Below are 72089 nucleotides of genomic sequence, written 5' to 3'. Positions count from 1 at the left end.
AGAAGAGATGCTCCTCTTAGCCTGTGAAAACGATCCCAGGTTATTCTAGGCGTGTTGATGCAACGACCTCAGAGTGTAATTCCATCTGCAGATGCCTTGATCTTTCAACACCTCCACAGCTGCAATGCTTGCAGCAGCAACCCAAGCCCTGCTTGAGGAACTCATCTTTCTTTTCTATTTGTTGATTGTTTCTGAATTTTGGTTTAGAAGTATTGCTTGTGAGTCTGTGCTCTGGTGAAGCAGATTGGAGCTGGGGTTGTTATATATAGAGAGAGGGGTGAGGGAGATTGATCAAACTCATAAAATTCAGTACAACAAAACCAGTAGCGGTTTCAGACATACATGGTTCTGCAACGCCAATGGTTTGAGTTTTTGGGCGTCCAATAAGAAGAAAGAAGCAGACAAACAAACAAACAAAGGCATAAAGAAAGGATGGATAAATAAGAAAGGAATCCACCATCTCTTCCTACAACTAGCTAGACGAGTTCTACTAGCTTGCCCTTTACTGTATGCTCCATGAATGGCTACAAGAGCCCGTGTGGATAGCCATCTGAGGAGTATAATCAGGAACTCCAGTCTCAAATGAATCAAAAACTTGTGCCCACTGGTTGACTGATGAGCGCGTGGTTTCCATTAATCCGCTTTTGCCAGAATTATTGGAGTGATTCAATTGGGTTGTTTTCTTTTCCTTTGGCAATTCTGATATATATTGTTGTCTTGTCTTTCATTGGTCTTTTCTCACTCTTTCATGTCAGTTGCTAGTTGGAGGTTCTGTATTGGATCTTGAGCTGATGGGCTCGTGGGTGTGTGGCCTGGGAAACTTGCCACCTGTTAAATATACAGATGAGTCTTCAACCGATAGGGGATTGAGCCTTTGCCATGCAAATAAGGCAACTTTTTTAACTTAATTAAACCATAACTAACATAGCTACATCATCCAATAAAAAGAAAGAAATTAACTATAATCCGTGGTACATGCATGCCCTAAAGACAATTTTTTAGTTGATTAACAAAGCAGGCAATTTTTTGCTAAAATCAGCTTATAACCTAATCATGGCCTGGGTAGGCAACCAAGTTGGCATATGAGAGAAACTGTTTAGAAATTTAATTGAGTTTAACAAAAAAAAAAAAAACTTTCTTTGGTTCCTCGTCTGGTGAATTGCCAACTAAAAAGAAATTAAGGCCTAGTGTGAAAAGAGTATAAAATATAAATACAAATATGTACTGTACAAGTATATGGTTTAAAATATCATATATAAGGTTTTGCACTGTATTTCCCAACCAAATGGATCTTCCTTAAATATCAATTTGGACTATTGAAAAATAAATAAATAAAATAGATGAATTCATATATCAGCAAAAAATTAAAAGCTGCATCAACAGATCCCACTAAATAGATAATTAACAGATCCAAACAAGCTCTTTTTTCCAAAACCCACAAAAAGTAAAATGACAACGGATTGTGGATGGTGGGAAAGATCATATAACAAGGTAAGTATTAGTAGTTATCTAGGGATGCAAACGGATTGGATTCGATTCGATTCAGGATATATTGGTATCCAATCTGATACTGTTTATGACAGATTTGGTCGGATCTGATAGGCCTCTATCTGAATCCGAATCCTATTGATAAGTCAGATCTTTGAATTTGATCTGATCCGACTTGTTTTCATTAAAAATTAATAAATTATTTAAAGAAAAATATATACCAATTTAAATAAAAATAAAAAATAAAAATATAAGTATTTTTTAAATTATTTTCATCATATATATGCATGTTTTTTCTAAAAAATGAATAATATAACAAATTTATAAAATGCAATATAAATAATAATGAGGATGAACCTCAAAAAATACATCTTTGTTCATAGAAAATTAAATCAATGATAGGAATGTTTTTGTAATCTCTAAAACATTCAACACATTTTTAAGAAAAAGAGTATGGAAAGGAGATTATATATGAGAAACCAATGTTTTGAATCTTCAAACCTGCTCCATTTGTTATTCTAATTTGATCTATCCCAATGTAGGATGAATGGAGTTTCAAGTTGCCAAGATCAATAATAAGATGGTTAATAGCTTCAAAGTCCATGACTAATTTCCATCATTATCTATTCATGCTCCATTTGTTATTCTAATTTGATCTATCCCAATGTAGGATGAATGGAGTTTCAAGTTGCCAAGATCAATAATAAGATGGTTAATAGCTTCAAAGTCCAGGACTAATTTCCACCATTATCTATTGAAGCAATATTTGTAGAGCATGTTTTGATCGACTTGTGTCATTATCCTTATAGTATACCTAAAATGGTAGTTTCTAGAAATATGATTCTTTTTTCTACAAATCTAGCATGGTTCAATGCTTGTAATATCTTAGGATGGAGTCTATTATGCATCTACTTAGTTACCCACATCAACATCTTATCTCTCTATCTTCTCAAGTTGTTCGTAGCCTAGTTAAAGTATCTATTTTCCTCAGGTTAATCAATTTAGACTGAAGTTGCATATTTAGGACCCTAAACAGGGACACATACAAGTTTCCTAAGGTGCACCATACAGCTCTTATCATGGTGCAACTGGTGACTTTTCCAAGAACACTTTCGATAAATGTGAACAGCATCCTTTTCATTAATAGCAACCGGCCTTGCTTCCTCCATTGTGTATATTCAAGATCTAATGTGTTGTCTTGTTCAATGCTTTTGGTTGGGCATGAAAGAGATCCATCAGCATGGATAATGAGATCTGATCCCTTAAGTGTTGGTAGAACCTCTCCAAGGTAAGTAATTACATCAACCTAGCTTAACTATGACAAGCTAAACGAGGTTTGTTGTAAAGATGTTGCCGATTTGAAGTTCATGAGATTGGGTTTGCAGAAGTCGAGATTGGAGAAGGTTGAAGAAGAGCATGTGTTGGTAATCATTATCTCCTACTCAAATAACATATGGTGAAGTGAGTTGATGATTTGATTGATATGTTCAAAACATAATTTTATAGATAGAAGAGATTAAAATCAACTATAACTCTTCAAAGGGAAATAGAGACTCTAACTAGGCTACAACAAATAAAGAAATAGAGAGATAAGATGTTGTTGTGGTACTAACAAACAAAAGAATGATAAAAATGATTGGAAAGTAGTGAAAATAGAAAGAAATACATAGAACAAAGCACACAAAATACAAAGAGATTTAAGTGATTTGACTTATAGTCTACGTCCACAAATGTTAAGGGAGAATAAATCCACTACCATCAATGGAAATTTACAATTACAATGTTTACAACCCATAACCAAAGCATTAATTCTTATATTTTCTTTCTTGGACCCCAAGATACAAGATAAATTTCTATGTAAGATACAAGGTGATTTATATTAGAAAACCCCTATTCTAAATGGTCCCCAAAAGTTGTTAACTAACTAATCTTGATGTTCCCTCTCCTCCTCCTCCTCCGTGTGGCACTCAGCTTATACAAGAGTTTCTTGACGCTACTCAACCAGTCCTAGAACCCTCCATTCGGACTCATTCTATGCTCACTCGTTCCCTAACAAGCTCTCTACACACTCAATCTCATATTTTTGTCTACTACGTACCCTATTCCGAAGACTCTTCTTGTTGCTCTTCATGAGCCTAGTTGCTTTTCTAAAGCCATTAAAGAACCATGTTGACATAAGGCAATGTCTCCAAAGTTCCATGCTCTTGTTGCTAACAGCACATGGACCTTAGTACCCTATCAACCTCATATGCATGTCGTTGGCACAAAATGGGTATACAAACTCAAATGGCGGGCTGACGTGTTTGTTGAATGATGTAAAGAACGACTGGTCACTTAGGGTTCCAATCAGACTCTAAGAGTTGATTTCATGGGTACTTTTAGTCTGGTAGTGAAGCTGGTCACCATCCATACTATTCTTGCTCTCTCCACTGCTCTTAGTTGGCCCCTTTGGCAGTTGAATTTGACAATGATTTTCTCAATTGTTATGTCTCTGAGGACATTTATGTTCATCAACCGAAAGGTTTTGAGGACTTCACTGACCCTCACCATGTTTGTAAACTCAATAAAGCACTCTACAACCTGCATCAGGCACCTCGAGCATGGTATTCTCGTCTCAGCTCTCATCTCCTCCTAGTGGGTTTTGCATGTCAGCCGCCTATGTTCTTGGCATACTCCTTACTGGCTCCTCACTGTTTGCACTTGATGCCTTTGTTTCTTCTTTGGGTCGGACCTTTTCCTTGAAAGATCTTGATCCAGCACACTATTTCCTTGTCATGGAGATTACAGCTCAACCTCATGGCATTATTCTCACTCAATGGTAGTACATCTTGGATCTCCTGAAGCGTGCTAACATGGCTAAGGCCAAACCTCTCACTTCCCCTATGGCTATGAACTCTAAGCTTTCTATGGTCGGTGGTGACTCTCTCTCAGATCCCTCAGAGTATTGGAATATTGTTGTATTAGAGTATCTTTGGTGCACTCCGATATCTTATTATTACACTGTCGGATATCTTGTTCTCCATCAACAAAGTTTGTCAGTTTCTTCACTCTCCAACAACGGAACACTAGGCCACTATGAAATGGATCTTACGGTACCTCAAGAACACAATCGATCATGGACTTCATTTCTACTCCACTTCAGCTCTGCTCACTCTTCAGGCTTTCTCTGATGCTGATTAGGCCAGTTGCCCCGACAACCAGTGTTTTACTGGTGGTTATCTCATTTATTTAGGATGAAACTTGGTTGCCTGGAACTCTAAGAAGAAACCCGCCATTGCTCAATATAATATTGAGTCTGAATTCCAAGCTTGCACTAATGCTTCAACGAAGATGTTTTGGGTTCGTTCCTTGCTACAAGATTTGGGCGTCACTCACTGACTCAGACGTCAGTTATTTGGTGTTGCAATATTGGCGCCATGTATCTTGCATCCAACCCTGCCTTCTATGCTCGTACGAGTCACATTCCGTTTCTTGAGGGATCTTGTACTCAAACATTCTCTCTCGGTTCAATTCATATCCTCTGGTGATCAGGTCACGGATCTTCTCACCAAACTAGTATAGCAGTACTTGCTTCGTTTCTCTCCGGTCCAAGCTCCATGTCCTTCCTAGACATTTCACTTGAGGGGGCGTATTAGAACATGTTTCATATAGACTCCTTAACAGATCTGGATTTCATGTCACTATAAATACATAAGGGTTAGATCACCTAACTTATTACCTCTGCTTCCACCACAAAGTACAAGGAAAATTTTCCTTTGGACTTTTCCCCAACTTTGTTCAGGTTAAGGCATTGAGTGAGATCGCAACAGGAATTCAAGGTACCAACACAACAGATATTGGTGTGGGTAACTAAGTAGATGTGTAACAGACTCCATCATAAGCTATTATGTGTATTGCTTAAACCAAATTTGGCTTGAAAGAAGGTCTAACCTATTAAAGAAGAACAGCCTTAATTTGAAGGAAGTGCCTCAAGAGAGAAGGTCATTCATTCTCCTCGGATGGATAACTTGGATGATCCTTACCTATTGAAGAACGGATGATCGATTCATAAATAGCCAAACCTCTGCATTGTCCACATATCCAGGAAATAATCAATCGTGTTTCAACCCATCCATGAAACATCTGTATATTCACCGTTGGATAATGAAGGCCAATAGAAAAGAAAATGAAGACTTTGAGATAATAAGGAAGTATATATTTGTGTAAGAAAACAATTTAATGGTGTTTACATGCAGTAATTACAAAATTCTTGGTATATTTCATTCTCAGGACCCCATCGATGAGCAGCGTTTGCGTTAGTTGGGGATGCAGCTATCTCAGCTTCTTTGTCCAACCAATTTAATTTTCCATTCTTCGTTTGCTAGGCCAAAACCTGTAACACTGGTAGTGTTAAAGGAGGTGTGGGGATGGATCAATTGGGACCCCAACAGCTCAAATACATAACTTTTCTGAGAGATTCTTCAGATTGCTTCATCTGCTGCTCATCTCTCAATGTCTTGTTATAGGCCATCACTAAGGAAGAAGAGATGCTCCTCTTAGCCTGAGAAAACAATCCCAGGTTGTTCTTGGCGTGTTGATACAACGACCTCAGAGTGTAATTCCATCTGCAGATGCCTTGATCTTTCAATGCCTCCACAGCTGCAATGCTTGCAGCAGCAACCCAAGCTCGGCTTGTGGAACTCATCTTTCTTTTCTGTTTGTTGATTGTTTCTGATAATTTCGGTTTAGATGTATTTCTTGTTTGTCTGTGCTCTGGTGAAGCAGATTGGATCTGGGGTTGTTATATATAGAGACAAGGGGTGAGGGAGATTGATCAAACTCATCAAATTCAGTACAACAAAACCAGTGGCGGTTCCAGACTTGGTTCTGCAACGCCAATGGTTTGGGCTTTTGGGCGTCCAATAAGAAGAAAGAAGCAGACAAACAGACAAACAAAAGCAGAAAGAAAGGATGGATAAATAAGACAGGAATCCACCATCTCTTCCTAGTACTAGAGCTAGACGAGTTTTACTAGCTTGCCCTTTACTGTATGCTCCATGGATGGCTACAAGAGCCCGTGGTGGATAGCCAGAGGGGTACAATCAGGAACTCCGGTCTCAAGTGAATCAAAAATTGGTGCCCACTGGTTGACTGATGAGCGCGTGGTTTCCATTAATCCGCTTTTGCCAGAATTATTGGAGTGATTCCTTTGGGTTGTTTTCTCTTTAGGCAATTCTGATATATATTGTTGTCTTGTCTATCATTGATCTTTCTCACTCTTTCATGTCAGTTGCCAGTTGGAGGTTCTGTATTGGATCTTGAGCTCACGGGCTCGTGGGTGTGTGGCCTGGGAAACTTGCCATCTGTTAAATATACAGATGATCATCTGAGTCTTCAATCAATGGGTGGGTCCCACGTAGGGGACCTGAGCTTTTGCCATTTGCAAATAAGGCAACTTTTATCATAAGCTCTGTATTTAACTTGATTAAACCATAACTAATATAGTTACATTCATGAAAAAGAAAATTAACTACAATCAGTGATCCATGCCCTAAAGACAATTTTTTAGTTGATGAAACAGACATTTTTTAGTAAAATCAGCTTATAACCTAATCATGGTCAGGCTAGGTAATCCAGTTGGCATATGAGAGAAACTGTATAGAAATTTAATTGATTTAACTTAAAAAAAAAAAAAGAAAAATCTTTCTTTGGGTCCTCATTAGGTGAAATGCCAACTAAAAAGAAATTAAAGGCTAATTTGAAAATAATATAAATACAAATATGTATAATACAAGTATAAAGATTAAAAATATCATATATAAGGTTCTGCATTGTATTTTGCAAACAAATGGATTTACCTTGAGGCTGCATTTGGTTGCAGTGCAATTTTATTTGCACTAGTACAAATTCATGAGAGTGCAATGAAAAAAAAAATGCAAATCCTCATTTAACTTTTTTAGATTTTACCTTATTTTACTTCATGTCTTAATTTAATTCATTTATACTACAATCAAACAAGATAAATAGGTCAAATTTTACACTCAAATCATTTATACTGTCATAATTTTGCATCAATGCAAATTTATTTATATTGCAATCAAACACAGCCTGAATATCATTTGGACTATTAACAAATAAATAAACAAAATAGATGCATTCTTATTTTCTACCAGCAAAAAATAAAAGTTGCATCAACAGACCCCACTAAAAAGATATATAATTAGCAGATCCAAACACGCTCTTTTTTCTTAGCCTGCAAAATAATGACAAGGATTGTATGGATGGTGGGAAAGATATAAAACAAGGTAAGTATTAGGAGTGATCATTTTCAACCAGGCTTCAGCCCGGTTTTTGGGCCAGGGCCAGGCCCAAGTTATAGCCCTTACCATAGGTGCTCAGCCCAGCCCAGCAAGAGCTTAGAATTTGATGATTGAATATTAAAATAGAGAAAAATACCCTAGTATCTATCATGCTATCAAAAATCAACTGTGGAGGCTGAGGCTTTGCGGCATTGGCCTTTGTTATATTACCTTGTGTTTAGGGGTGCAAATAGGATTGGCCCGAGTTAATATTTTACATTGTTTTAGGCTTGAGACTTTGAGCCAGGTCCATTCAAATTCTAATTCTGATCGAAAATTTTCAGCGTCTAAAAGAAAAAAAAAAAAAAAACGATTAGTCAAGTTATAGTGATTTTATTTCTTTTATAATCAGGACCAAGGCAATGGGTTTTATCAAGCGAAGTTGAGTAAAAAGAACTATGACGTGTCTAATTGGGTGAGTCGGTCAGAGTCCAATCCGACCATTATTTATTATTTTATATTAATTATTTTTAAAATAGAATTTGCATTGAAATGGGAAAAAAATGACCCCAAATAAGGATGCAAACGGCCAAATTCAAATTGGAATATATCTAAATCTCCAATAGTTAAAATCCGGTCTGATGATTTAACAGATCTTACAAAGATTAATCCAAATTCAATTTCAATTAGATTAAGGATGTTTGATATCCAAATCTGATCAATCAGATTTAATTACCAATTAGTCGGGACCCATGTGATGCATGGGTGTTATTAAGAGAAGTTGAGGAAAGAGATTTAATATATTTCCTGTTAAACGGTGCTCATCTAACTCCAATTCAAGCATTTTTTGGGTTACATATGGTTTATCCCATCACAAATCAAGTTGCACTTAATGAGAGTGGCTAATTCCCTATTCTCAAGATAAATCTGTATTATTTTTCGTATCTTAATGATAAATTTTTTTATTAATTTTTATAATTATTTTTGGTGTCTTAATGCTAAAGTTTTTTATTAATTTTTAAAATTTTATGGTTTGTAACTATTTTTGTATTATTTTTAGGTAAAAATATATTTTATCAAAATATTTTTTCTGTTTGTAATTATTTCTGAATAAAGTTGGTTAAGGATAAATTTGGTATTTAAAGAAAATTAATGCATTACATTAACATCTTCTATTTCGAATGCTAACTAAAGGAAAGTATTTGCACCTTTTTTCAAAACAATATAAGAGATCTTTGTTAAGGACAAAACATATATAGGGAAGGTTCATAGGATTGTTAGAAACCCCAAGGAGGTTTTTATAATTTTCTCTTTTTTTTAAATAGAATCTAAGTTTAGTTTATGTTAATTAAACTATATATAAGGCTTTTATTTATTTTTCTTTTTATTAATCCTTATTAAATTTAGTTAATTATATTAAATTTTTATTTTAAATGGAATTTAAGTTCATTAGCAAAAATTAATTATAAAACTAATAAATGTTATACTATTTTGTATTAATTTTAAATGGATATTAGTTTTTAATTTATCTTATTACTTTTTATTAATTTATTTGCTCTTATTAATAATTATTTGTGTTTTATTTAAGTAATTTAATAAATTATTTTTACTATGGTTCTTTAATTTTTATTATTTCAAATAGAATATAAAAGGATTAAACCATGCGAACCATGGTTAATTAATAAATTGTAATTTTTATTATGGTTAATTAATAAATTATAATTTTTATGATGTTTTATTCAATATTTTTAACTCGTCATTGGCTAAGATGGTTAAACCATGTGAACCATCTCCTGGCCCTATTTCTAATTCAAGGTTTCTTAAGACCTACTATTTTGTCAAAACCTATTCAACCTAGGTAGTTGAACCATTAACCTTTTTTTATCTACTCATTGGATCAAGGGTTACAAATACAATGTATTGAAAACTTCTAAATGACTTAACTTTTTGTTCAGTTGTCTGATTAGGGTGATTTTTTTTTTATTATGGGTAACTTTACATGATCTTTGCAACCTCGCAATACAAAAAAAAAAAAAAAAAAAAACATATTTTGATGTCTCAAATCTCAATTTCCGACTCTTTTATTTAAAAAATTAAAAGCTAAAATAAAAAGTACTAAAGCTAAATAATATATACTGACACAAAATGTAATCTTATTATACATATACAGATGGGGTGATGCGTCACGGTTTGATTTGTCTAATTTGGACAGTTAAACCACTGACACATAGGACCGATCTAGTAGGCACAACATAAGTAAACACGTTAAATGAGCACTTGACAAGTATTTTGACAACTATCAAAAGTGGGTTTTAATCTTTTTCAATGGTGGGCTAAGGGTATTTTAAGGGACAGGTGCCAAAAAAATTTTCAAGTGCTCATTAAAAGTGCTTACAATGTTCTGCTTACCTGATCCGAAATGTATAAATTGACTTGGACAATTAACAAATCAAGGGAGGACATATTCATCCTTCCTTGAATGAGCCAAGAAAAAAAATCCCAATTTGTCCTCTCAGTAATTTGATTTTTATATTATTTATGTTTTGTAAAAAGACATGTATAACCTCATTTTGTTTAAAATATACATGACAAAAATCGTTAAAAAATGTCTGTTTTTTTAAAGACTATTTTGTTTTTCTTCAATTAATACCTTGTTAAATTTACATACCTATCTATATCTATGTATTAAAATGGAATGTGCCAAGGTGGCACTTTCTTGATTTTTGGTTATTTTTGAGAAGCAAGCATTTATTTTTTTCTGGTGGTTTTTGAGAAGTATTTATCTTTTTTTTGTATTTTTTTTGAATTTTCTCATTTTAAAATTGGACAAAATAACACAAGTGGCCAATAAGATTTAAAACTTTTATATCCTCTCATTAACTAACCATTGACTCCCTCTTCTCTTTCTAGTTAACTCCTTTAATTATCATATTTCATTAATTATGCCATTAATTCACTCTTTCAATAACTCTTGCTATTAATTCTCTCTGCTCTTCATTAATCCATTAAATTTCCTAAAAGTCTTTAACTTTATATATATATATATATATACGTTTTAGTTTAAATATAATTTTATATACATTATATATATATATATATTAAATTATAATTATCAATAAAAATAATTATATTAAAGTGGATATATTCAATGATATAATATTAGGCTAAATAATCTACTTTGATTTACAAGATAATTAATTTTAAATTGAATTAATTAAGTAATTTGTATTTCAAAATAAATATTATTTTATTCACTGAACAAATAAAACCCGTGTTTTTAAAATTGACTTTGAGGCTAAATAGATTTTGCCTTTAGGTTAATGACCACTTGAAATTTTTTTTGAAACCTAGCCCTTAAAATACCCTTAGCCCACCATTGAAAGGGTTAACTTTGGCTGTTGGGGCCAACAACATAGGCTGTTGAGACAATTTCTGGGCTGGGCACGTTCTGGGCAGTTCGCCTATTTATGCCCATGCTTTGGTTTTTAGTAAAAATAAATTAAGATGTAATTACTAATTTACCCATTCTCATGGTAACGTGGCATTAATAGAAATTCTCTCAACAGCATAGGCTGTTGGCCCCTAACAGCTAAAGTTTTTCCCCATTGAAAAAGATTAAAACCCACTTTTGACAGTTGTCAAAATACTTATCAAGTGCTTATTCAACGTACTTACTTATGTTGTGCCTACTAGATCCGATCCCTAATTAATATGCCAATTAGAATTAAGAGGGAAGGGCCACTCAAACCTAATGGTGGCCTCACCCATATTAGTTTTGCCCACCGTTGTCTCAAAGCGTTTTTCTTTTACAGAGTTCAAATCAAAACAAAACTTCACTTCATGATTTCCATCACCAAACAATACCATATGGCAGATGCCAACTCTTTTAATTTGGTGATTTTCCAGCCCTCAAAAGTTCAAACAGAACTTTTCCCACTGATTATTTATCTACTCTAAGAACGTCCATTGGTTCTTAATCTACTTTAATAGTAATGCCAGGTTTAAATTTTTTTTTCTCTTGGTTTATTTATTTTCTTGTTTATATAAAACCAAACGCTTATATGCAAATCCTTCAACCAGGAACAATAATCATTGAAACATTATTGTAATTAAAAATAATACAACGTTTGGAAGGGAAAGAAACATGCAAGGACCAAAAAGAAACAAAAATCTGCAAATATCTGGTTTTGCAATTAACATTTATGATTATAATTCTATTAATTAGTTTAGTTAGTCAATTAATTTAATTTATTAATTAATTAACAAAAATAAATTTCCAAAGGAAAGACCACACAACCAAATGCAGGTTCCACTTTTTCTGTTGTTTACTTTTGTCTAGTATGTAGGTTTTATTTTTTTGTCTTATTTATTTTGTCTTGTATTTGTGTAGTTATCTTATCCATTTTTGTTAGATTTTCTTTTTCCTTTTGATTGATAAGATTTCATTACAACTAAGACCTACTTGAGGTGTAAATCAGCCTGTGCTGCCCGTGGCCCGACACGATTGTATGGGCCGATGAGCAGTGCCGGGCTTGGGGTTTCAAGTCGACAGGCCAGGGCGGCATGGCTTGCATTGTTGTGCCATGCCGCCCGTGGCCGGTGGGCTAGCACAGCCCGGCATGGCCCAGCCCGCAATGGGCTCCACTCGGCCTGTCCAAAGAACTAGTCGTTGGAGATCCCCACCCCCCCACAATAGCTAGTTACAACTTTTTTTTTTATTTTTTTGGGGGGGGTGTTATAGAAATACCCCCTAATAGTTATAAAATGCTACATAGGGGGTATGTATGTATTTTCGCTTTGGGGGAGATAAAATGACAATAATGCCCGCCCAACAACTATATAACTAGTTTAGGGGTATTTAGGTAAAGTGATAAATGACTTTATAATGACCAAAATACCCCTCCCAATAACTAAAAAATAGCTAATTTTTAGGGTATTTTGGAGAATCAAATTATTTTCAATTCCTATAAATAGCTTTATCCTCCACCATTATCATCACACCAATTCTCATACTCTCTTAGTCTCTTATATTCTCTCAAATCTCAATCTCTTCTTATACATCATAATACTCCCATACTCTCTCTACTCTCCAATTCTCAACTTGATTCAAGTTTCAATAAGAAGAAGGCTTGCACGGGTATCTCAAGTTAGCAATTTGGGAAACTTAGAGACTTCAACCGTTGAAATCAAGTTGAAATTCTGAGCTGGCAATCTAAGTAAGTGCAGTTAAATTAATTTTTATCTTCTTCTAATTAAAAAAAATGGTCGGCTCCTTTCACTCTCAACACCAATTCCCCAACATAATCAATGTCAATAATGTCGATGTTCATTTGCACTGATATGGATGCTACTAATATTGTTGACGTTCCCACCCCTAGTACTGCTAATAGATGTAAGGGAAAGAAAAAGGAGAACACTATGTTGATTAGCCCGGTTTGGACAATATTTAAAATAGAGGAGGTTGAGGGGAAGGGAAAGAAAGTCATTTGTCAAAAATGTAGGAATGAATTTAGGTATAGTAGTACTGTAGTAGTGGTGGTACTAGTCACTTGGACAGACATTTGAAACGCCATTTAATGAAAGAAAAAGGGAAAGAAACATCACAAGCACAAATAGGAAGTGAGATTTTTGTTATTTTTAAATATTCCCAAGAAAAAATGAGGCAAGAATTAGCAAAATATATTATGCATTCTGAACATCCATTTTTATTAGTTGAAGATACTAAACTTGAAAAAATTTTACTTAGATCTGTAAATCCACAATGTAAAAAAGTTTGTAGAAATACTATTAGAATAGACGCTTTAAAAATTTTTTATTTATATAAACAAAATTTAATTTCTATGCTATCAAATCTTAATTCAAAAATTGCAATTACTTTTGATATTTGGACATCTAGATTTAACATAAGTTGTATTTGTGTTACTGATCAGTTTATTGATGAAAAATAGCCTTTATATAAAAGAATTTTAAGTTTTACTAGGGTTGAATGGCCACATACTGGCCCAATTATTGCTACAAGTAGTTTAAATACTTTACATATTTATGGAATTGAAAATAAACTTTTTTCTATTAGTTTTGATAATGCTACTAATAATGATTCAACAATAAATATTTTAAAATCTCAATTAAAACCATTTTTAGATGGTAAATTATTTCATATTAGATGTGCATGTCACATTTTAAATTTATGTATTCAAGATGCTTTAAATATTATTTCTTATCATATTTCTAAAATTAGAAATTGTATAATATATATTAAAAGTTTTAAAGCAAGAAAACAAAAATTTAAATATTTATGTCAAAATTATGGTTTAAAATATAAACATTTTGTATTAGATGTTCAACATAGATGGAATTCTACCTATTCTATGTTAGAAAGTTGTATTGCTTACAAACAAATTCTTAATGATTTTTATAATGCAAAAATGCTACATGATCCTATACATGAGGAAGATTGGGAAATGGCAATTTGTATAAAAGATATTTTACAAACTTTTTATGATGCAACTAATGAAATTTTAGGTGTTTATTACTCAACTAGTTGTCTTTTAGTTAATAAATTATTTATATTTAGTGAATGTTTTACAAAATATAGGAAAAATCCACAATTTCAAAGTATTACTAAAATAATAGAAAATAAATTTAAAAACTATTGGGTGAAAATTTCACTCCTTTTTTGCTTAGCTATAATATTAGATCCTAGGATTAGGAAAGATGGTTTAGAAATTTTACTTGAATCATATTGTGAAAATATGAATATTGAAGTTGGAAATAAAATAGAATAAATTAATAATTTATTATTTAAAATGTGTAATTTAAATGAATCTCAAGTTGGTGGATACAATAAATCTTGTACAGGTGAAAGTTCCACTTCTAAAACAACTAAATCTATTTCCAGTACTGGAGACAAAATTCGACCTCTACTACATAAGAGACAGAAATCTACTACCAATTAATCAACAAATTCATTGACTGAACTTAATTTTTATTTACAAACAAGTGTTTATACTTTAATTGATTCCTACGACAATGAGGGATGGGATAATTTTGATATTTTAGCCTGATGGAAAGTACATGAAAAAAAAACTATCCAGTCCTTGCCACCATGACACATGATATACTAACCCCTCTAGTGTCTACAGTTCCATCAGAGTCTTGTTTTAGTGTAGGTACTAAGGTGCTAGACGACAAGAGAAGTTGTAAGAATGATGAAAGTCTGGAGATGTGCATCTACCTTAAAGAATGATTGGATGATAAAGCTAGATTACAAGACAAATGAGGGCATGACATTACACTTGATGTTTCACTTGAAGCATATGATGACAATTAAGGAGATTATTAAATGAAGATGCAGGTAGAGGTGGAACCTGAAGAAAAATGATGAAGTCAATATTTTTTATTCTTTTGTATACTCAATATTTCCTAATTTCAATTATTGTAAATTTTTTTTCAATTTTTAAAGTTATTGTAATTTTTCTCAATTTTATTTATATTAGTTTTTATTTTTTTTCAACAATGTAATTTTTTATTTTCAATTTATAATTGTATTATATTTTTTTATATTTTATTCCATTTTCTATATTTCATTCATCCATTGTCCATTGACCATTGTATTATTCAAATTCAAGAAATAAAATTCCTATTTTTTCAATTTTGTGTCCATTTTGTATTTTGTTAAGTACTTAAGTATTTTTTTTAATTTCTTTGTTAGATTTTTTATTTTTCTAATTTGTTCCCAAAGCTCAAGGGAATTATTGAATTCAAGAAAGTGAAGTATTTTAGCAAAAAAAATCAAAATTTCAAAAAAACAAAAAAAATAGTTTGGCCCGGTTTAGCTTAGACCCAAGCCCGGCCTGACCCGGCCCACCCTGCCCAGGCCCATGGCACGACCTGAACCAGAGTGCATATATGCAATGAACCAGCTGTTGCACTCTTTCCAAATGAATCCTTAATAGTATTTCTGTTGGACAGTTTTTGTATGCCCTTAGCTCCAATCAATCTTGATGTACTTTCGATATTTAATGTAAATAAATAAAGTACATGTTTGATCATGTTGTGTGGTATGCTTTTGTGTAAGACCCTAAAACTAGACACTTAATGAGACTTGTGTTAGTTTTAAATGTTCATAGCCGTTGGATAAGTCTGGGGAGATTTATCCTGCTAAGGCTGACATTGGTGTGCTGCCAACTGTTGAGGTGGCTTGTCTTAGCCGCCAGGGTGAGACCCAAGGCACACGCAGTGTAGGATTACTTGAATCCATGAACCAAACCAAATTTCCAATATTTCCCTAGATCTTGGAGATTGATGGGCAAAACTAGAAAGTTACACCTGACCCCTAGACCCGATTATGGTACTGCACTAGGTGCCGGATCGGGCTGCCTTTGATTTGCCAATCAGTGAGATCCTTAGCGGGGGTCAAAACCTGGGTATGTTGGGACAGTCTGAGAATTCATCTAAGTGGGTGATCATAGTGACGGGATTAGCCCCTTTGTCGGACAAAGGTAATGATCAGGGATGCACTCTCTCTGATGAAAACCAAACTGCCGGCAGTTGATTTCAATCATTGGAATTTTGTTTTGCAAAACTTATATATATATATGATATATATTTATTTATGGTTTCAAAATGTTGCAAATGGTTTTAATTCCCGGGATCCAAGTGAGTGGAGAGTGCAGCACTATTCTTTGCAGCCGAGGGAGTGCTTGATCATTATAGGCTGAGAGGTTAAGTGTAAGGCCATTTAGGATAATACCTGATGGGCTAATCTTGCATCTGCCCACAGTCCCTAGGTTTTTATAAGATGGCTTGGCCTAGGGAGCACTTAGTGTAAGTGTTGGGCCCATAGGGTCCATGTGATGGGCTCAAGGGGTTCACTAGGCATTCTAGTGAATTCGGCTAGGCCTTGTAACAGAGGCTGGGCCGAACCCATGTGGCTGGTGTGTAGATCAATGCTTACGTCCCACGCCATACAAAGAAATCCAACTGGGCAGCAATTTGGAAGACTATTGAGCACTTATTACTTAATGGGCCTAAAGCCCATTTCGATCTGGGCTGATTTGATCAGTCAATTAAGGGGGCGGATCTGAGATTAGGATGAGCCCTAAAGCTAACCTAATCTGCAGATAAGATTAAGAAGAGTCTTAATCCAAATACAGATTTGGATAAGGGCAACTACTGATATGATCAGGAGGTTTTCTTAATCATTAAGAAAGAGGAGAAAGACCCTAATTCGAACCCTAGGGGCTTTTCAAGAGAGCACACCTGCATTCTGGAGATAAGATCTTAGAAACCCTAGAGAAGAAAATAGCAGTTCACCACCTTCTTCTCTAGCATTCTCCTCCAACAGCAGCCGCCACCCCTTTTCTGCCAATTCGAGAGGATCAAGAAACGTTCTTGGTTGTTCGTGTGGTGCTCATTGTTTCCAAAAGAAGGCCACCAAATCTAAGAAACAAAAGAAAGACAAGGCATCCGATGCTTGTCACTTCTGTAAGCAAGCCGACCACTGGAAGAAGAATTGTCCTACCTACCTGGAGTCTAAGAAAGGTACTTTCGAAACTTGTGTCATGGAAACTAATTTATTAGTGACTTCTGTGTCCTGGTGTGTTGATTCCGGGGCTTCAACTCATGCGTGTAACTCACTGCAGGGGTTCAAAGTAAGTAGAAGGCTGAGTGAAGGAGAGGTGACACTTTACTTGGGGACTTCTGCAAGTGTTGCAACTACGGCAATGGGAACCGTAGAATTATGTTTTAGAGAAGGGATTCTTGTACTGAAAGACTGTCTTTATGTACAAAATCTAAGAAGAAATTTGATTTCTGTTTCTAAACTGTGTGTGGATGGATATGTTTTCTCTTTTAGTAATGTGATTACTATCAAAAGGTACAACAAATTCATCGCATGCGGGGAACTAGAGAACGGTCTCTATGTTCTACATCCTTCTCTAGAAACTAATTTAACTGAAACTATGTCGGTCGAAATCCCCAAGAAAATGACTCGTGACATAGTCAATCCCACGTGCCTGTGGCATTACCGACTTGGCCATATCGGTATTGACTGAATCACAAGATTGGTAAAGGATGGTCCTTTGGGTTTTCTAACCGTAGAATATCTTCCCACTTGTGAGCATTGCCTTAGAGGCGAGATGACAAAGCGGCCATTTAATGGTAAACCTAAAAGATGTATAGGCACACTTGACCTTATACATAGTGATGTATGTGGTCCCCTAAGTGTTAGGACCCACAACCAACACGTGTATTTCATCACCTTTACTGATTATTTCTCATGATATGGTTACGTGTAATGAGACATAAGTCTGAATCTTTTGAAAAGTTCAAAGAGTTCAGACAAGAGGTCGAGAAACAGTTAGGGAGAGAAATTAAGGCCCTCCGATCAGATCGAGGTGGCAAGTATCTCTCTGACGAATTCAGGGACTACTTGAAGGCCAATGGGATTATCTCACAGTTAGCTCCTCCTGCAACACCCCAGCTTAACGGTGTTTCAGAGAGGAGGAATAAGACATTGTTAGACATGGTCCGGTCACTTCTCACACGCTCGAATTGCCCACATCCTTTTGGGGATATGCGTTAGAGACCGCAGTTTACGTGCTGAATCGGGTTCCAACCAAATCGGTTTCGAAAACTCCATACGAACTATGGACCGGAAATAAACCAAGTGTCAGACACTTGAAGATTTGGCTGCAATTGATACCTAGGAAAGATTTATCAGATTAAGTGCATTTACGTGTGTTCTTTTATTTCTCATATAAATAAGGTAATGACCATTTTAACCGTAAAAATCCATTATTAAAAGGGTATTTTTGTCTCATTCAAGTGTTGGCAATTTCTCCCTATGTGATGACATCTTGATTTACAGCAAATCTATCACTGAGCACCTAGGACATATCAGGGAGGTATTGAATGCATTGAGGGAAAACAAATTATATGCTAATTTAAAGAAGTGCACCTTCATGAGCGATAATTTGCTATTCCTAGGGTTCATTATAAGTAAGGATGGGATTAAGGTGGATGAGGAAAAGGTGAAAGCCATTAGGGAGTGGCCATCCCCAACAAACGTCACGGACATAAGACGTTTCCATGGGTTAGCAACTTTCTATAGGCGATTTATCAAACAGTTTAGTAGTATTGTATCTCCCATCACTGAGTGTTTGAAAAAGGGAAAGTTCTAGTGGGGAGAAGAACAGTAGCAAAGTTTTGCTCTCATAAAAGAAAAGTTATGCACTGCTCTTGTCCTTGCATTATCAAGTTTGGACAAACTATTTGAGGTTGAATGTGATGCCAGTGGAGTTGGAATCGGGGCTGTATTGTCACAAGAAAAGAGACCAATTGCTTTCTTTAGTGAAAAGTTATGCGAAGCCAGGAAGAAGTGGTCCACTTATGATAAAGAATTCTATGCTGTTGTTAGAGCACTGAAAACCTGGGAACATTACTTAATTGCTAAAGAATTTGTTCTCCCCACCGATCACCAAGCTCTTAAGTATCTCAGTAAGAAAAAGCAATTGAGGAGTGACCTGCATACAAGATGGTCTGCTTTCATTGATAAATTCCCATGCAAGATTGTGTATAAGGCTGAACAGCAAAACACAGTGGCCGATGCTCTAAGTAGGCGTGTAGCCCTCATCAAAACTCTCAACATTGAAATTGTGGGCTTTGAATGCTTGAAAGATCTGTACGCCTAGGATGAGGACTTCAAATAGGTGTGGAAAAAATGCACAAATCGACAGCCAACTGGAGATTTCTACATTCATGATGGGTTCCTTATGAAGGGGGAACAATTGTGCATCCCTTGCACCTCCCTTCTCGAGAAAATCATTAGGGATCTGCATGGGGGTGGATTAGCAAGACACCTCAGGAGAGACAAAACGATCGAAGCAGTCAAGGGGCATTACTACTGGCCTAAATTAAGGAGGGATGTGACCTCTATTGTGAGTAGATGCTTTATCTGTCAGATAGCTAAGGGACAGACCCAGAATATCGGCCTCTACATGCCCCTACCTGTTCCTATTGCGATTTGGGAAGACCTGTCCATGGATTTTGTGCTAGGCTTGCCAAAGACTCCAAGAAATATGGACTCCGTCTTCGTAGTGGTTGACCGGTTCTCCAAGATGGCTTACTTCCTCCCATGCAAGAAGACTGTAGATGCAATAGTGACAGCTAAGCTATTTTTTAGGGAGGTTGTCCGTTTACATGGGGTACCTAAAACCATCACATCGGACCGAGATACGAGGTTCTTAAGTCACTTCTAGATGACCCTATGGAGACTATTTGACTCATCATTCAATTTCAGCAGTATAGCCCATCCACAGACAGATGGATAGACAGAGGTGGTAAATTGGACCTTAGGTAACTTGATCCGCAGTATCTGCAGGGAGAGACCGGAGTAGTGGGATTTTGCCATAGCACAAGCAGAGTTCACTTACAACAATGCAGTTCATAACTCTACAAGTAGATCTCCATTTTCCATTGTTTATATGAAGGTACCTAACCATGCGTTGGATTTAGTGAAGCTACCAGGGTACCCGGCCTCGGCACTTCTACTGAGCAGTTGGCAGAACAGATCCAGTCAGTACAGGAAGAAGTCCAGCAGAAACTAGAGCGAGCCAGTGCAAAGTACAAGGTTGCAGTTGATAAGCATCGTCGGCATCAAGTGTTTGACGTCAGTGATGAAGTCATGGTATTCTTAAGGAAAGAACGCATACTCGTGGGGAAGTATAACAAGCTACATCCTCGTAAGTACGGTCCATACAAGATCATTAAGAAAATCAACGACAATGCTTATGTCGTGGACTTGCCAGATCACATGGGTATCTCCAAAACTTTTAATGTTGCTGATCTTCATCATTACTTACCAGAGGCAACACTTGCATACCCCAGTCATGACTCGAGGTTGAATTCTTTCCAAGTGGGGGAGAATGATGGAGGGCCAGCTCACCCACCAAACGACAGCTCACGATTAGAGAGGATCATGCATCGGACGGTACCCTCTAGCGAAAATCATGCAAGGGATAATAGTGACAACCCATACGTTGGATAAGCATTGGAGGGCGGTGGCTATCGGACGGGGGATATCAAGGCATCATTGGAGGGCGGTGGCTAGGTGGCTATCGGACAAAGGATATCAAGGCAGCCTGAGGAAGACTTCAAAGATGTCTAGAAGTCCAGATGTTTTAATTGTTTTAGACTTTTACAACTTCTCTTTCCTATTTACTCTCTGAGTCCCAAGATGTATTATAAATATCAGTAATTCCAAGCGAATAGACACACAAGAATTTTCGCCAACTTTTCTCTCTCTTCCAAGGCATACGCCTAGTTACAACAGGCTTCATGAACGAAGCCTCATGTTCGTCCGGTGCTTGCGTAGTCAGCCCAGTTTACTACTTCCACGCTGAGTCAAATCCGATCCAAAATATTTATTAGATTGGATTGGACCTGGTCCGTTCATAATAAATTTATATTGAATTTAGTTGGATTAAGCCAATATACAGTCCATTGATATAAGAAAAGAATATAAGTGTCAAGGAACTGGATTTGGGTTGAAACCAATCTAAATTAAAATGAATTTAAACAAATTGGATGGTCTAAACATTAAATTGGATTGATCCAAAATAATCCACATTATTCTCGTTAGATTGAATTGAACCTATTCCATTTGTAGTGGACTCACATTGGACTGGATCAGATTGGACCAAATCCGGTCCAACCGACACCCCTAGCTACAATCCATGCTCTGCTTGTCGAACTCTCTTAATTTCCTTCTTTCAAAACTCTTCTATGGGAGCTGTCTTTCAGTTGTGAAGAAGGAAAAACTTGTTTATCCAAGTATATATGCTTAAAATTTATATTCTATCTATTAGTAAAGCTGGTTTGAATGTAGTATTTTACAAGGAGTCATTGGCTCAAGTTTTATACAACTTGTTTTTAATATATTGTGTCATGATATTAATGTAGTTGCCATTTTTAGTTAGTTATATTAATAATTTATTATAATATTTTTATTATTTTTATTATTAATGCATTGAATATCCCGCTAGCTATTAGTCCAATATAAATCCGATGAATAAAATTAAATTTGAATTCGATTATAAATGAACCAAACCCATTTGATTCGATTCATTAGGAAGCTAAATGGGGACTTATAATAAGCATGAAAAGAAAATAGAAAGAAGAAAAAAAGGCTCCGCAGATTTGCAGATGCCAAGTATGTATTTATAGCGAATAATGGTATATATCTACAGCCTATAAAGTATTAACTGGTTTTGATCGTCTTCAATCTGGGGATGAATCAATCAATTGGGACCCCAACAACTCAAGTACATAACTTTTCTTAGCGATTCTTCTGATTGCTTCATGTGCTGCTGTTGGTCTGTCAAGGCCTTCTTACCCATCATTGCCATGGCTGAGGAGGAGGAAGAGATGTTCCTGCCGGCCTGAGAGAACGATGGGAGGAGGACACCATTGTTCTTGGCGTGCTGGTGGAGACATCTGAGAGTGTAATTCCATCTACAGATGCCCTGATCTTTCAATGCCTCAACTGCTCCAACGCTGGCTGCCACAATCCATGCTCTGCTCGTTGAACTCATCTTCCTTTTAATTAATCTCTTCTCTTGAGTCTGCTGTTTTCTTGGTAGCTAGTGATTAATAATGAAGAAGGAAAAGCTTGTTGATATGAATTCTTAGCCCAGGATATATAGCTTTTATATACAGATATGTATGAGATCGACAATTCTGGGAGTTGGGAAAAAAACCAGAGGCGATGAGGTGGTTTTGCTGGTGGTTTGGGAAAGAGTCCAAAAGTGGCTACTTGTTTTAGAGAAGCCCCACAAAGAGTCGAAAAGAGAATAAGGGCCAAGGGGGAAGAACCTGTACTTGAGCTTCAGGAGTGATTACAGCTCACGAGCAGGCAGAGATGGGTGGACCCTGGTACAGTGCTGGTGTCGACCAGCGCCCAGTTTCCATGAAAATCTGCTTGTGACCAATAATGTTGGAGATGGAGCCAGACACGTACATCCATCAAAACCAAATTTATCTTCCAGATGAATAGTAGGGACAGCGTCCTTTGTCTAAGTAGCAGTAACCTGTAACATCGTACATACAGTACAGCAGAATGAGAGAACATGGACCCAGCCATGTTTATCTGTAAGTCTTGTCTTACTGTATTCTTTTAATTTTTTCCTTTAAAAAATTTCATGCTAATCCATGAGCATGGCCCTCCCCAATTTATCATCTTAAGCCTAGGCACGGCCTACATTAAACATAGTTTTAATGTCTGAACCAAAATTTACAAAATTTCACTAATATCAATAGCTCCTTCTCAAAATCTATATCCAGAAATATAGTGGAAAGAGAAGTGTGTAGAGGCCTAGGGTCTCGAACCAAAGGCCTCCCTCTTCTCTCTTTCTTCACACATGTTGAAACTCTTCTTATATCTTAATTTTCTCCATTAAAATCTATCATTAGTAGTTTTATGTAATAAAATCATTCTTAATTCTCTCCAATCCCCCTTATTTTCATATTCAATGTTTGTAACATTTCCTCCCCCTTTCCCATTAAATCTCTTATTTCTCATTAAAGCTCCGTTCGCTTTTCGGTAAGTTATTTATCCAGGTAAATGCAGTTAATTATCTAGATAAGTTTTTTTCTTGGAAAACACTTACCCGGGTAAGTACATTTACCCATGTTTTTTTTATTTCTCATGTAAATAAGGAATGACCATTTTAATCGTAAAAATCCATTATTAAAAGGGACATTTTTGTCCCATTCAAGTATTGGCAACTTTCACCCTAGGTAGGAAAGTTATTTACACACCTAATATGGGTATCACTTACCCGGGAAAATAAACTTTCCTTGATCCCCACATAAATCTGAAAAAAGAACATGGGATTCTTGGTCAATGGGAACTAAAATCCCATTAACCAACTTTCCCCCATCTCAAAATCCAAAAAAAGAACGCTCCCTAAATATCTTTTAAACTCTTTTGACACTTTCTAATAAAACATTGTTACAAATTACAAGGGTTGGGTGGGGTTAAGGGTAAGGTTCAAAATTTCGATATGATATGCCCCATATCGGGTGCTTCACGATACGCCTATTTATCGAGGTTTCAGGAACCACAATCTTTTTAATAAAAAATATAGTTAAAAATATGTCTAAAAACCAAATTTTGAAAAAAAAATAAAAAAACATATAAACATGTATTATTTTAAGTACCGATACATCCCTACCAATACACAGGAGTGTATCAATATTTTGAACTATGATTAAATGCCAAACCTAAACCAACCTTAAACAAGAACCTTGGCCTGGAACCAAATTGATCTCAAAACCTAAATTTTCCAATCTAAACATACCCAAATTTCTATTCAACCCCATACAGTTCTACCCGTTGGTGGCCTTCTCCTTTCACTAAGGAGGCAAAGCGACCACAAGAGTTGCAACATCCAATGAAATCTGAGTTCACATCTGAAAAATTGTAGTCTTTAGGCCTAACTAATATGGACTACATCAATAGTTTATACATTTCTAGACACATATCCATGAATCCATTTTTCTTTATTTTTGTATTTAGCTTTTATCTTAAATAAACTTTCTAATTTAATAAATAGAGTATTGAGTCAATACTAAAATAAATAATAGATAATTAATGTACATTTCAATTAATGACAATGGGTTCTTAACGTCTTTTGTTACTTCAATTTTTTCTAAATAAAGTAAAAAAAGGAAAAAATAGAGTATCCTAAAGAACAAAGATAGAGTTCAACACCCAATTCTCTTCTATATTTTGCATAGATTAATTCTACCTACACTTGTAATGCATAAAGGTCCACATAAATACATTAAACTACCTTGCAATAACCCTCAAGCTTAATCTTCCCATAAATACTCTTCTAGATAGATAGGAATAGTAGCCTTGATCCTCTCTTGTATATTTGTATATAAAGTTTTGAGTCTGAGCTAAGGGTTCCTTTGGTTTGTAATTAGAATCGGAATCAAAATAATTTATTCCCATAGTCTGTTTGGTTAGGACAGGATAAAAAATGAAATTGAAATCAACAGAATGAAATTTCATTCCCAAGGGAGAGGGGAGGGAATGCCCATTCCCTCAAATGGGAGAATGCCATTCCATTAGGAATGGGAATGAAATTCCAATTCTGTCCAACCAAACAGTTAGAATCAAAATAGCCCATTCCGATTCTGATTCCAGACCCCTATTTCCACGAACCAAATAGGGCCTAAATGTCTTATATTTCAGCTGAGGTTCACATCAGCTCTTATTTCAGATCTCTCAACCATATTTAGGGTATATGTTTGGTAAGAGGAAGCCTCTCTAATTCCTTTTTTTATTTCAATCCTTGACTTAATGATAAAAGTATCCTTCAAAAACACCCCCGTGGATGGACATGTATTAACCACATTTATTATGGCTTGATAGATAGTTTTTTTTTTTTTTTTTTATCCAATGAGTGGCTTAAACTTAATGTTATGTTTGGTTTGAAGGAAAAGGTAGGGAAAGGAAAGGAAAGTTAGGGAAACTTCCACAAATCTTGTATAGGTTTTCCTAACTTTTCTTCTTTTCCCTATCTTTTCATTTAAACCAAACATAGCCTAAAAAATGCTTCTAGAGATATTTACGGGTTGGTTCAGTTCGGCTGTAGGCTATTTGATCAACCAAATCAACTTGATAAGTTGTGGAATTGGCCACTCAAAACTTATTGATCATTAGTGAAAACTGACCAACTTGGATCGTATCGGTTTTGGTCAACTTATCAGTTTAGTCGATTGGTTCAAAAGACAATCTAGGAGTAATTTGTTAAACTAGAAAAAACATGGCTTGATTGGATAAATTTAAAACAAGAAAATTAATAATTGCAGCACTATTATTAAAAATTGATTTTAACAAAAATGAATTTAAAATATAAAATATTTTAAACTAGAAAAAAAATATGAAAAATTTCCTACTTTTCCATATTAAAAATTTTAAATTTAAAATATAAAATATTAATATATATCTATAATCAGGTAAGATAGTTTTTGTCGTTTTACATACATTCAAACTAAAACCAACCTGACCTCTTAGGTTAGCATAATTCATGAACAGAGCTTACCGAAAATAGTTAAAAACTGACCACCTCGGGTCAAGTCGGGTCAGGTTGGTCCGTTTGATCGATCTTATGAATCCTTAAATTAAGGAGCATAAATAAACTCTCTCCAAACATATTTCCCCGGGAATTACCATCTTTTTCAAGTGTTCCTAAAATCACCCAAGGATTTTGATGTTTTTCCTTAGAAAACAGGTTTGATTTGAATATTTTCACTTCTAAACTTCAGAGAAAACACTCTTTGGTTTGGTGTTTATACATCATTGGTACATGCTACATCTGTGATCTGTAAGACTTGTCAAGAAACTCTTTCCAATTCTAGGAAACTATCTTCTGGTGCTTTCAGAAACACCCAGAACATGGAATTTAGGAGAAAAAGAGATCACCAAATGCGTTACCAGAAATCAGCAATATTTCCTCCAGCCAAACTCTACTTCTATGTACAGACTTTCTTCCAGACCATTTCAGTCTGTCCCTCTCCGATCAAATTGCAACAGAATGACACACGCCTCCATGATCATCAAGACTAATCAGTAATTTAGAAAATTTTGAAGTTGAGCTAGGCATCCTCATGATTTTTCTAATGAAATAAATAGAAGGCAATTCAGAAAACCTTTGAAGATACTGAGATTAGGATCCTGTGCTTGTATTGATGTAAGAGAATTATCATATATACATTTTCTACATTGCTTTGAGTAAATTAAACGACTTCATCAATTGGGACCCCAGCAACTCAAGTACATAACTTTTCTCAGCGACTCTTCAGATTGCTTCATCTGCTGCTGCTGGTCTCTCATGGCCTTCCTACTCGCCATTGCCATGGCTGAAGAAGAGGAAGAGATGTTCCTGGCAGCTTGAGAGAACGATGGGATATTGTTCTTGGCGTGCTGGTGGAGACACCTGAGAGTGTAATTCCATCTACAGATGCCTTGGTCTTTCAGTGCCTCAACTGCTCCAACGCTGGCCGCCACAATCCATGCTCTGCTCGTAGAACTCATCTGTAATTCTTTCAAATTGTTCGTTTGGGTCTACTCTCTTGGCATTGAAGAAGGAAAACCTTGTTGATATGAGTTTCGATCTCAATTCTACTTGATATATAAATACAAAAAAGTGAAGTATGTGAGTTCAACAACCACGACAATTATTAAGAAAACCAGAGGCGATTTTGCTGGTGGTTTGGGAAAGACGCTACTTGTTTCTGAAGAAGGCCCACCACGAAACCAGACAACCCAGAATAAAGAAAGAGATATGGGCTCCAGCTTTAGATCCTTGAGCCAGAGGGGAAGAACCTGAACAGGAGCTTCAAGAGTGATGATTACTACTCACGAGCAGGTAGATGGTGGTGGACCCTGGTTTTGTACTGGTATATATCGTCCTGCAGCGCCTGGTTTCCATGAAATTCTGTTTGTGTCCAATATAATTGGAGCCACTCACGTCCATGAAAACCGAATTTATCTTCCAAAAGAATAGTACAGAGTAAAGACAGCGCTCTTTGCATTGAAAAGTAGTAGGGTGTAATCGGGCTATACTTGGTTCGACAAAAATACTACTGCGTTCAAATTTGACAAACATAACAGAGCTCAGAAGGAAATGGAAGAAAAATGTAATTATTCTCATGTGAACTGATACGTATATACAAATTTAGGTTAAACCACTTGCCAACTTGTATTGGCACGTCAATTTAGGGGTATTCTGTAGTGTGGATGAAAAATTGGTGGGTGTGGATTGATCAACACCACACCCTATGGCAGGAATCAATCCACACCACACCATATTCCACAACTGTTTTAAAATGTGGATAGATTGTGTAGATCGGACCAATTCACACCCACGGTGGCATTCTATAGGTGTGTACTACACTTTTTAATTCCATGTATCTCATATACATTTTATGGGAGATCTATATAGTCGATCATAAATGTCTAATTTTTACATTTTATATAGTAAATAAATTGAAAAGAAAGGCATCAATATGTAGACAACAAATGCATTTTTTTAAATAATTAAAAATTATTATTTTAAATATTAAAAAAAATATTTTATTGATAAAATATTAAAAAAATAATATTTAAATAATGAAAAAAGAGTTGAGAAGGAAAACTGTTAGACTTGTGTTAGAATTAACATTAAAAACTATTATTTTATTGAGAAAATATTAAAAATTAAAAATTTAAAAATTATTAAAAGATTAAATAAAATGAGAGTAATTGGACTAATGTAACATAAATGCGTTACACTGAAACCTTTCCACAAACTATCGACACCATACTGTAGTCCATCTATGAGAAAATACTATAAACGATAAATTGGGATGTGACCCGTCCCTGTCCACACTATTTTGTGGATGGGGATCGTCCACACATAACAGAATGTCATATGTTATCGTGGATGGGACCGTACCACGATACATACACGCTACCGAATGCCACCTTAGTTATAACCGAACAGTTCGGTTGTTCTAGAATAAAATTGGATTAGAATTCTATGTTCTACCTCAAGTTCGATTTGATTAAATATTCAATAACTTAGAGTTCAAAAAATAATTAATTAATTAATTAATTTATTTATTAATCAAATGTTCGAACCATGGTTTCAAGCTTTCGAACCGAAGTTGTTATCAATCGAACTCAAATCAAGCCTACTCAATTTGGAGACTCGGCAGTTTGGACTAAAGCTAAATTCAATTGCACCCCTATGTATGGATAACATGCCATCATACTTGTATGTTGATCTACTCAAAACTACATTTTTGAATTTTGGAATGGAATCTTGGACTCTGTTAGTAAGGAGATTCTTTAAAAATTTTAAATTGAATTAAAACAACGTAGATCGATCGTATATGTCCTTAGCAAATTTTCTATTCGATGTAACATTTTATTCAACATGGATTTCTATTTATTCCAATAATATTTCTTCAGTCCCACTTGGAAGCAGACCCACCTGAAGGAATCGAAAATGAAGAAAAAAGGAATCAGAATAGAAAAAGCCCTGAAACCTTGAAGAAACCATCATTTAATGGGTCTCAGGCTCTAAAACGAGAGGTTAGTTTGACCACCACTACATTAAACAACTACTCTAATAAATACCCAACTGCAATAATTCTGTCAGGTTTAATCTTGGGTGGAAAGTTTCTTAGATGGGATTAAATGGTGGTCGTAATCCTCGATCTCTGATATATCCAAATTGCAACACAGAGGAACAATGTCTCCATGATTGTAGAGATTGATTTCAAGAATTAATCTCATGAAAGTATATACAGCTGAGACAAGCGTACAATTGATGATCATCTGATATACAGTTTGATTTTCACAAAGGTCTTCAGATATTTCGTTCTCAGTCTCGATCGAGGGGGAGGGAACAGATTATATCACTTCATGGTGATATCTCTTTTCTTCCAGCTAATGGATTCTTCTCAATCTTCACTCCCAATTTTCTGTCTTCATTTTTAGCCCAAAATTGTACAAAACTTTCCTCTCATCAGTTGGGACCCCAGCAGCTTAGGTACATAACTTTTCTGAGAGACTCTTCAGATTGCTTCTTCTGCTGCTCGTTTTGCATCGCCTTGTTAGTGGCCATTGACGAGGAAGAAGAAGAAGAGAGGACCCCCTTGGACTGAGAGAACAACCCCAGATTGTTCTTGGCTTGCTGGTGTAACGATCTCAGAGCATAATTCCATCTACAGATTCCCTGATCTTTCATTGCCTCGACAACTCCAACGCTTGCTGCAGAAATCCATGCCCTACTTGTTGAACTCATCTTTGGTTTTCTCTTTATCTTGGATTTGAACAAGAATAAGATTATAAGAAAGCTCGTTGATCGATCTGGGTTTGGATTAATTCCGGCAAAAGATGTTGTATATATAAGCATCAAAGGTGAAGGACATGGGCTCACAAAGTCTTGGAGTTGTTAATATAAACCAGAGGCGGTTCTACCAGTGGTTTGAGAAAGACGCCACTGGTTTGGATGAGAACGTCTACTTTTGAACATGAAAAGAATTAACCAACTGGCAGTAGTGGGTCTTTGAATCGGGACTCAAGGCATAGACAGTGAGAATGAAGGATCAGGTGGGCTCCATACAGAGACAGAGGGAGAAAGAGTGTGTGTTGGTTGAAGAGTAAAGCTCAATTTGTAGATAAGCCCTGATTGGTAATGGTAGGGGAGTCTGGATCTCCTGCCCACGAGAACCCTGCCCACATCTATTTCAGTCATACATGGAGAACATTTTATAATATTATACAGGGGAGATGTTCCCAATTGTGGGCAGACGTGGGCAGGGTTCTTATGGGCAGAAGATCCAGACTCATGGTAGGGACAAATTAATGGCTTGTTCTGTAATCCGCTTTTGTTCACTAGGATGGAAGCCACTCATTACTCAACCTCCATGAAAACCCAAAACGAAAGCTGAAATATCAAGTATGGGATTTAATTTCTGATTTAGGCCCATACTCTTTTGGTCTGGTATCAATAATGCTGGTTGTAATCAAATACTCAACCTCCATGAAAGGAACATCAATATGAAAATTACTAATTAAGCCCCCAACTCTTTGAGAGAGAACAGAATCCAATGGGAATCCAAACTAGGAAAAGAATATTGAAACAACCTTTCTCTATCAATAAGGCCCTATTTGTTTTTTGGTAAGTTAGTTATGTACCTTGGCAAATGCATTTATCCTCTTAAGTTATTCATAGGAAAGATTTATCAGATTAAGTGCATTTACGTGTGTTCTTTTATTTCTCATATAAATAAGGTAATGACCATTTTAACCATAAAAATCCATTATTAAAAGGGTATTTTTGTCTCATTCAAGTGTTGGCAATTTCTCCCTATGTGAGAGTTATTTACCCACCTAGTAGATGGATATCACTTACCCGGATAAATGATACCTAGGAAAATAAAATTTCCCCGGTCCCCACATAAATCTAAATTAAAAAAGAACATGGGATTCTTGGTCAATAAAAATCAAAATCCCATTAACCAATTTTCCACCTCTCAAAATCCAGAAAAAAAAAATACTCCCCAAGAATCATATCCCTACCTTTCTATGGAAAATTGCCAAATTCTCTCTCTCTCTCTAATGGTGATCTATCATCAATAGGCACTACAATGGTTAGACGCAGTTGTAACTGGCCCAATATGTCTGATTTGCAAAAGAATTGAATATTAAATCAGTGAATGGTTAGAACTAGACCATTACTATAGGGTGTCCTGGTGACTCAAATTATATCTGTCCAAGGGTCCAATTATCCTTTTTGCAGTAACATTTAAGCATCAAAACTACATGATTTTCGAGAAACCATTTTATTTCCAAATGCACACAGTTCGTTGAAATTAGTGGAATATGCTGGAGGGTACTTTCATACCACCGGAACGAACGGATTGAATTCATCGAATGACACTTGGAGCAAACCTCAGCTTCCATTTTTCAAAATTAACGTGCTGGTATTGTTTCTCGAAAAACTACTGATCACTGATCAGGCTGAGTTTTTGGTGGTCGACCAAAACCCTATTCAAGTTGAGCTGTGTTCCAGCTAGAAATGGAGGCTCTTGTGTTCAAGAGGAAGGCCTCCATTTTACTTGAACATGGGTTGATCACATATTCTTCTCAAAGGGGAGTCTCTGCGTGTATTATTCTATTATTCAAATCCACCATGGCAAATTCAGAGGATAATTGCCCATTGCAAAAGTCTAGGCCATGTTTTGAGTCAACTCTAAATACCAAAAAAAGAGTTTGAGTCAATTCTCATTTTTTCTCTTTATTATTTTTAATAATAAAATTTTTAGAATTGATAAAAATATATAGAAATGGGTAGAATGAGAAAATGTTGCTACCAAACAAATGCTTTTTCTCCGAAAAAGAAACACGAAACCTGATGATGCACAATCTGGCCGGTCTTAGCTGTCGATGATCTTGCCTCGGAACTGAGTAACAGGGACTTGAAACGGGAGGAGAAGAGAAGCTCCGGGGAGAACCCGGCGTAAGGGCTCCGAAGCTCAAGTTAGAATCCTTCAAAGGCAAGAATAACCAGATAGCGCGAAAGTTAGCATACCTCGTCCCTGGGGGGGTAGAAGCCTTTTATAACCACCTCGCGCACTCACTTCCAGGCCTCCGTCAGGTCGGGCATGATTACTTCTGAACTCCTGCCAGTTCGGGTGTCATTTCCTCTGGTCAGACAGAACCGCCACTGTTCCTTTTGTCGGAGCCGTCTCTGCGGCTAGGGACGACGGATGCAGGTGGCGGTGGCAGGAAGCCGTTTGAAATGCGGTTGTCAGGCGTCAGATCCCAAATCAGTCAGGTACGCCGCCCTTGGATAAAGACGTCCTTGGTATCGGGTACGTTTGGCTGGCCTGGTGCTTTGGAAGTGAAGTGTTGGACTGGCGAGCGAGGTGCCTTGAGTTCGGTTTGGAGTGTTCCGAGTTGCCACGGGTCAGCTCGGGTCAGCTTTGTGAGGCTTGGGGCCCAGTATAGTTCGTGCTCCTTGCAGGGAGCTCGGGTTCTCAGGAGGGAGTTCGCTCTTATTAGGGAGCTCGGGTTCCTAGGGAGCTCGGGCTCCTAGTACCGAGCTCGGACTTGGGGAGCTCAGGTTTTAGGGAGCTCGGACCTTTGATAGGGAGCTCGCTCTTAATCAGGGAGCTCGGGCTCCTAGTAGGGAGCTCGGATTTAGGGAGCTCGGGTTCTTAGGGAGCTCGGGCTCCTAGTACCGAGCTCGGACTTGGGAGCTCAGGTTTTAGGGAGCTCGAACCTTTGATAGGGAGCTCGCTCTTAATCAGGGAGCTCGGGCTCCTAGTAGGGAGCTCGGATTTAGGGAGCTCGGGTTCTTTAGGGAGCTCGGGCTCCTAGTACCGAGCTAGGACTTAGGGAGCTCGGGTTTTAGGGAGCTCGGACCTTTGACAGGCAGTTCGCTCTTAACAAGGAGCTCGGACTAAGTACAGCGGTATGGAGTTCGGGCTCGGTAGTGAGTTTGGACTTGCTTCCGATGTTTGCTTTGGGTGCTCTACTGTCCCGAGCTGCTTGCCTTTGCCACGTGTCGGGCGATCGCGAGGTCGGGCCAAATTTCCCTTCATCAATTGCCCCCCACTCCCTGCGACAACGGTTCCGTCTTGGCGCGGGGAGTTTGCAAGGTAGTGGGAGGGTTTTGGCCCGTGCTGAGCGCGCTTGCTCTAATTTGATTTTCAAAAAAGGGCGCGCGTTCGGAAGTCGTGACGGGACCTGAAACGGAGTAACAGGTACCTGAAACGGGGATCTTGCCGCTGAACTGAGTAATAGGGACCTGAAACGGGAGGAGAAGAGAAGCTCCGGGGAGAACCCGGCGTAAGGGCTCCGAAGCTCAAGTTAGAATCCTTCAAAGGCAAGAATAACCAGATAGCGCGAAAGTTAGCATACCTCGTCCCTGGGGGGGTAGAAGCCTTTTATAACCACCTCGCGCACTCACTTCCAGGCCTCCGTCAGGTCGGGCATGATTACTTCTGAACTCCTGCCAGTTCGGGTGTCATTTCCTCTGGTCGGACAGAACCGCCACTGTTCCTTTTGTCGGAGCCGTCTCTGCGGCTAGTGACGACGGTTGCAGGTGGCGGTGGCAGGAAGCCGTTTGAAATGCGGCTGTCAGGCGTCAGATCCCAAATCAGTCAGGTACGCCGCCCTTGGATAAAGACGTCCTTGGTATCGTGTACGTTTGGCTGGCCTGGTGCTTTGGAAGTGAAGTGTTGGAGTGGCGAGCGAGGTGCCTTGAGTTCGGTTTGGAGTGTTCCGAGCAGCCACGGGTCAGCTCGGGTCAGCTTTGTGAGGCTTGGGGCCCAGTACAGTTCGTGCTCCTTGCAGGGAGCTCGGGTTCTCAGGAGGGAGCTCGCTCTTATCAAGGAGCTCGAGCTCCTAGTAGGGAGCTCAGGTTTTTGGGAGCTCGGACCTTTGATAGGGAGCTCGCTCTTAATCAGGGAGCTCGGGCTCCTAGTAGGGAGCTCGGGTTCTTTAGGGAGCTCGGGCTCCTAGTACCGAGCTAGGACTTAGGGAGCTTAGGTTTTAGGGAGCTCGGACCTTTGACAGGGAGTTCGCTCTTAACAAGGAGCTCGGACTAAGTACAGCGGTCTGGAGTTCGGGCTCGGTAGTGAGTTTGGACTTGCTTCCGATGTTCGCTTTGGGTACTCTATTGTCCCGAGCTGCTTGCCTTTGCCACGTGTCGGGCGATCACGAGGTCGGGCCAAATTTTCGTTCATCAATTGCCCCCCACTCCCTGCGACAACGGTTCCATCTTGGCGCGGGGAGTTTGCAAGGTAGTGGGAGGGTTTTGGTCCGTGTTGAGCGCGCTTGCTCTAATTTGATTTTCAAAAAAGGGCGCGCGTTCGGAAGTCGTGATGGCAGTTGTTCAGGAGTTGCGCTGTAGACGCTTTTATTGCGAGGGGACGTGCGCCGTTACCCCGTCAGTTTCGGGAAGACGCGTTCCGACACCTGTACTCTGACAAGACGTGCGCGACGTTCCGTCAGTTTCAGAAAGACGTGCGCTGATTGGTCTTGGAAGACGTGCGGCTTAGCGCGGCTGTGGGCCGTTGGATTGGCTTCGATCTGGGCCGTCGCTTTTCGTACGCTGTGGATATAAATAGTGCGCGGGGGGGGGACCCGTCCTTGCTATTGTTGTACATCTTGAGCTCGCGCCTTAAGTTTCAGCTCGCGTCCAGGCTTTTCAGCTCGCGTCCCAGGTCTTCTTGCTTGTTCGAGTTCTCGCGGTCTGCTTCAGTCTTCTTCCCGAGTGAGTGTTTTTTGGAATCCCGTTTCGTTTCACGATGTCTGGTTTGGAGGGTTCAGACTGTTCAAGCGGGTCTGATGTGGGTTCTACGAACCAGTTTGCGTCCCACGGTAGTTCAAGTGAGCCCGATGTAGGTCCTAAGGAAGGGGTCGGGCCTACAACCCGAGGTGCTTCGGGTAGGTCGGCATCCACCTCCCGCTGTGGCCGGGTTGTAGATCAGTTCGGCCTTTTGACTATGATGCTTGAGGAACTTCAAACCCTCGTAGACTACTATAATTTGCCCAGTGAGTACGGTTATTTTATCCCTACGGGGAGCTTTCCTTGGGAACGCGGTCCTGATGAGATGGTGATTTTCCGGGAACAGCTCGCCACGGGGCTGCGACTGCCCTTCCACCCTCTTCTTGTCGAGGTCCTAAACCACTTCGGTGTGATGATTGGCCAGCTTCACCCAAACTCTATTAGGAACTTAGTGGGAACGATCTCTTTATTTTGCGACGAGAACTTCCCTCTGGATCTGGAGATTTTTTCTTCTATCTTAATGTTGAAAAAGCAAGTGGGTCCCCTTCCTGGGCGTAGGCGGGCAGACTACCTGTCCCCTCGCCCGGGCTTCAAGCTCTTACACGGACTCCCCAATAAGGTCCCAGCGTGGAAGCGAGACTATTTCGGGGTGCGAAGTGCGATGGGGTGGCCGTTTCAGACCGGCTGGGGGGTGGCCACTCCTGATTCCGACATCACACTTGATGAGGAAACGGCGAAGGGCCTCCAGCAATGGGCGCGGCTTGGGCTGGATTGCCAATGGTATCTGACGGAGGCCAAGCTTATTGCTGCGGGCCTGAGTTTGGGTAGGTTCTTTCCCTAGTGATCTTGTCTTGCTCTTCGCTTACATCTTACTGATGCCGAACTCCTTTTCGCAGGTACAATGGATTCTCGAGGGTCCCGAGGTGCGCACTTGTTCGAGGGGATGAAGAGGAGAAAGCGGGTGGCCAAGCGAGCTCGCGCCGAGCCATCCTGAGCTGCGGAGCCCGAGGTGCCGGATTATCCGGCAGAGGAGCCCGAGATGGTTCCTCCTATGCAGGGGCCGGCGGGGGCTCCTTATGCCGAAACCACACACACGGGGGCTCCCGCCTATTCCGAGTCCGCTCATATGCGAGCTGGGCCGTCGGGCTTAGAGGCCCCGGGGGACTTCAGGACCGTGCTGTCGCCTGTGCATGCTCTTCAACGGAGTAAGGAGGCGATGTTTCCTGAGGAAGTTGCAGCGTGGACTGAGCTCCCTCTGCACCAAGTGGCCTGCCGTGCCGTTACTCATGCCATGGTGGTAAGTGATCCCTTCTTTAGAGCTCGGCTTCTATTTTTTCATTCGTTTCTCTGATCTCGTTTTCCTTTGATAGGTGAACTCCTCCATTCACGCCTTGGCGAACCAGGTGGAGAAATGCTCGCAGCAGGCACGAGCTACCGAGGAGAATGCTCGTGTTGCTGATGCTGCTGCTCGCCGTGCGTGGTCTAGGCAGGCGAGGTCTTAGAGGGTTGCCGAGGCCATGGGGGTGGTGGTGTAGCGCATGGCGGAAATGAAGCTGGACCTGGAGAACCAGGTCGAGTATCTTCAGGAGGATATCAGGGAGAGGACTCAGATCTTCTCTCAAGGCATTGAAGATGCGAAGAAGAAGGCTGTCAGCGATTACATTGCTTCGCCGGATTTCGATGACCTGATGGTAGACTCCTACAGGAGGGGTTTCAAACTAAGTCGGTGGATGATCCGGAATACGTACCCCGACCTCAATACCAGCGCCATATCCACTTCGTGCATCACTCTGGAGATGGCTAATGCCGCGGATGCCGAACTAGACTCCGAGGGGGAGGCAGGTCCTTCGGGCGTTGTCGGAGAGGCTTCTGATAACGATGAAGTAGCCCCGGGCTTGTGAAATGAAATGAAATGAAATGTCTTTTTGTTCATGTACTAGTGTCTTCGAGCTATATTTTTTGCCGAACTGACCATTTCGGTCCCTCAGTTCGTTTTATGAAATGACTTCGGCGTACTTGCTTTGGTGGCCTATAGATAGTACCTTCTCAAGTTGACAACGTTCCATGCTCGGGGTACTTGTTTCCCTTCTAGGGTTCCAAGCTCGTACGCTCCCCCACTGAGTGTTTTCATTACTCTGTAGGGTCCTTCCCAGTTTGGTCCAAGTTTCCCTATGCTGGGTTTAGGCACCATGACCTTACGGAGAACCAGGTCGCCGACGCGGAAGTTCCTCTTTTTTACTCGCGCGTTGTAGTACCGAGCTACCTTTTGTTGGTAAGCTGCAGTTCGGATGTGCGCGAGGTCTCTCACTTCGTCCAGTAGGTCGAGGTTGGTGTGCAACTCGCCCTCGTTTGTCCGTTTGTCGTACGCTTCTAGTCGTAACGTAGGCACTTCGATTTCCGCCGGGATCACTGCTTCGGTGCCATAGGTGAGGTTAAAGGGGGTCTCACCCATGGCGGTCTTTTCTGTGGTTCGGTGTGCCCATAAAACACTTGGTAGTTCGTCTGCCCACAAACCTTTGGCTCGGTCCAATCGCACTTTTAGTCCGCGGAGGATGGCTCTGTTCATTACTTCTGTTTGGCCATTTGCCTGCGGGTGTGCGACCGATGTGAAGTTCTGACTAATTCCCATACTTCGGCGCCAATTGATGATGCACAATCTGGCCGGTCTTAGCTGTCGATGATCTTGCCTCTGAACTGAGTAACAGGGACCTGAAACGGGAGGAGAAGAGAAGCTCCGGGGAGAACCCGGCGTAAGGGCTCCGAAGCTCAAGTTAGAATCCTTCAAAGGCAAGAATAACCAGATAGCGCGAAAGTTAGCATACCTCGTCCCTGGGGGGGTAGAAGCCTTTTATAACCACCTCGCGCACTCACTTCCAGGCCTCCATCAGGTCGGGCATGATTACTTCTGAACTCCTGCCAGTTCGGGTGTCATTTCCTCTGGTCGGATAGAACCGCCACTGTTCCTTTTGTCGGAGCCGTCTCTGCGGCTAGTGACGACGGTTGCAGGTGGCGGTGGTAGGAAGCCGTTTGAAATGCGGCTGTCAGGTGTCAGATCCCAAATCAGTCAGGTACGCCGCCCTTGGATAAAGATGTCCTTGGTATCGGGTACGTTTGGCTAGCCTGGTGCTTTGGAAGTGAAGTGTTGGAGTGGCGAGAGAGGTGCCTTGAGTTCGGTTTGGAGTGTTCCGAGCTGCCACGGGTCAGCTCGGGTCAGCTTTGTGAGGCTTGGGGCCCAGTACAGTTCGTGCTCCTTGCAGGGAGCTTGGGTTCTCAGGAGGGAGCTCGCTCTTATCAGGGAGCTCGGGCTCCTAGTAGGGAGCTCGGATTTAGGGAGCTCGGGTTCTTAGGGAGCTCGGGCTCCTAGTACCGAGCTCGGACTTGGGAGCTCAGGTTTTAGGGAGCTCGGACCTTTGATAGGGAGCTCGGGCTCCTAGTAGGGAGCTCGGATTTAGGGAGTTCGGGCTCCTAGTACCGAGCTAGGACTTAGGGAGCTCGGGTTTTAGGGAGCTCGGACCTTTGACAGGGAGTTCGCTCTTAGCAAGGAGCTCGGACTAAGTACAGCGGTCTGGAGTTCGGGCTCGGTAGTGAGTTTGGACTTGCTTCCGATGTTCGCTTTGGGTGCTCTACTGTCCCGAGCTGCTTGCCTTTGCCACGTGTCGGGCGATCGCGAGGTCGGGCCAAATTTCCCTTCATCAAAACCTTTTCATGGTAAGAATGACAATAAATTTTAAACCTATTTTGTTAAATTTCATTTTTTTTTATCAACCAGACTATATATAGTGTGTGTGTGTGATTGATGAAAAAATAAATGAAAAATGAAATTTAACAAAATAGGTTTAAAATATTCAAGGCCCACACTAATAAAACACAAATCAACCATGTGGGGGATCACATTAATAACCATAAGACAAAAATTAGAAAAGCTTTTGCATTATTGGTTGCATAGAGAAAATGTAAAGGAAAATTTAATGAAACAATTAGCACCTATTTAATACTAATTAAAGGAAATTAGTTTGCTAAATCGAATAGTAAGTTCTGAAAATGAAGAAAAAAAGGTTGGAACTTCCAAATAGAAATGCAATTTAAAATTTGTAACGTTAAAAATAAAATTAATAATATGAAGAAGTACAGAGTGTCTAACAATTTCATTATTTGTTAATGGTATATTCAATAAATATAATTTACTAGGAAAGTCATAAAAATAGAAAAACATTGTATAATCATACTACATTAATTTCATTTTTCAAAGAAGCACTATGCCGGCATAGGTTTATAGAACCGCTAACATAGGTTTTTATTGGCGGATGGCCAATGGCGAATAACCATAAGTTTTCAGAACACTACTGGTGAAAATCACAACCCGCCGGCATAAAGCTTGTTTGAAGAATGAAAATAATAACCATAAGTTTTTATTGGCGGATGGCCAATGGCGAATAACCATAAGTTTTCAGAACACTACTGGTGAAAATCACAACCCGCCGGCATAAAGCTTGTTTGAAGAATGAAAATAAGCAAATGAGGAGCACGATTATTTTTAATTCTGTAGGTTCCCTCAATTTATGTATCATATACCCTTTTTAGTTTTTTCATTTTATAATACTCTCTTTAATTTTTTCATGGCAAGAATTTTGTAACCAAACGGTCTCATGTTATTTATTTTTGCCAATTAATTGAGATAATAAACTAATAACAACAAAATAAACATGCCCTAATTTCTACTAAATGTAATATCTTATTCAATATAGACTTCTATTCCGATAATCTTTCTGCAATCCCACTTCGAACCAGACCTACTTGATGGAACTTAAAATTATGAATGAACGAATCAACCTAATAGATTAGAAGAAGTCATGGAACCATGAAGATTAGAACCCATGATTTAATGGGTTCGGGTGCAGGCTCTAATTAAAAGAGAGATTGTTTTGACCATCACTACACTAATTAAACAACTAATTAATCTAATACCCAGCTGCAACAATTCTGTCAGGTTTAATTAATCTTGGCTAGAAAATTTCTTAGATGGGAATAAATGGTGCTCGTAATCCTCTCTAGCTTACATATATTATAAGAGCATTTCAGCCATTCCCAACCAAATTGAAACACAGAAAACATCTCCATGACAGAAGAGATTGATTGTATTTCATGAATTATGAAATTGAGGCAGGCGTATGTATCATGAAAAACATAAAAAATATAAGAAAATGTAAGACAATTGATCTCGTCTGATATACAGCTTATATTGGTTTGGTTTTCACAAAGTTCTTCAGATGTTTTGTTCTCAGTCTCGATCGAGGGGGAGGGAACAGATGATATCACTTCATGGTGATATCTCTTTTTTTCCAGCTAATGGATTCTTCTCAATCTTCACTCCCAATTTTCTGTCTTCATTTTTGGCCCAAAATTGTAGAAAACTTTCCTCGATCTCATCAGTTGGGACCCCAGCAGCTTAGGTACATAACTTTTCTGAGAGACTCTTCAGATTGCTTCATCTGCTGCTCGTTTTGCATCGCCTTGTTAGTGGCTATCACCGAGGAAGAAGAAGAGAGGATCCCCTTGGACTGAGAGAATGAGCCCAGATTGTTCTTGGCTTGGTGGTGTAACGATCTCAGAGCGTGATTCCACCTACAGATGCCCTGATCTTTCATTGCTTCAACAGCTCCAACGCTTGCTGCAGCAATCCATGCCCTACTTGTAGAACTCATCTTTGATTTTCTCTTTATCTTGGATTTCAGCAAGAATAAGAATATAAGAAAGCTGGTTGATCTGAGTTTGGATTAATTCCAGCAAGAGATCAGATGTTGTATATATAGGCACCAAAGGTAAAGGGCATGACCTCACGAAATCTTGGAGCTGTTAAGAAAAACCAGAGGCGGTTTTACCAGTGGTTTGGAAAGAGGCCACTGGTTTGGATGGAAGGTCTATCTTTTGGACACGCAAAGGAATAACCAACTGGCAGTAGTGGGTCTTTCAATCGGGACTCACGGGGACATAAAGGATCAGGTGGGCTCCAGAGAGAGAGATTTAGATGGGTGAAGAATAGCAGATAAAGCTAAATTCTTCAGTAATCCAATTTTGTTCACTAGGATGGAAGCCACTCATTACTCAACGTCCATGCAAATCCAATCCAATAGGAAAGCTTAAGGCCCTATTGGCATTTTGGTAAGTTATTTATTCCGGTAAATGTAATTATTTGAGTAATTAGTTTTTTCTGGGAAACACTTATTCATGTAAGTGTATTTATTTATGTTCTTTTATTTTTCAAGTAAAAAAGGAAATGATCATTTTAATCATAATAATTTATTATTAAAATGGGCATTTTTGTCTCATTCAAGTGTTGAAAATTTTCTCGCCAAGTAAGAAAGTTATTTACTCACCTAGGAGATGAGTATCACTTACTTAAATAAATGATACCCAAGAAAACAAAATTTTCATAATTCCCACATTAATCTAAAAAAAGAACATGGGGTTCTTAGTCAATTCCTTCCTCTCAAAATCCAAAAAAGAATGCCCCCTTAAATATAAAGTATGGGAATTAGTTATTCTGATTTAGGAACATCCTCTTTTGATAAACCAATAATATTAATAACACTAATTGTAATAAAGAAAGATAAATTAATCCTTCCCATACTCATACTCATTCTACCGTTATATAAACTAAGAGTCAGTTTAGGAGAAAGAGAGAAAGTAAATGTGCGCCCAAATCAACAGACTCCAAGAGAAGTAATTAAACTAATAACAAAGTGATCTGAAAAGTATCAAGAATCTATTTCCATTTGTATAATGAATGAGTGGAATGTCTTTTATATTTTCTTTTAGGTTTTGATGAACATATATCTTAAATATTGATATATTTCCATTTGTATAATGGAAATATTGATTATATCACTTTACCTGATACGAAATCTCACAATTAGATCCAAGTTTTGTCGTTTATATTCTTTTTTCTTGTTAACTATAAATGGTATCTTATCAAATGGGTCAAGTGGATGGAGAAAAAAGTTCCATTTCATATTTTTCTAGCTCCACTTGTGCATGATGTCGACAAGGCACTCAAATTGCAAGCAAGAGCCAAGACTCAAGAGGCACAAGGCCCCCACTATACGTCTCAAAAAATTTAAAACCTCACCTAGAGTTGGTCAGTAGTTTTGTGTACAGGGGATCTCGGTCTGGTCCAATCTAGGCCCTCTTTTAACATCTGATTCACAAAGGAAGCAAGATGAGAATAGTTTTCTGATTTTAAATCAGATCATCATCAGTCTAGGTCCACCTTTTTTTTTTTTATTTTTTTTTATCATCATCCAAGTCTTATCCCAATTATATATGGGGTCAGCTACATGAATCCTGTTTCACTACTTCTTACTATATTGTTTTTGTCTATTCTACCCCTTTTAGCCCCTTCAATTAGGCTCAGTTTGAAAAGAGTGCAAATACAAATATGTACAATACAAATACATACAAGATAATACAAAATACAAGATTTTACACTCTACATATTTGTATTTATACTCCTTCCAAACTGAGCCTTGATAACAAATCACTTCTTCTTATGAATATTGTGTCAGGTCCTTTTATGCATGCATTGATTTTTTATCAGATCCTCTTATTTTTAACTCGAACCCCCAACACCTCTTGCATTTTCCTAGAAATATATAGGGTCTGTTTGATTTGTAGTTGGAAGCCGAATCATGCTTCACCTATATATGTCACGTTGGCCTTAATGCATGAAATACTTTTACTAGCTTTTTGGTGCTTGTTAGGAGATGATTTCCATTCACATCAGCACTGCATCTTTAAACAACTTTACTCAATTTGGGATGTGTTAGGAAACGGAACTTTCCCATTTATGAGCAAATTAAGGTTTTTTATGTAAACTGTATGTTTATAATTAACTATCTAACTAGCAATGACCCATTTGATGGCTGTTTAAAAATGCATTTTTAAGAAAAAACATGAAGTAACAATGATTTGCCACAGTTTTTATATGTTTCTACTTTTTTACATATAAAATAGTAAAAAAAATATTTGTTTTATAGATATTGAGTTTTAAACTTATTCCTTTTTACATAGCTTATATATCTATACTACTTATAAAAGTGCGAATAAAATCTGATTTTCTAAAATTTTCATTGGACATAAATTATCCCTTAATCAATGAATTTTTTTGGGGACAAAAGTGTACTTTAACAAAACATATAACTAGTCCATTAATCAGCCATTAAGTGACATTTGAAAAGTCAAAAATAACCTTTGAATGGCATCTAATTCTCCTTATGAACCATCCAAACATTGACAAAAAACCTAATAACCCATGGAAAGGAGAAATGGTTTCTTTAGATTTTTATATAAGATAATAGTAAAAAATAGTTTATTTATTTATTGAGACCTAGGATGAAATCCCATTGACACTAGGATTGGAGGATTAAGGGTTTGGAGAATGGGATACCCCCCTCATTGTGTAGCCCTATAATACCAAAATAATGTACTTAACATGAGATGAATAACCAAGTTAAGGAAAAAAAAAAAGAATTTCGAAATTGTACTAACAAAGATAAGTAAAGGCTGATATCAAGTGCTTTCTTACTGCATTTATTATAACAATCCATGAAATAAATCCACACTACATTAATAAAAAAGAGAGAAAAATATGATAACCCATGAAATGAGCAATGACTTCTTTAGACTTTTTTTGAAAAAGAAGATTGGTTCACCCTATGTACTAGGTTGGCAAATTTGGGTTTTGACATTAGTTTGGGTCCAAACTAGGGTTCCTATTTAGGGCTGGCATTTAACCAAGATTAATCCATCTAATTTACACTTATACTTTATTAGAGAGAGATAAAAGGGATTAAGAGAGATTTAAGAGGAAAAGAGTGATTTAATGTGTAGGACAGATGTTACAAACTTTGGATGGAGAGAGAGAGAGAGAGATTTAAGAATGGTCTTATTAAAGAATAAGTATATATAGATTTTATGAGAGACAACGAAGATGCATGTGGGTTTTAATTTTGAATTATTATATTTTTAATGATTTAATTTAAAAATAAATATGGACATGTGTAAGGAAAGGAGGAATATGTACATGTGAGGTCTGTAGAGAGAGGACCCCTGATGACCCATGTGATGCATGGGATGCTGTTTAAAATTATACTTAGGGAGAAAATGAAGTAATAGTGACTAACCACAGTTTTTTATATATTTCTACTTTTTTTACATGTAGAATAGTATAAAAATATTTTTCTTATATATTTTATTTTAGTTATTGAGCTTCAAATTTTCCTTTTGATAAAGCTTTTATATTATGATAAGAACATAAACCAATTGATAATGGCTCAATTGATATGTTTTCTACCTAATTGTACCAGAGACTTGGGTTGGGGGATGGGCTACCTTGCATTGTGTAGCTCTACAAAGTGAAAAAAAAAATGTGCTTAGAATGAGATTAATAACCAAGTTGGAAAAACAATTTCAAAATTCATAACCAAAGACTTACATTAAGTTCTTTCTTACTATATTTTATTATTGAACCAAAACAATCCATGAAACAAATCTACATTAAATTAAATCTATACTACTTATAAAAGTGTGAATGAGTCTTATTTTCTGGAATTTTTTTACAAAATTTGTATTTTAATTTTGAGCTATGATCAAGGAAAATTTGTATTTTAATAAAAAAGTTTTAATTGAGACAATAAAGCAAATGAACAATATTTATGAATAGAAAATTTAAGGCCCCATCTATACTACTATTAAAAGTGTGAATGAGAGCATGGAATTTTTTATTTAACTAAAATGCCCCAATTTTTTAATTTGGTCTCTCTATCATTGTAAGGACAAAAATGTAATTTGAACAACCACTTTTCTCCACATTCAAATCATTCACATTAAGTCTTATATTTAAGGTATTAAATCCAAGTAACATTTATTGAATCCAATTCTTGGCTAGAATACCCCTATTTTTCATTGACTCTTATACTAACTGACCATATTAAAAAAATAATTGTGCCAAACAATAATTGTTTTTATTGATTTTAAAAGTAACATATAAATTTAAAATCAACCCAAAATGAAGTTGTTTTCCTATTTGGTATCAAATCGATAATTCAACCTTTTAGGTTAAATGTATAAACCCTTGATGTCATAATTAAATAAGAATAAAAATTAAAAATGATGTAAACAAACAAAAGTATAAAAAATACAAAAAAAAATGTAGAAGACATTTGGGCACATCTCTAATATCGTATATTTATCATATTAAACAAAAATAGTTATGATAAATAAGAATAAAATTGTAAAAAATTTTGGAAATATTATTTATTATCATCACCATCATCATCATTAAAAACTATCACGTGCAAAGCACATACACACTTACTAGTTAATAAAAAGAGGGAAAAACCTGATAGCCTAAGTAAAGGAGCAATGGTTTCTTTAGAGTGGTTCACCCCATGTATTGGTCGGCAAATTTTGGTTTTTTGACATTAATTTGGTCTAAGCTAATGTTCATATTTAGGTTAACCCTTAATCTAACCCAACCCATCTAATTTATACCCCTACTTTGTTAGAGAGAGCCAAAAGGGTTTAAGAGATATTTAAGAGGAAAATAAAGATTTAATGGGGAGGAGAAATGTTACAAACATTAACTATTAAGCTTTGAGAGAGAGAGAGATTTAAGAATTGTCTTATTAGAGAGTAAATATGGTTTTTACAAGATACAATAATGAAGACTTGTGAGGGTTTTAATTTTGCCTTGTTATATGCACATGTTCCATAAAGAAGAGTAGGAGGAGGCACGTTTGAGCTCTATGGTTAGAGGACCCTTCACCTCTCCCTCTTTCTTTCTTCTATTATATACTAGCGGTGACCTATGTGATGGATGGGCTGCTTTATAAAAAATGTATTTTTAAGGGAAAAAATGAAGAAATAGTGATTTGCCAAAGTTTTATAAATTTGTAATACTTTACAGATAAAATAGTAGAAAAAATGATTATGAGAAGTAGGAGGAGTACATAAATCAATTGCTTAGCTTGAGAACCAACTGATGGTGGCTTAGGGCCTATTCGTTTAACTTTAATTTTATCTCTTAAGAGGAATCTTTTAACTTTAATAGAAAATTGAGTGTTCATTCCCTCTTATCTCTTATTTCTTAAAGTGCAATCATACAACTTTTTGTTTTCCAATGAAAGCCCAAAAAGACAAACAAAAACTCTCTTATATAGGGTCAAAATGGATATTTGATAATTTTTAAAATTCATAATTCAGAACAACATTCTCTACATTCCTTTGGCTAGTTGTTGTAGAGACTTAGGATCAAATCCCTTTGCCACCAAAGTTGTTGTAGAGACTAGAGGACTTCAACATCAACATAAAAATCACCACTTATGTATAAGATAACCACTAAACAAGCTTCATTTCAGTTAAAAAGTACTAAAGGGAAGATCTTACCAAACAGTACTAAAAAAGTCATTCGAACCAATCAATTAAAAGGCAAGAAACGCACACCAAAGCCTTGATAGAAAATATAAGAAACCACAACCAAGAACATGGTAAAAAAGGATTTAAAACAACTAGCAAATAGATTGATTTCTTCCTTTATTTTCTTAAAGAAGAAGATCTCAGCAAAGAAAGAAAAACCCCACACTATCTACAATTATTGAAAGAGAAAAGGAACCAAAAAGAAAAAAAGAAAAGATGGTTCAACTATGATATGAAAAAGGTATGATATCTGAAAACTGATCAATAAATTTGAATCATAAATGTGGTAGCGAATCAGGTGTCATTTATCAAATTTCATGAGTGGATTTTGATTGGTCAAAACTCCTTCCATATCAAATCTTTCCTGTATGATAGATTTTCCCAAGATAAGATAGTAGAGAATGAGCCCCATAGTGGGATTAGTGATAAACTATTGCTTTTTATTGCCCCACAAGGCACAATGGATTACATAAATGAGCAAGGATACCCAATAATACAGTGGTGAACAGTGGATGAAAGGGAAGAACTGCATAAATGAGGAGCAAAAGAAGCGACTTAGCTCAAATTTAAGCATCCAATGTTGAGGTTAATTACAATTATACATAAATCACAAAAATACGTCTTGAATAACTGAAAATTTAGTTGAATGTTTCAAAAACTATTTCAGAATCAGAACCGCTTTGGCGACCGATTTTGGGTCAGTGGTTAAACCATCTAGTTCAAACAGATGGCTCGTTGTTGCAATTTAAAAAACAAAATTAAAAATTAATTAAAATAAAAAATGGCTAAAAACCATTGCCTGAATCAAACAAGCCAAATGGTTAAACAACCCGGGTCAACAGTCACTAACCAAATCAATAATTTTTAACAAAGAAACAATTTAGGGTTGAAACAGAAATGGTTGCCTAGACGATTTCTGTGCTGAAGGCAACTATGCAGGTCAACAACAGTTCAAAAACCATGATTTAGTCATTTTCAACCAAAATGAAAATACAATCACCGTTCATTTATTAAGAAAAGGAGAATAGATTATCTTACATTACCAAATACTAGTTAGAAAAATAACTGAAAATATTAATGGTACTTTTTCATATTAATTATTACTTAATTATAATGAATAATAAATACATGATCAAATCAGACGCCTTCCCACGATTTTTCTCTAACATATGATAGTGGCAGTAAATTTTTTCAAAGTTTCCCAAATGTATTTATGTGCAGTTAATTTTTTCACTGTATCCATGCATTTGTAATTGTATCTGCGGTAATCTCTGCGATACCTATAGTTTGAGCCATGGATGTTTTAAATTTTTAATTGAAGAAATCGAGAGATCAATTGGTTTCTTCTCTTCTCTAATCTAGTATTAATCAGATAGTCCAAGTCAATTAGCCCAACTGTGGCCTTGCCCCAAACATTTGACCATCTATTTCTTATATATTTTTTTTGCAAGTAATTAAAAATAATGAGATGGGTGTTTTTCTAATTATCCTTAATATGAGAATGTTACATTCTTATTTTTCTTAAATTAATAAACAATTAATGAATGTTCTTTCAAAGAGTAATATACTAATATACACTCCAAATTAGTAAATAGGATGGCCTTATTTGGTAGAAAATTTTGATTACAATTCATAGAAATCTCTATGATACACAAACTGATTGACAAATCTGTTGGTGCAACGATCTTTCATCACTTGATCTAAGGGTGTAATTCCGTCTGCATAGGCCTTGATCTTTCATCACTTCAACAGCCCCAACAGTAGCTGCTGCAATCCATGCTCTGCTCGTTGAACTCATTTTTCTTTCTCTCTCTCTCTTTATCTCTTTTTTCTCTCTAGTAAAGAAGGGCACATAAGCTTATGAATCTGTGTTTGGATGAAATGAACCCAAGAGCTCTTTTATGTATATATAGAAAAAGTGGGTGACAACAAGCTCATGAGTTTCAGAGTTTTGAAGAAAACCAGAGGCGGATTTAGAAGTGGTTTCAGAAAGAACAAAGAAGCCACCGGTTCTGAACGTGCATGTCAAGAGAAAAGAAATACAAATCGGGACATAAAGAAGAAAGAGACGGGAGTCCCACCACCCCAGACCAGACAATGGAGAGTTTTAGAATTAAGGAGGAGGTGGGCTCCAGGTTATAGTTTGATAGATCACTAGAGGGGAAGAACCTGTCCCGGAACGAAGGGGACTGTTTAAGTGGTAGTGTGGTACTGGCATCTCACAAAGGTCATTGTGCCACAAGGCTCTTTGTACACACCTCCCCGTTTTCAAGTATTTCCCTAATAAAAATAATATTTATCCATTTTAATGTACTTTGTGCAATCATGTAGGACAGGATTGGTTGCAATGTTGATAGCAATCTTATTGTTACATTGAGTGGCATAGCACTTTTTATCCACAGAACCTCCATAACTCCATGAAACATAGCTCTATACTCAGTTTCGACACTGAATCTAGGTGCAACACTTTGTTTCTTATTTCTCCAGTTGACTAAATTGCCCCCAATAAAGGTGCAATATTTACTCGTAGACTTGCTATCATCTATTAATTAACCCAACCTAGTTTGTGTTTATATAAATGTTAACCCTCAAATGCCCATGCTTCTTGAACAACAAACCACTCCCTATAAACTTCTTGAGGTATCTAAACACTCTTTTTACTACCTCTAAATAAGCAACATTGGGAACATGCACAACTAACTAAAGACACCTACTGCATAGGCAATACAAAGCCCGATTTGTGACAGATATAAGAGTTCCACAAGTCTCTATAACTATTTCACATTTTTTATGGGATCCCCACTACAAAGCCCAATTTGTGAAGATTTTTTTTTCTGCTTTTTTGTGGAAAACAATTATTCATGTATTCTTGACAAATGAAAAGTGTACTTTGTAACAACATTTGATAATTTGAATAAAAATATATTTTTTTATAAAATTATTATTTATTTGTATAATATGGGAACAAAGAAAACATATATAACGGTTATATATACAACCCTTGTATATATAACTACGGTTTTTTATATACAACCATTTTTGTAAGTGCCCTAACATAGATAGATTTTAGCAACGGCTTTAAAAAGCCATTACTATAGATGGTTTTTGGCAACGGATGTATTTCAAAACCGTTGCTAGAGATGTATTGTAGCAATGGTTTTCATGGTAAACCGTTGCTAATAGGTATGGAGTTTTACCTATTATCCAGTGAAGAATTCTTCTTCGACTTTTACTCTTTTCTTTGAATATTCTCTGGACATGGTTTGTTTCCATATTGCACCATATTCTAATTTGATCTATCCCAGTGTAGGATGTATGGAGTTTCAAGTTGCCAAGATCTGCAATAAGATGGTTAATAGCTTCAGACTCCAAGTACCAACTTCCATCATTATGTATTGAAGAAATATTTATAGAGTTTGTTTTGATCGACTTGTGTCATTATCCTTATCGTATACCTAAAGTGATAGTTTCTGGAAATATGGTTGTTTTTTTCTACAAATCTAGCATGGTTCAACGTTTGTAATAGCTTAAGATGGAGTATATTATGCATCTACTTAGTTATCCACATCATCATCTTATCTCTCTATTTTCTCCAGTTGCTGTAGCCTAGTTAAAGTCTTTATTTTCTTCAATTTAATCAATTCATATTGAAGTTACATGTTTAGGACCCTAAACAAGGACACATACAAGTTTCAATCTCTTATCATGGTGCAGCTAATGACTTGCCCAACAACACTTTCGACAAATGTGAATAGCATCAATCTCAATAGCAACTATATTCAAGATTTGTTATTGATGTGCTATCTTGTTCAATGCTTTTGGCTGGGCACGAAAGAGATCCAACAGCATAGATAATGAGATCTGATCCCTCAAGGTATGGTAGAACCTCTCCAAGGTAAGTAATTATACCAGTCTAGCTTAACTATGACAAGCTAACCGAGGTTTGTTGTAAAGATGTTGCCAATCTGAAGTTGACGAGATTGGGTTTACAGAAGTTGAGATTGGAGAAGTTTAAGAAGAGCAAACGTTGGAAACCATTATCTCCCGCTCTGATACCATAAAATTTAAAGGATGGTGAAGTGAATTGTCGATTTGATTGATATGTTCAAAACATAATTTTATAGATAGAAGATATTAAAATCAACTATAACTCTTCAAAGGGAAACACAGACTCTAACTAGGCTACAACAACTAGAGAAATAGAAAGATAAGATTTTGTTGCTGTATAACAAACACAAGAATGATAGAAACGACTGGAAAGTAGTGAAAATAGAAAGAAATACATAGAACAGAGCACACAAAACACAAAGAGATTTAAGTGGTTCGGCTTATAGCCTAAGTCCACAAGCATAAAGGAGAATAAATCCACTATCAACAATGGGAATTTACAATGTTTACATCCCATTACCAAAGCACTAGCTCCCAATACGACGAGAAAATCCCTCTCCCTTGTCTCACACCTATATTTTTCTTTCTAGGACCCCAAGATACAAGACAAATTTCTATGTAAGATACAAAGCTATTTATATGAGAAAATTAAACCCCTATTCTGAATGCTCTTAACTTACTGATATTGATCCTCCTAGAACATCACTCCTCCGAGTCTAACAAGATCACAGGAAATCCTAATTGCAAGATCAACCAAGATTCAGATGAGCCACATTGGATAAGCCGCAAAATTGGCTATGCTGCGAGATCAGATATCTACTAGATGATCCAATATGCTACAAGACATGGGTACTAATGATCTCCACATATCTCTATGAGTGCATACCTTCCACTTCCACCACAAATTACTATCAAAATTTTTCTCAATTTTGTTCAGGTTGTGACATGGAGGGAGATCGCAACAGGAACAGGAATTCAAGGCACCAACACATATTGTTGTGGGTTACTAAGTAGATATGTTACAGACTCCATCATAAGCTATTATGTGTATTGCTTAAACCAAATTTGCCTTGAAAGAAGGTCTAACCTATTAAATAACAGCCATAATTTGAAGGAAGTTTCTCAAGAGAAGGTCAGTCTCGTTCTCCTCGGATGGATAATTTGGATGATCATCACCTATTGAAGAACGGATGATTCATAAATAGCCAAACCTCTGCATTGTCCACATATCCAGGAAATCAATCGTGATTCAACCCATCCATGAAACATCTATATATCACCGTTGTATCATGAAGTCCAAAAGAAAAAAAAATGAAGATTTTGAGATATTAAGTATATATTTGTATAACAATTTAATGGTGTTTATATGCAGTAATTACAAAATTCTTGGTATATTTCATTCTCAGCCTCCCTCGATGAGCAACGTTTAAGTTTGCTGGGGGTGCTGCCATCTCAGCTTCTTGTCCGTTGACCCCAATTTAATATGCCATTCTTCGTCTGCTGGGCCAAAATCTATAACACCGGTAGTGCTAAGGGAGGTGTGGGGATGGATCAATTGGGACCCCAGCAGCTCAAGTACATAACTTTTCTCAGAGATTCCTCGGATTGCTTCATCTGCTTCTCATCTCTCGATGTCTTGTTACAGGCCATCGCTAAGGAAGAAGAGATGCTCCTCTTAGCCTGTGAAAACGATCCCAGGTTGTTCTTGGCGTGTTGATGCAACGACCTCAGAGTGTAATTCCATCTGCAGATGCCTTGATCTTTCAACGCCTCCACAGCTGCAATGCTTGCAGCAGCAACCCAAGCCCGGCTTGTGGAACTCATCTTTCTTTTCTATTTGTTGATTGTTTCTGAATTTTGGTTTAGAAGTATTGCTTGTGAGTCTGTGCTTTGGTGAAGCAGATTGGAGCTGGGGTTGTTATATATAGAGAGAGGGGTGAGGGAGAGTGATCAAACTCATAAAATTCAGTACAACAAAACCAGTAGCAGTTTCAGACATACATGGTTCTGCAACGCCAATGGTTTGAGTTTTTGGGCGTCCAATAAGAAGAAAGAAGCAGACAAACAAACAAACAAAGGCAGAAAGAAATGATGGATAAATAAGAAAGGAATCCACCATCTCTTCCTACTACAAGCTGGACGAGTTTTACTAGCTTGCCCTTTACTGTATGCTCCATGAATGGCTACAAGAGCCCGTGTGGATAGCCATCTGAGGAGTATAATCAGGAATTCCAGTCTCAAATGAATCAAAAACTTGTGCCCACTGGTTGACTGATGAGCGCGTGGTTTCCATTAATCCGCTTTTGCCAGAATCATTGGAGTGATTCAATTGGATTGTTTTCTTTTCCTTTGGCAATTCTGATATATATTGTTGTCTTGTCTTTCATTGGTGTTTCTCACTCTTTCATGTCAGTTGCTAGTTGGAGGTTCTGTATTGGATCTTGAGCTGATGGGCACGTGGGTGAGATGTGTCTTCAACCAATGGAGGTTTCGTGGTATATGCATGCCCTAATGACAATTTTTTAGTTGATTAACGAAGTAGGCAATTTTTTACTAAAATCAGCTTATAACCTAATCCTGGCCAGGGTAGGCAACCAACGGATTGTGGATGGTGGGAAAGATCATATAACAAGGTAAGTATTAGTAGATATCTAGGGATGCAAACGGATTGGATTCTATTCGATTCAGGGTATATTGGTATTCAATCTGATACTGTTTATGACAGATTTGGTCGGATCTGATAGGCCTCTATCTGAATCCGGATCCTATTGATAAGTCAGATCTTTGAATTTGATCCGATCTGAATTGTTTCATTAAAAATTAATAAATTATTTAAAGAAAAATATGTACCAATTTAAATAAAGAAAAAATAAAAAATACAAGTATTTTTTAATTATTTTCATCATATATATACATGTTTCTTATAAAAAATGAATAATATAAAAAATTTATAAAATGCAAAATAAATAATATATATTTATATAAATAAATATATAACTTATATGGGATCAGATAGGGGGTGATCCAAAATTTAAAACTAACCCAAAGTGAAATTCTTTTCCTATTTGGTGGTAGATCAACAATTCAATCTTTTTGGTCAAATGTGTCAACCCATGATATCATAATTAAATAATAAAAATTAAAATAAGATAAAAACACAAAAAATATATAAATTATGTGGAAAACATTTGGGCATATCTAATATTTTATATTACTTAACTATATTAAAGAAAAATAAGTGTGACAAAGAATAATTGATTTTATTCATGATGAAAACAAAATACAAATTTAAAACAAACCCAAAAAGGAAGTTATTTTGCTATTTGGTGATAATTTAAGAATTTAACTTTTTGGGTCAAATGTGTCAACCCTTGATGTCATAATTAAATACTAAAATTAAAAAAAAAATTATGAAAGCACACAAGTATAAAAAATATATAAATTTTTATAAAACAATTGGACATATCTCTAATATTGTATATTCATCATATGAAACAAAAACAAGTGCAACAAATAAGTAATTTTTATAGGTATATATAAATATAAAAAAATATACAAAATTTTATAAACATATCATTTACTATCATCATCATAAAACATTGCCAATTGAAAAGCATGTGCACACTTACTAGCTAGTATTATGAGAAATACATAAATCAATTACTTAGCATGAGAACCAACTGATGGTGGCTCAATTAGTTGTAATAGAGATCTCAGACCAAATCCCATTACCAATAGGGTTGGGGGTTAAGGATTTGGGGGATGGGATATGCCCCTCCATTGTGTAGCCATATAATGCCAAAAAATTGTACTTATCATGAGATAAATAACCGAGTGAAAAAATAATTTCAAAATTGAACTAACAAAGATAACCAAAGGCTCATATTAAGTGTTTTCTTTCTGCATTTTATGATTGAACCATACCAATCTGTAAAATAAATCTACATTAAATTAATCAAAATCAGAGAATAATCTAATAATCCATGAAAATGAGCAATGGCTTTTTAGACTTTTCTAGTTTGGGTCACCCCATGTATTGGGTGGGCAAATTTGGGTTTTGACATTATAAGTTTTGGGTCCAAGCTAGGGTTCATATTTAGGGCTGGTCCTTAACCTAGCCCAATTCTTTTAATTTACTCTTCTACTTTATTAGACACATCCAAAAGTAAAAAGGGATTAAGAAAGATTTAAAAGGAAAAAGCGGGACTTAAAGGGGAGGGGAGATATTACAAACATTGACTAGCAGTGACCTATGTGATGCACATGCTACTTTCTAAAAATGTATTTTTAATGAAAAATAATAAAGTAACAGTGATTCACCAAAGTTTTTATATATTTCTAGTAATTTACATATAAAATAGTATAAAAAACCTAATAACCCATAGAAAAGAGAAATGGTTTCTTGAGACTTTTATATACAATAATAGTAAAAAATACTTTCTTATTTATTGAGACCTGGGATCAAATCCCATTGCCAGCCACTAGGGTTGGGGGGTTAAGGGTTTAGAGAATGGGATACCCCCCCCCCCATTGTGTAGCCCTATAATGCCAAAAAATGTACTGAACATGATATGAATGACCAAGTTTAAAAAATTTCAAAATTGAACTAACAAATATAAGCAAAGGCTCATATTAAGTGCTTTCTTACTGCATTTATTATTGAACCTAAACAACCCATGAAATAAATCTATATTAAATTAATAAAAAAGAGAGAAAAATCTAATAACCCATGGAAATGAAACATGGCTTCTTTTGACATACTTAGGAAAAGAAGATTGGTTTACCCCATCTACAAGGTGAGCAAATTTGGGTTTTTATATTAGTTTGGTTCCAAACTAGGGTTCCTATTTAGGATTGGCCCTTAACCTAGATCAATTCATCTAATTTACAGTTCTACTTAATTCGAAAGAGACAAAAGGGATTAAGAGAGATTTAAGAGGAAAAGAATGATTTAATGGGGAGGGGAGATGTTACAAACATTGGGTGGAAAGAGAGAGGGAGAGATTTAAGAATGGTTTTATTAAAGAATAAGTATGGATTTTATGAGAGACAATGAAGACCCATGTGGGTTTTAATTTTGATTATTGTGCTTTTAGTGATTTAATTTAAAAATAAATGTGCACGTGTGAGAAGATGAGGAATAGGTACATGTGAGCTCTGTAGTGAGTGAACCCCTGAACTCCCCTCTTTCCCTCTTTCTATTATATATTAGTGGTCATGTGATGCATACAATGCTGTTTAAAATTATACTTGGGGAGAAAATGAAGAAATAGTGATTCACCACAGTTTTTATATATTTCTCCCTTTTCTTTACATGTATAATAGTATAAAAAATAATTTTCTTATCTTTTTTACTTATTGAGCTTCAAACTTTCCGTTTGATAGAGCTTTTATATTATGAGAAGAACATAAATCAATTCATGGTGACTCAGTTGATATGTTTTCTAGCTAGTTGTAGTACAGACTTGGGTTCGGGGTGGGCTACCTCGCATTGTGTTGTTCTACAAAGCCAAATTAACCCAATCCATCTAATGTATACCCATGCTTTATTTGAGAGAGACAAAAGGGACTAAGAGATATTTAAGAGGAAATTAGGATTTAATGGGTATGGGAAATGTTATAAACATTGACTATTCAGGTTTGATATATATATATATATATATTAGAGAGAGAGAGAGAGAGAGAGAGATTTAAGGTCTTATTAGAGAGTAAATATGGATTTTATGAGATACAATGAAGACCTATGAGAGTTTAAATTTTGCCTTCTTATATTTTTAGTGATTTCATTTAAAAATAAATATGCACATGTGTCAGAAAGAAGAGTAGGAGGACGCACATGTAAGCTATATACATGGTCAGAGGGCCCCTCACTCCCCACTCTTTCTACCTTCTATTATATACTAGGCTTTCTAGTTCTTTACATATAAAATACTAGAAAAAAGAATTACGAGAAGTATGAGGAATACATACATCAATTGCTTAGCATGAGAACCAATTGATGGTGGTTTAGTTGATAGGTTCTTTGTCTAGCTAGTTGTAGCAGAGACCTGGAATCAAATCCCGTGGCCACTAATTTCAAAAATAATTTTAAAATTGAAATGACAAAGATAACCAAAGGCTCATGTTACGTGCTTCCCTATTGCATTTTGTTGTTGAACAAGGAGAATACATGAAACAAATCTACACTTGAGAGAGAAAATAAGGAAACAACATAGGCTAAATGATCTCTAACAACCAATAGATAAAAAAAAGAAATTTGATTTTCTAATGTCTAGCCAAGTGGCACCACTATCCCCCACTTTCTCCTAAATTATCTCTAATTCCTATTTATCTTCTCCCCTACTTTTCCAAGTGGCACCATTATCCCCCAGTTCCTCCCCAATTATCTCGATATATCCATATAAAGAAGGTTTGAATTAACGAATTTAAAAATTATTTAAATATAATAATGAAATTATAAAATAATTTAAAATATTTCTTAAAACCACCAAAAATAATTATAATAGATTTAATAAAATTCATATTATTAATAATTTTTCATTTTTACAAAATTCACGAAATTATGTACTAACAATATAAATTATAATTTTACAGATTATTTAATTTAACATTAAAAAAATATTATTTAAATATTTTAACAACTAAATATCTTAACGAACAATAAATTGAGACTATCTAAATAATTATATAACAAAATATTTAACATTATGCAATAACTTTAAAATAAATAAAATTCAAATAACGAAATATTTTAAATATTTTACATATTATTTAAATATTTAGATAACTAAATATTTTAAAAAACAAAATATTTAAAATAACTGAAATTTAAATAGTTAAAATAACGAAATTATGCAACAAATTTAAAATTTTTCTTAAAAGTAGAAAAATAATTATAATACATTTCATAACATTCAAATTAATACTAATTTAATATTTTATAAAATTAATAACAAAATTATGTAATAATAGTATAAGTTATAATCTCATAGATTAGGAAATTCAATAAATAATTAATATTTTAATTTTTAAAATAATGATATTATTTAACTAGGAAAATAATATAGTAAACTAATTTCACTTATATCAATTAATAATTCTGGAAAATAACATTCAAAAAAATTATATTTGTTAATAATAATTTAAATCTGAATCTATATTTATTTTATATTAATTTATAAATACTAAAATTAATATTTATTGCATTATCGCTGATTGCAAGTGACGCTCGAAAGGTAGTCTGAGCCCTCTTGAATGACCGTCTGGATTTCCCTTGGCGTTTATTAGGGCTGTTCACGGGTCGGGTTGGGTCGGTTTACTGTAGTTTTCCCAACCGACCCGACCTGGTCGGGTTACCTGACATAGAAACTGAAACCGACCCAGTGTTAAGCAAAACCGACTTGGTTGGTTTGAATCGGGTTGGATCGGTTTGGGTCGGTTGCGGTTCTAAGTTCATCCCTATGATAAAATCTTGCTAATTTTAAAAATAGTCATAAATTGAACATCATTTCAGCCATCTCCTATGATAAAATTTAAATGAAAAGTTAATCACAAAAGTTGTTCATTAACCACTATTCACTAATCCAAAGTTTTTTGCAACCATTCAAAAACTAGGTGACCTAATGGGCTTTGGAACTTCATGTTTGAAATAGGAACTAAGTCGGTTCGGTTCGGGTCAGTTTCAGATTTCTTGTGTGAAAACTGAAACCAACCCGAATCATCGGTTTAGGAATTTGCACAACCCGAAACCGACCCGTGCTGATGAAAACCCGACCGACTCAGGTTGGGTCGGTCTGGGTTGGTCGGTTTGGTCGGATTGGGCCTTCTTATGAACAGCCCTAGCGTTTATTTCCCATTACCACTGATTACAAGGACGTTTTGAAAGAATTTCAGTCTTCAGTTACTTCTTTTAGGCCTCGTACATGCAATAGAGCTGCACATTTAATCATGAAATTTGCTTGTAATCTCTCAAGGACCTTTACTTGGTCGATTCCTCCTGATTTCCTTTTGCATGTACTTGTCGATGATATGAATGAATGAATTGCCTATGGGCTTTTTCAAAAAAAAAAAATTCCATATAATTTACACCCCTACTTTATCAGAAATAAATAAAAAGGATTAAAAAAGATTTAAGACGAAAATAGGGATTTATTGGGTAGGGAAGATGTTACAAACATTGGCTATTAAGGAGAGAGAGAGAGAGAGAGAGAGAAGAATAAGAAGAAGAAGAAGAATGGTCCTATTAGAGAGTAATTAAATATGGGTTTTATGGGAGACAATGAATATCTATGAGAATTTTAATTTTAGCTTGTTATATTTTTAATTATTTCATTTAAAAATAAATATGTACTTATGTGAGAAAGGAGAGTAGGAAGAGGCACAAGTGAGCTCTGTGGTCAAAGTACCCCTCACCTCCTCTCTTTCCTCTTTCTATTATATATATAGATATAGATTAAACTAGAGGACTTCAACATCAGCATAAAAATCACCTCTTATGTATAAGATAACCACTAAACAAGGTTCATTTCAAATAAAAAGTACTAAAGGGAAGATCTTACCAAATAATTCTAAAAAAGCCTTTCGAACCAATCAATTAAAAGGCAAGAAATGCACACCAAAGCCTTGACAGAGAATATAAGAAACCACAACCAAGAACTTGGTAGAAAAGGATTTAAAACAACTATCAAATAGATTGATTTCTTCCTTTATTCTCTTAAAGAAGAAGATATCAGCAAAGAAAGAAAAACCCCACACTATCTACAATTATTGAAAGAGAAAAGGAACCAAAAAGAAAAAAAGAAAAGATGGTTTGACTATGATATGGAAAAGATATGATATCTGAAAACTGACCAATAAATTCAAATCATAAATGTGGCAGTGAATCAGGTGTCATTTATCAAAATTCACGAGTCGATTTTCATTGGTCAAAACTCCTTCCATATCAAATCTTACCCGTATCATAGTGGAGAAAGGGCCCCATAGTGGGATTAGTGATAAACTATTACTCTGCTTCTTTCTTTTTATTGCCCCACAAGGCACAATGGATTGCATAAATGAGCAAGGATACCGAACAATACAGAGGTGAATAGTGGATGAAAGGGAAGAACCACATAAATGAGGTTCAAAAGAAGCTATTTAGATCAAATTTAAGCATCCAATGTTGAGGTTAATTACAATTATACATAAATCACAAAACTACGTCTTGAATAACCGAAAATTTACTTGAATGTTTCAAAACGCATTTCGGAATCAGAACCGCTTTGGCCACCGATTTTGTGTCAGTGGTTAAATCATCCAGTTCAAACAGATGATTCGTTGTTGCAATTTAAAAAAAAAATTAAAATTAATTAAAATTAAAATGGCTAAAAACCATTGCCTGAATCAAACAGGTCAATGGTTAAACAACCTGGGTCAATAGTCACTAACCAAATCAATGATTTTTAGCAAAGAAATAATTTAGGGGTGAAACAGAAATGGTTGCCTAAACAATTTATTAAGAATAGGAGAATAAATTATCTTACATTACCAAATACTAGCAAATAGATTGATTTCTTCGAAATTCTCTTAAAGAAGAAGATATCAGCAAAGAGAGAAAAACCCCACACTATCTACAATTACTGAAAGAGAAAAAGGAATCAATAAAAAAATAAATAAAAAGATAGTGGAGAATGGGCCCCATTATCCACTGATTTATTTTATTGTGTATTGCGGCTTTTGCCTGCCCCCATAGTGGGATTAGTGATAAACTATTACTCTGCTTCTTTCTTCTTATTGCCCCACAAGGCACAATGGATTGTATAAATGAGCAGCGATACCAACAATACAGAGGTGAACTTTGGATGAAAGGGAAGAACCACATAAATGAGGAGCAAAAGAAGCGACTTAGCTCAAATTTAAGCATCCAATGTTGAGGTTACAATTATACATAAATCACAAAAATATGTCTTGAATAACTGAAAATTTAGTGGAATGGTTTAAAAATCAACTCGAAATCGGAACCATTTTGAACACCAATTTCAGGTTAGTGGTTTAACCAACTAGTTCAAATAAATGGCTCGTTGTTGTAATTGAAAAATAAAATTAAAAATTAATTAAAATAAAAATGGCTAAAAACCATTATCAGAATATCAAATGGACCAACGGGTAAACAACCCACGTCAATAATCACTAACCAAATCAATGACTTTTAGCAATTAAACAATTTAGGGGTGAAACAGAAACGGCTGCCTACATGATTTTCGGGCTGAACCTAACTATCCAGGTCAACAACAGTTTAAAAACCATGATTTATTCATTTTGAACCAAAATGAAAATACAATCACTATTCATTTATTACTTAATTATAATGAATAATAAATACATGCATGATCAAATCAGACGCCTCCCCACGATTTTTCTCTCACATATGGTAGTGGCAGTTAAGTTTTACAAACTTTCCCTAACGCATTTATGTGCAGTTAATTTTTTCACTGTATCCGTGCATTTCTAATTCTATCTGCTATACCTATAGTTTGAGCCATGGATGTTTTAAATTTTTAATTGAAGAAATCGAGAGATCAATTGGTTTCTTCTCTTCTCTAATCTAGTATTAATCAGAAAGTCAAAGTCAATTAGCCCAAGTGTGGCCTTGCCCCAAACATTTGACCATCTATTTCTTATATATTTTTGTTTGCAAGTAATTAAAAAGAATGAGATGGGTGTTTTTTAATTATCCTTATAATTTGTCTAACAATATGAGAATGCTACATTCTTATTTTTCTTAAATTAATAAACAATTAATGAATGTTCTTTCAAAACGTAATATACTAATATATAGTCTGATGGCTGATTTGGCCATCTAATGACATTGTGACACATGGCATTTCAGAATAGATAGATGACACCTAGACACCATCTAAGTGATGATTTGGAGTCCTATATTGCAGCTTGTCTTTACCTCAACTGGCGACCTACCTTTACCGCCGACCTGACGACATGCCTTCACCGTTGACTTGGCGACCTACTTTTACGCCGACCTAGCGACCTCAACCACAATCTAGGTCGGCTTGCAGCACTTCATCCAGGGTTAGCCTGTAGCACCTCATCACCGGCCGAAGTGACCTCGACGCGAGAAGCGACATCCCTCGAGGGCTTGCCGACCTGACTGGGGACCAGACGGTGACCTACGAGATTTTCTCACCGACAAATTCGGCATGCATATCCCGACGCTCCCAAGTTTATCAGAAGTTGGCCCACGTATCGAATGTTCCAGAGGATGGTGAACGCGCATGGCGGTTATTCTCGAACCGGTTAGGCACGACCTCTCAGAAATCTCAGATGCGGTGCGTGAGGCCCAAAACAAACAATGCCTATATAAAGGCACTAACCCCAATGACACAAGAGAGGGGCGAGTAAGCACATTCTATCTCTCATACTTTATGATTTTTCAGCTTGCAATCTACTACGAGAGTACTAACTTAATCATCGGAGTGACATCGCCAGGTTAGCCACCCCGGGTTCTCTAACATTGATTCCTTACAGGTTTCTCTAAAGAGCTATCCAGTTCAGCAATCAACCTAGCTCGGCACCCAATCTACCCCCAGCTCGGCCTAGTCAGCTCGGCATTCAAGTCCTCATCCAACAAAAGTCCTCCACTTTGGCCTCCGAGTCATCAGCCACCTAGAAGTATTCCGAACAATAGGGTGCTATCAAAAAACCCTTTATCAATTGGCGTCGTCTGTGGGAAACGCTACAAGAAACTAAGTTCTCACCTCTAAAATGCTAAGTCCTTACCTTCCAGAAAGCTAAGATCTCACCTTTTAGAAATCAAAGGCACTTTTGAGCGGCATCAACACTCAGAACGAATACCAATTTCTGGGGGCAAAAACATCTGTGATGAACTTGGAGAACTCCCCTATGACAATCAGACAAGTTTAGGCCAAACTCAGCATCCCCAGTGCCCTAGATAAATACCCCACTACCACATGTGAACGCCCCTCTCCCTGCAGTAGAGCCATAAGCATTTCCCACCGGATCGAAGCATGGCAGTTCCATGAGATGAAGTATGAATTTCCAAATGTGAGCATGAGAGCAGCTCGACGTATTCATGTCGATCTAGAATAGACAGCAGTAGAACGACCTTAACAACCAGCAGTCTGGCGACAAGCACCTCGGAGTAAGGCTGTCCCCGCAGGTTGAGCCAATCATGGTTCCCACATGGAGTTGATGGCCAACAAACTAAGCAGCTCTACCGACTATATTTTAGCTCGGATAAGCCTCATCAGTCCTCTTGGCGAGGTCTCTCCTACAGATTGAACCCTTAGCGGCTCCCACGGGAGTTAGCGGCCTATAAACTATGCGAACGCCCTTGTAGGTCGAGCCCCTCAAGTCTCCCAAGCGAGTCGGTGACCTACAGTTAGTAGAGTTGCTCCCACAGGTCGAGCTCCCTGTGGTGCAGCCACAATTAGTAACGACCGGTGTCATTACGAAGCTGATGTAGTGCAGCCATGGCCCTGAACTACCGACTCACATTAACAACAACATTATGCCCTCGCAAGGGGGGGTAGAACATGTATGTCGTGGTCTCGCAAGCACTCACACAGGAAGATAATCCCACAGGATGACATAGAAGAAGCCATATGAGAAGTTACTACATAATGACCATCCGCGTACGTGGAAAGGTCAAGCTGCACATTGGCCAAATAATATTAAGGAGAGTGAACTACGAACTCACTCCCAAAGGCTAACGGCTAAGGTGCCGAGCTGATAAAGACCTCGGCATAACCTGAGACCCAGTCGCCCCTTCGGCATGGGCAAAGTCAAGAGTAAGGAGAGTGGACTACGAGTTGCTCCCTAGGCCTAAGGGTTATGGTGGCGAGCTGATAGAAGAACTCGGCACCACACAAGACCCAGTCACTTCGGCATGGACAACCTAAAACCTAGTCTCCTCTCTGGCATGGGCGAAATAAAAATGCAGTTTGCATTCATAGGTGTGCAAACATGTCGGATACATTCCCTATAGTGCTCGCACCCCTCGGCTTACATCGACCTCGGATTATTCCTAACTATGCCCAACCCACTAGTTCGGCACCTCGGGTGAATCGACACAGAGAAAATTTTTTGGAGAAAAAGAAACGACGGAAGGAACATTAATTCAGCACAAGAAAGAAAAACAAAGGAAAGACTAGTTTGCTTTCAACATCATGACGGACGCAAACTTGGTCGACCTCCACCTTGGTTCTTAGCTCCGCATCGAACTCGCCAGCTATTCTTTCGAGAATCAACTCAAGAAACACTACGTCGAAGTCTACCTAGCTGGAGCAACTTGATAAAACAACCACACAAAACCCCTTCTTGAGGACGGCATGATGAGCTTTGCTGTTGAGGTACTTAGTTAGACTCTAGAACCCCCTGATGGTCACATTCCTAATAAGGTAGATGCCCTCGGGGTACCTACTCCACCTCTCCTCGAGCAGATGAATTCACTCCCGTACCCCGATAATCAAGACGGCGATGTCCTACGTAAGGCTGCAAACACTTGGACTCTTCCGACTTGAGAAGCAAATTGGACTGACGCTTACGACTACGAACTTATTGAATCAGTCATTCCAGGCCAAAAGGAGTGATCTACTCTCTTCGCCAAGCTACTTTCAACTCGAGAGTGGGGGGCAATTGGTGAGGGCGGATTTGGCCCTCCAATGACATTGTGACACATGGCATCTCAAAATAGCTAGATGACACCTAGACACCATCTAAGTGATGATTTGAAGTCCCAAATTGCGGCTTGTCTTTACCCCATCATGGCGACCTACCTTTACTGCCAACCTTGCGACCTACCTTTATGCCGACCTAGCGACCTTGACCACAACATAGGTCAGCTTGCAGCACCTCGTCACCAGCCGAAGTGACCTCGACGCATGGAGTGACATCCCTTGAGGGCTTGCCGACCTGACTGGGGACCAGGCGGTGACCTACGAGATTTTCTCACCGATAAATTCGGCATGCATATCCCGACGCTCCCAAGTTTATCAGAAGTTGGCCCACGTATCAAATGTTCCAGAGGATGGTGGACGCGCACGGCGGTTACCTCCAAGGATCTCGAACCGGTTAGGCACGACCTCTCAGAAATCTCGGATGCAGTGCGTAAGGCCCAAAACAAACAATGCCTATATAAAGGCACCAACCCCAATGACATATGAGAGGGGCGAGTAAGCACATTCTAGCTCTCATACTTTATAATTTTTTATAGCTCGCGATTTACTACGAGAGTACTAACTTAATTATCAGAGTGGCCTTATCGGGTTAGCCACCTCGGATACTCTTAACATTGATTTCTTGCAGGTTTCTCTGAAGAGCTACCCAGCTCAGCAATCAACCCAACTCGGCACCCAATCTACCCCCAGCTTGGTCTAGTCAGCTCGGCATCCAAGTCCTCATCCAGCAAAAATCCTCCACTTTGACCTCTGAGTCATCGGCCACCTAGAAGTAGTCCGAACAACAGGGTGCTAAATAGGATGGCGTTGTTTGGTAGAAAATTTTGATTACAATTCATAGAAATCTCTATGATACACAAACTGATTGACAAATCCCTCTAATCATGATTTTTGATGTAGGGAGGAACTCTTAAGTAGGACTCGTGAGAAAATGTAGGTAGGATCCAAAACTCAGCCACTGTATAGTTTCTTTACTAATTTTCATGCCATTTCATCTTGAACATGCAGGTGTCCATGGTCATACAGTGGGATTAATTTCATCAGAAATCATGAACTTGATGCACGTTTAGGTGTGTAAAAGGGATTTCATCTTGAACATGGGTCAGAGCTGTAGATGTTTAAAAGGGAAAAAAGGAAGAAAAGGGACAAAGTGTTCTTTACATGTATGAGAACAATTATCAGACATTTACAGAGGTTTTCGCTTCACAATCACAATCTTCAAGAAGGAAAATCTTCAGGCTCGAGCGTATGACTTTTCTGGGGTTTCTCTATTTTCTTTTTTCCGGTTTATTCTCGATTTCCATTCTGGCGTTGTTGGTCCAAAACTTTCAGACTCCGTCCGTGCATTCAATGTATGGATGGATCAATTGGGACCCCAGCAGCTCAAGTACATAACTTTTCTAAGAGAATCCTCGGATTGCTTCATCTGCTGCTCCTCTCTCATGGCTTTATTACTGCTCGCCATGGCCATGGAAGAAGAAGAAGAAGATAGGCTCTTCGTAGCCTGAGAAAATGATCCAAGATTGCTCTTGGCATGTTGGTGCAACGATCTGAGGGTGTAATTCCATCTGCATAGGCCTTGATCTTTCATCACTTCAACAGCCGCAACAGTAGCTGCTGCAATCCATGCTCTGCTCGTTGAACTCATTTTTCTTTCTCTCTCTCTCTTTATCTGTTTTTTTCTCTCTAGTAAAGAAGGGTACATAAGCTTATGAATCTGTGTTTGGATGAAATGAACCCAGGAGTTCTTTTATGTATATATAGAAAAAATGGGTGACAACAAGCTCATGAGTTTCAGAGTTTTGAAGAAAACCAGAGGCGGATTTAGAAGTGGTTTAAGAAAGACAAAGAAGCCACCGGTTCTGAACGTGCATGACAAGAGACAAAAGAAATACAAATCGAGACATAAAGAAGAAAGAGACGGGAGTCCCACCACCCCAGACCAGACAATGGAGAATTTTAGAATTAAGGAGGAGGTGGGCTCCAGGTTATAGTTTGATAGATCACTAGAGGGGAAGAATGGATTTATAAGATATGAAAATGGAGAGCTTTGGGAGCATGTGCACTTACTAGTATTATGAACCACTGATGGTGGCTCAATTAGTTGTAACAGAGATTTGAGATCAAATCCCACTGTCACTAGGGTTGGGGGTTAAGGATTTGAGGGATGGGATACCCCTAGGCCAGTAAACGGAGCAAATTCGAATCGGATATGACTTGATTCCAATTCGAAACCGATTAAACAAGCGACAATTCAAATTCTATTTGATATTCGACAGTTTTTTTAAATAATCATTTGAATTCGAATTCGTCGAATAAGTCAAATATCTGAATTCAATTTGAATTCGATTTGCTGTAATATGTTAGGTTTAACCATTCAAACGTAATTTAATGAAAGAACATAAAATGAATTCGTTTGATTGGGTTGCTTGTTACATTTAGAGAAAAAACATACCTCAAAGAGGAATTATCGACCAATAATCTGATATCTTATTGATTCAATTCAGGTGCAATCATCAGATTTTCGCCTGTTGTCTCTGAGTACCTGGTTGAGAAGTCATGTTTATTTTACTCGGCTTGATAGAAATCGTTTACAGGTCTAGTAATCGTCTTCGAAGGATGGAGAGAGGATGGAAACACTGAGGAGAAAGTCTACAACTAGGAAGAGCATCGGAGGCGCTAAGGACAAAGTCTGCAATCGGGAAGAACAGAGATGCTGAAGACAAAGTCTGCAACCGGGAAGAACGAAAATGCTGAGGGAAAAGTCTGCAACCGAGAAGAATGGAGACAACTGGGAAGAACGGAGACGCAGAGGAGAGGATGGAGACGAAGACAGTGAGGAAAGGATGGAGACGATGTGAAAACAATCAACTGAAAAGGTAATAGGCTATAAGCGCTCCTACAAAATACTAAAAAATCAATTTTTATTTCAAAAGGTAACATAGCTTCTGTCTTCATTGTCTTTTCACTAACTTTTTATTATTAAAATAATATTATATTGAGCGATTTTACTAAAAGCATTGTACTTCTTAATATATTTTTTTATAAGAAATCAATATTTATGAATCATCACAGATATTGTTAAATAAATATATAATTTATATATTTATAATATTGTAATCGAATTAGATATTTATCGAATGGAATTATGTTATATCCGAATTCGATTCGGATAACTAATCGGTATAAAAAATATATTCGAATTCAACCATTCATTCAATTCGAATATCCGAATTCGATTCATTTAGTTCAAATTTCGAATTCGAATTCAAATATCCGAATTCGATTCATTGGGTAGCCCTATATGCCAAAAAAATGTACTGAGATAAATAAATAAGAAAAAATAATTTCAAAATTGAACTAACAAAGATAACCAAAGGCTCATATTAAGTATTTTCTTTTTGCATTTTATGATTGAACCAAACAAATCTGTAAAATAAATCTACATTAAATTAATCAAAATCAGAGAAATCTAATAACCCATGGAAATGAGCAATGGCTTCTTAGACTTTTCTAGTCTAGGTCACCCCATGTATTGGGTGGGCAAATTTGGGTTTTGACATTATAAGTTTTGGGTCCAAGCTAGGGTTCATATTTAGGGCTGGCCCTTAACCTAGCCCAATTCATCTAATTTACACTTCTACTTTATTAGACACAGCCAAAAGGAGAAGGGATTAAGAGAGATTTAAAAGGAAAAAGAGGGACTTTAAGGGGAGGGGAGATTTTACAAACAATGACTAGTAGTGACCTGTGTGATGCACAAGCTACTTTCTAAAAATGTGTTTTTAATGAAAAAAATGTAGTAACAGTGATTCACCAAAGTTTTTATATATTTCTAGTAATTTACATATAAAATAGTAAAAAAAACCTAATAACCCAAAGAAAGGAGAAATGGTTTCTTTAAACTATTATGTAAGATAATAGTAAAAAATAGTTTCCTATTTATTGAGACCTAGGATCAAATCCCATTGCTAGCCACTAGGGTCGGGGGATAAAGGGTTTGGAGAATGGGATACCCCCCCCCCCCCCATTGTGTAGCCCTATAATGCCAAAAAATGTACTTAACATGAGATGAATGACCAAGTTAAAAAAATTTCAAAATTGAACTAACGAACATAAGAAAAGGTTCATATAAGTGCTTTCTTACTGCATTTATTATTGAACCTAAACAATCCATGAAATAAATCTATATTAAATTAATAAAAAAGAGAGAAAAATCTTATAACCCATGGAAATGAGCCATGGCTTCTTTAGACATTCTTAGAAAAACAAGATTGGTTCACCCCATGTACAAGGTGGGCAAATTTGGGTTTTTATATTAGTTTGGGTTCAAATTAGGGTTCCTATTTAGGATTGGCCCTTAACCTAGACCAATCCACCTAATTTACACTTCTACTTAATTAGAAAGAGACAAAAGGGATTAAGAGATATGTAAGAGGAAAAGAGTGATTTAATGGGGAGGGGAGATGTTACAAACATTGGGTGGAAAAAGAGAGGGAGAGATTTAAGAATGGTCTAATTAAAGAATAAGTATGGATTTTATGAGAGACAATGAAGACCCATGTGGGTTTTAATTTTGATTATTGTGCTTTTAGTGATTTAATTTAAAAATAAATATGCACAAGTAAGAAAATGAGGAATAGGTACATGTGAGCATTGTAGTGAGTGAGCCCCTGAACTCCCCTCTTTCCCTCTTTCTATTATATACTAGTGGTCATATGATGCATGCAATGCTGTTTAAAATTATACAGGGAGAAAATGAAGTAATAGTGAATCACCACAATTTTTATATATTTCTCCCTTTTCTTTACATGTGGAATAGTATAAAAAATAATTTTCTTATCTTTTTTAATTATTGAGGTTCAAACATTCCTTCTGATAAAGCTTGTATATTATAAGAAGAACATAAATCAATTGATGATGGCTCAGTTGATATGTTTTCTATCTAGTTGTACTAGGGACTTGGGTTGGGGGGATGGGCTACCCCGCATTGTGTTGCTCTACAAAGCCAAAAAAATGTGCTTAGTATAAGATTAATAACCAAGTTGAAAAAACAATTTCAAAATTGAACTGATAAAGATAACCAAAGACTTACATTAAGTTCTTTCTCATTACATTTTATTATTGAACCAAAATAATACATGAAACAAATCTACACTAAATTAAATAAATAAAAGTAGTGGGAAAAACCTAATAACCCAAGGAGAAATAATGATTTCTTTACATTGACTCATATTTAGGTTGACCCTTAAGTTCTAACCTAATAATGATTTCTTTAGATTGTTTCATATTTAGGTCAATTCTTAACCTAATTAACCCAATCCATCTAATTTATACCCATACTTTATTAGAGAGAGACAAAAGGGATTAAGAAATATTTAAGAGGAAATTAGGATTTAATGGGGAGGGGAAATGTTACAAACATTGACTATTAAGGTTTGAGAGAGAGATAGAGAGAGAGATTTAAGAAGGCTCCTATTAGAGAGTAAATATAGATTTTATGAGATACAATGAAGACCTGTGAGAGTTTAAATTTTGCCTTCTTATATTTTTAATGATTTCATTTAAAAATAAATATGCACATGTGCTACAAAGAAGAGTAGGAAGAAACACATGTGAGCTATATGCATGGTCAGAGGACCCCTCACCCCCACTCTTTCTTCTTTCTATTATATACTAGGCTTACTAGCAATGACTTGTATGATGCACAGGGCTTCTTTTTAAAAATATATTTTTAAGGGAAAAATGAAGTAATAATGATTTGCCAATGTTTTTATATATTTCTAGTTCTATACACATAAAATAGTAGAAAAAATAATTACGAGAAGTATGAGGAAAACATACATCAATTGCTTAGCATGAGAACCAACCAACGGTGGTTTAGTTGATAGGTTCTTTGTCTAGCTAGTTGTAGTAGAGACCTGAGATCAAATCCCATGACCACTAATTTCAAAAACAATTTTAAAATTGAAATGACAAAGATAACCAAAGGCTCATGTTACGTGCTTTCTTATTGCATTTTGTTGTTGAACCAGGAGAATACATGAAACAAATCAACATTAAATTAATAAAAAATAAAAAAAAATCCTAATAACCCATGTTTTCTTTAGACTTTTATATAAGAAGAAAACTAGTTCACCCCATATAGTAGTGGGCAAATTTGGGTAACAGCTTTAGTTTGATACAAGCTAGGGTTCATATTTAGGTTGGCCCTTAATCTAACCAAATCTATATAATTTGCACCCCCAACTTTATTTGAAATAGCTAAATGGGATTAAAGGAAATTTAAGAGGAAAATAAGGATTTATTGGGGAGGGAAGATGCTACAAACATTGGCTATTAAGGGGGGAGAGAGAGAGAGAGAAGAATGGTCTTATTAGAGAGTAATTAAGTATGGGTTTTATGGGAGACAATGAAAACCTATGAGGATTTTAATTTTGACTTGTTATATTTTTAATGATTTCATTTAAAAATAAATATGTAAATGTGTGATAAAGGAGAGTAAGAGGCACATGTGAGCTATGTGGTGATCTCTAACAACCAATAGATAAAAAAAGACATTCGATTTTCGAATGTTTAGCCAAGTGGCACCACCATCCCCCACTTTCTCCTAAATTATCTATATAATTCCTATTTATCTTCTCCCCTACTTTGCCAAGTGGCACCATTATCCCCCACTTTCTCCCAAATTATCTTTTATTCCTTTTTATCCTCTCCCCCCTCCCCACCCCACATTTTATCTATCCATCTAAAGAAACTTTGAATTAACAAATTTAAAAATTATTTAAATATAATAATGAAATTATAAAATAACTTAAAATATTTATTAAAAACACCAAAAATAATTCTAATAGATATAATAAGATTCATATTATTAATAAATTTACATTTTTACAAAATTCACGAAAATATGTACCAACAATATAAATTATGATTTTATAGATTATTCAATTTAACATTAAAAAAAATATTATTTAAATATTTTAATAACTAAATATCTTAAATAACAACGTATTAAGAATAGCTAAATAATTATATAACAAAATATTTAACATTATGCAATAACTTTAAAATAAATAAAATTCAAATAACGAAATATTTTAAATATTTTACATATTATTTAAATATTTAGAAAACTAAATATTTAAAAAAACGAAATATTTAAAATAACTAAATTTTAATTAGTTAAAATAACGAAATTATGTAACAAATTTAAAATTTTTCTTAAGTAGAAAAATAATTATAATAGATTTCATAGCATTCAAATTAATACTCATTTAATATTTTACAAAATTATGTAATAATAGTATAAATAATAATTTTACAGATTATTAAATTCAATAAATAATTAATATTTTAAAATTTTAAATAATGATATTATTTAAGTAGCAAAATAATATTGTAAACTAATTTCACCTATATCAATTAATAATTATGGAAAATAACATTCAAAAAATTAATATTTTTTAATAATAATTTAAAATCTGAATCTATATTTATTTTATATTTATATATACTGAAATTAATATTTATTGCATTTTCACTAATTATTTATTGTTTTTTTGTGATAAACATATTTTCAATAATTATGTATAAATCTATTTTTTATCCTATTTATCAAAAAATTTTCAATAATTGTTGGAGATTAAAGTACAACTATTTAACATTTTAAATTTAATTTATTTTACTTATTGAATTTATTGTATATTTGTTATAAATTTATTTTTAGTAATTATGTATTTTAGTTAGCATTTATTAGAGATTATACTATTTATTGACTAATTTAATATATTTTTGGTATTTATTTTTTTTTTCTAATTATTGTATTTTTATTAGTTCTGTATTGTATTTTCATTATAAATTTATTTTCAATAATTGTGTATTTTCACTATAGATTTTCAATAATTATTGGAAATTAAACTATTGTTATTTATTAGAGATTAGACTATTAAATTATCTGAAATTAGGAGTGGTAATTGGTTGGTTCCCTTTGGTTTGCAAGTTGTTTGGCCAACCAAATCAACCTAGTCAAGTTGGTGAGTTGGTCATCCAAAACAGACTAACTACTAGTGAAAACTAGCCAACTTGGGTTGTAACGGTTTGGGTCAATTTTTAATTTGGTTGGTTGTCTAAAAGATTTAAACTTAAAATTTAAATTTAAATTTTAACAATTATAGTGGTATTTCTAAAAAATCATTTAAAAAATTAAATTTATATTATAAAATATTTTAGACTAAGGAATATGTGAGTTTTCCCACTTTCCCCTATTAAAAAATATATTTAAAATATAAAATGTTAATATATATCTATGTTCATGCTAAGTTGGTTTTGGTCAGTCTACAAATGGCCAAAACAAAATTGATCCAACCTGATCGGGTTAGGAAATTGTTGAACCAAAGCTGATAAAA

The 72089-nt window shown here is 36.5% G+C and overlaps 7 protein-coding genes and 1 pseudogene across 7 annotated transcripts; all 8 read right to left on the bottom strand.

Annotated features, from left to right (window-relative positions):
* LOC148803308 (uncharacterized) overlaps nt 1-527 on the bottom strand; it is a 1104-nt pseudogene extending 577 nt beyond the window's left edge.
* Nucleotides 528-5668: 5141 nt separating this feature from the next.
* On the bottom strand, nt 5669-6405 carry LOC148803307 (uncharacterized). Its single transcript, XM_088896550.1, has one exon. The coding sequence runs from the start codon at nt 6170-6172 to the stop codon at nt 5900-5902; it is 273 nt and encodes a 90-aa protein (XP_088752676.1). The 5' UTR covers nt 6173-6405; the 3' UTR covers nt 5669-5899.
* A 15429-nt stretch (nt 6406-21834) lies between these two features.
* Nucleotides 21835-22509, bottom strand: LOC148803306 (uncharacterized). Its single transcript, XM_088896610.1, has one exon. It carries the CDS (start codon nt 22358-22360, stop codon nt 22067-22069), a length of 294 nt encoding a protein of 97 aa, XP_088752736.1. The 5' UTR covers nt 22361-22509; the 3' UTR covers nt 21835-22066.
* A 3981-nt stretch (nt 22510-26490) lies between these two features.
* On the bottom strand, nt 26491-27171 carry LOC148803305 (uncharacterized). Its single transcript, XM_088896577.1, has one exon. The coding sequence runs from the start codon at nt 26872-26874 to the stop codon at nt 26590-26592; it is 285 nt and encodes a 94-aa protein (XP_088752703.1). The 5' UTR covers nt 26875-27171; the 3' UTR covers nt 26491-26589.
* A 1855-nt stretch (nt 27172-29026) lies between these two features.
* LOC148803304 (uncharacterized) lies at nt 29027-29984 on the bottom strand. Its single transcript, XM_088896568.1, has one exon. The coding sequence runs from the start codon at nt 29741-29743 to the stop codon at nt 29354-29356; it is 390 nt and encodes a 129-aa protein (XP_088752694.1). The 5' UTR covers nt 29744-29984; the 3' UTR covers nt 29027-29353.
* A 9763-nt stretch (nt 29985-39747) lies between these two features.
* Nucleotides 39748-40505, bottom strand: LOC148803303 (uncharacterized). Its single transcript, XM_088896573.1, has one exon. It carries the CDS (start codon nt 40330-40332, stop codon nt 40057-40059), a length of 276 nt encoding a protein of 91 aa, XP_088752699.1. The 5' UTR covers nt 40333-40505; the 3' UTR covers nt 39748-40056.
* Nucleotides 40506-50450: 9945 nt separating this feature from the next.
* LOC148803302 (uncharacterized) lies at nt 50451-52001 on the bottom strand. The gene has a single exon (XM_088896422.1). It carries the CDS (start codon nt 51812-51814, stop codon nt 51542-51544), a length of 273 nt encoding a protein of 90 aa, XP_088752548.1. The 5' UTR covers nt 51815-52001; the 3' UTR covers nt 50451-51541.
* Nucleotides 52002-64611: 12610 nt separating this feature from the next.
* On the bottom strand, nt 64612-65560 carry LOC148803301 (uncharacterized). The gene has a single exon (XM_088896794.1). It carries the CDS (start codon nt 65384-65386, stop codon nt 65045-65047), a length of 342 nt encoding a protein of 113 aa, XP_088752920.1. The 5' UTR covers nt 65387-65560; the 3' UTR covers nt 64612-65044.
* Nucleotides 65561-72089: the final 6529 nt, after the last annotated feature.

This window comes from Nelumbo nucifera, chromosome 1 (assembly GCF_055504915.1).
Source record: "Nelumbo nucifera cultivar China Antique chromosome 1, China Antique-T2T, whole genome shotgun sequence".
NCBI lineage: Eukaryota > Viridiplantae > Streptophyta > Magnoliopsida > Proteales > Nelumbonaceae > Nelumbo > Nelumbo nucifera.
Note: the sequence above shows the minus strand (reverse complement) of the source record. Positions and strands in the feature narration are given on the sequence as shown.

Coding starts and splice junctions, on each gene's coding strand:
- LOC148803302 (XM_088896422.1), bottom strand. CDS start 51,814: ATGAGTTCCACAAGCCGGGCTTGGGTTGCTGCTGCAAGCATTGCAGCT.
- LOC148803303 (XM_088896573.1), bottom strand. CDS start 40,332: ATGAGTTCTACAAGTAGGGCATGGATTGCTGCAGCAAGCGTTGGAGCT.
- LOC148803306 (XM_088896610.1), bottom strand. CDS start 22,360: ATGAGTTCAACGAGCAGAGCATGGATTGTGGCAGCCAGCGTTGGAGCA.
- LOC148803301 (XM_088896794.1), bottom strand. CDS start 65,386: ATGTACCCTTCTTTACTAGAGAGAAAAAAACAGATAAAGAGAGAGAGA.
- LOC148803304 (XM_088896568.1), bottom strand. CDS start 29,743: ATGCTTATATATACAACATCTTTTGCCGGAATTAATCCAAACCCAGAT.
- LOC148803305 (XM_088896577.1), bottom strand. CDS start 26,874: ATGAGTTCTACGAGCAGAGCATGGATTGTGGCGGCCAGCGTTGGAGCA.
- LOC148803307 (XM_088896550.1), bottom strand. CDS start 6,172: ATGAGTTCCACAAGCCGAGCTTGGGTTGCTGCTGCAAGCATTGCAGCT.